The sequence below is a fragment of the Nicotiana tabacum genome, chromosome 4 (assembly GCF_000715075.1).
Source record: "Nicotiana tabacum cultivar K326 chromosome 4, ASM71507v2, whole genome shotgun sequence".
Taxonomy (NCBI): Eukaryota; Viridiplantae; Streptophyta; class Magnoliopsida; order Solanales; family Solanaceae; genus Nicotiana; species Nicotiana tabacum.
Window position 1 is genome coordinate 94,400,409 of NC_134083.1, and position 72,089 is coordinate 94,472,497.

At 40.1% G+C, this 72,089-nt stretch overlaps 4 protein-coding genes and 2 non-coding genes across 6 annotated transcripts; 4 read left to right on the forward strand and 2 right to left on the reverse strand.

Annotated features, from left to right (window-relative positions):
* Positions 1 to 26,065: 26,065 nt before the first annotated feature.
* On the forward strand, positions 26,066 to 29,268 carry LOC107765332 (rop guanine nucleotide exchange factor 5-like). Its single transcript, XM_016583964.2, has 7 exons — positions 26,066 to 26,522; positions 26,792 to 26,908; positions 27,000 to 27,154; positions 27,477 to 27,551; positions 27,635 to 27,925; positions 28,169 to 28,525; positions 28,607 to 29,268. Exons 1-7 carry the CDS (start codon positions 26,264 to 26,266, stop codon positions 29,117 to 29,119), a joined length of 1,767 nt encoding a protein of 588 aa, XP_016439450.1. The 5' UTR covers positions 26,066 to 26,263; the 3' UTR covers positions 29,120 to 29,268.
* Positions 29,269 to 29,700: 432 nt separating this feature from the next.
* TRNAP-AGG (transfer RNA proline (anticodon AGG)) lies at positions 29,701 to 29,772 on the reverse strand. The gene has a single exon. It is a non-coding gene; the product is annotated as a tRNA-Pro (tRNA).
* Positions 29,773 to 33,998: 4,226 nt separating this feature from the next.
* On the forward strand, positions 33,999 to 34,070 carry TRNAD-GUC (transfer RNA aspartic acid (anticodon GUC)). The gene has a single exon. It is a non-coding gene; the product is annotated as a tRNA-Asp (tRNA).
* A 362-nt stretch (positions 34,071 to 34,432) lies between these two features.
* On the forward strand, positions 34,433 to 35,176 carry LOC107765338 (uncharacterized). The gene has a single exon (XM_016583977.2). It carries the CDS (start codon positions 34,549 to 34,551, stop codon positions 35,092 to 35,094), a length of 546 nt encoding a protein of 181 aa, XP_016439463.1. The 5' UTR covers positions 34,433 to 34,548; the 3' UTR covers positions 35,095 to 35,176.
* Positions 35,177 to 61,519: 26,343 nt separating this feature from the next.
* Positions 61,520 to 62,252, forward strand: LOC107765337 (uncharacterized). Its single transcript, XM_016583975.2, has 2 exons — positions 61,520 to 61,894; positions 62,083 to 62,252. The coding sequence occupies exons 1-2, from the start codon at positions 61,552 to 61,554 to the stop codon at positions 62,097 to 62,099; spliced, it is 360 nt and encodes a 119-aa protein (XP_016439461.1). The 5' UTR covers positions 61,520 to 61,551; the 3' UTR covers positions 62,100 to 62,252.
* Positions 62,253 to 63,040: 788 nt separating this feature from the next.
* On the reverse strand, positions 63,041 to 64,697 carry LOC107765331 (uncharacterized). The gene is made up of 6 exons (XM_016583963.2): positions 64,371 to 64,697; positions 63,919 to 64,018; positions 63,669 to 63,826; positions 63,501 to 63,576; positions 63,363 to 63,423; positions 63,041 to 63,273 (listed from the first exon to the last, which is right to left on the reverse strand). Exons 1-5 carry the CDS (start codon positions 64,509 to 64,511, stop codon positions 63,407 to 63,409), a joined length of 492 nt encoding a protein of 163 aa, XP_016439449.1. The 5' UTR covers positions 64,512 to 64,697; the 3' UTR covers positions 63,041 to 63,273; positions 63,363 to 63,406.
* Between the last annotated feature and the right edge of the window lie 7,392 nt (positions 64,698 to 72,089).

Sequence of the window (72,089 nt, forward strand, 5' to 3'; positions counted from 1 at the left end):
CTGACACCAACTCCATCCCATTTGGAGAAACAGGAGATGGATAAGGACGACGACTACAGGGTTCCCAAGTCTTTCATAGCTCCCGACAATTCTGACGCTACCAAATCAACGGTCGAGGAATTGGAGCAAATCATATTGATAGAACACTTGCCTGATTGAAAGGTGTACCTAGGCACGGGGTTGAATCCCGAGCTCAGGAAAAAATTCATTCAATTTCTTATAGCTAACGAATATTGTTTTGCTTGGTTCCACCTTGATATGACAAGGATCCCGTCGAAAATAACCACTCACAGGCTAAGCCTGGACCCGAAGTTTCACCCGGTCAGGCAGAAGAAGAGACCCCAGTCTGAGGTCAAACATGCTTTCATCAAGGACGAGGTATCTAAACTCCTTAAAATAGGTTCCATCTAGGAGGTTAAATACCCGGACTAGTTAGTAAATGTAATAGTAGTCCACAAAAAGGGGAACAGATTAAGAATGTGAGTGGACTATAAAGATTTGAATAAAGCATGTCCCAAGGAATCTTTCCCTTTGCCTAACATCGATCGCTTGATCGATGCAATGACCGGCCACAAGATCCTCAGTTTTCTCGACTCTTATTCCGGGTATAACCAAATTCAGATGAACCCGGGTAATCAAGAAAAAACTTCCTTCATCACCAAGTACGGAACCTACTGCTATAACGTGATGTCGTTCGGACTAAATAATGCCGACGTCACTTACCAATGCCTAGTAAATCGGATGTTCGAAGAACAAATAGGAAAATCGATGGAAGTTTACATTGACGATATGTTGGTTAAGTCTCTACGAGAAGAGGACCATTTGAAACATTTACAAGAAAGCTTTAGCATATTGAAGAAATACAATATGAAGCTGAACCCGGAGAAATGTGCATTTAGAGTCGGGTCCAGTAAATTCCTCGGATTCACGGTATCCAACCGGGGAATCGAGATCAACCCCGATAAAATCAAGGCCATCAAAGATATCACTGTTGTGGACAACGTGAAGGCTGTACAAAGGTTAACTGGATGCATAGGCGCCTTGAGATGATTTATTTGAGGTCATCCGACAAGAGCCACCGTTTATTTTCACTGTTGAAGAAAAAGAATGACTTTTCATGGAACCCATAGTGCCAACGAGCCATGGAGGAGCTCAAGCGATATCTATCGAGCCCACCACTGCTTCATATGCTGAAGACAGACGAACAGTTATACCTGTACTTGGCAGTATCAGAGATAGCGGTAAGTGGAGCCCTGGTCCGCAAAGAGAAAGGTACACAATTTTCAATTTACTATATTAGCAGGACTCTTGGCGAGGCCGAAACTAGGTAGCCTCACCTAGAAAAACGGGCGCTCTCTTTTCTAAGCGCCTCTAGGAAGCTAAAATCGTACTTTCAATTTCACCCCATCTGTGTCGTAACCACTTACCCATTGAGGAATGTAATGCATAAAATCGAGCTCTCGGGACGGTTGGCCAAATGGGCCATAGAGATCAGTGGGTATGACATCGAATATCAGCCTCGAACCGCCATTAAGTCTCAAATTTTGGCAGACTTTGTGGTCGACTTTACACTGGCCCTAATACCCAAGGTCAAAAGAGAGTTTTAGTTGAACTCGGGGAATTCTTCGGGAATCTGGACCCTCTTTACGGATGGAGCCTCAAATGCGAAGGGGTCTGGACTTGGAATTGTATTGAAACCACCCGCAGGTAATATAGTTAGACAATCTATTAGGACAGTAAAGTTAACTAACAATGAGTTCGAGTATGAGGCCATGATTGTAGGTCTCGAACTAGCCAAAAGCTTGGGGGCAGAGGTGATCGAAGCTAAGTGCGACTCCCTCATTGTGGTGAACCGAGTTAATGGGACGTTCGAAGTCAGAGAGGAACGAATGCAAAGATACCTGGATAAACTGCAGGAAACATTACATCGGTTCAAGTAGTGGACTCTACAACATGTGCCTAGAGATCAAAATAACGAGGTTGATGCCCTTGCTAACTTGGGATCATTGGTCGATGATGATGAGTTCAACTTGGAAGCAGTCATACAACTCATGAGATCGGTAGTGGAATAAGGTCACGCCGAGATAAACTCAACAAGCCTAACTTGGGACTGGAGAAACAAATATATAGAATATCTGAAGATAGAAAAACTACCTTCGGACCTTAAGGAATCGAGGACTCTGCGTATGAAGGAGGCCCGGTTCAGCTTGTCGGAAGATGGTACATTGTTCCAGAGAATGTTCGATAGCCCACTCGCAATATGTCTAGGACCCGGAGACACCAAGTATGTTCTGAGGGAAATCCACGAAGGCACCTGCGGAAATCATTTGGGCGCCGAATCATTAGTTCAGAAAATAATCAGAGCCGACTACTATTGGATCGACATGGAAAAAAAAGGATATGAAGGAGATCGTACGAAAATGCGACGGATGTCAAAGGCATGCTCCGATGATTCATCAGCCTGGGGAGCTTCTACATTCGATCTTATCGCCCTGGCTGTTTGTGAAATAGGGGATGGACATCGTCGGCCCCCTATCCTGAGCACTCGGTAAGGCTCAATTTATATTGTTTATGACTGACTATTTTTCTAAATGGGTGGAAGCCCAGGCGTTTGAGAAAGTCAGGGAGAAGGAAGTCATTGATTTTATCTGGGACCACATAATATATCGGATCGGAATGTCGGCCGAGATCGTGTGTGACAATGGGAAGCAGTTCATCGGTAGCAAACTAAGCAAGTTTCTCGAAGATCATAAGATCAAAAGAATCGTGTCAACACCCTATTACCCTAGTGGGAACGGGCAAGCGAAGTCCACGAACAAAATCACACTCCAAAACCTCAGAAAGAGATTGACAGACGCCAAAGGAAAATGGAAAGATATCTTGCCCAAGGTATGAAAGAAATATTGAAAAAAATGTATGAAAGATCTAATAACCAGGAATAAGAGATGACAATGAATTTTTTCTTATGTTTCATCTTTGTTGAGTATAAAAAATTGGAAGCTAATCTCATCGATTTCAAAAAATAAATTCCAACTAAAATACATAGATTATAAGATAAAGATATCTTAGAATATTTTTTTTTATTTACATTGTGTGTCGTTTTTAAAAAAATTACTATTACTAACAAACTGATATGATATTTGAATTTGAATTTAAATGCAATTTGAGTAGTTTGTATTGAGGTTAAGCCAAGTATGGTGTCGAAAAATAAACTACTTGGCAATTTTAAAATAATATATACAATGTTATATAACAATCAACTAATTTAACATTTAATTATTCAAAAAACAAATTTTGTATATATAGGGTATTAAAAATTCAAAATATGTGGCTAGAGATATCGATAAACTTAAAATAGAGTCATATTGAAATAAAGTTTTTCCGGCTAAAGAATCATTTAAATTTTTAGATAGCCGATTAAAGTGAATTTTAAATTAAGGATAATATTTTCACTTGCATCATTATAAAGATAATCATTATTGAAATATATATATAAAGTTTTAGAAATTCGAATTTCAAAATAGAAATATTTTTTGAAAGATAATATCATACCAAATAAGAGTTCAAGTCGTAGTAAAAGAGTCACGTCGTAATCAAAGAATCGTTTATATTGTGTCAATGTTTGTGCTTTGCCATAAATATGAGTTATTATTTCGCTTTGTGGTTGTTTTTAGGTTTCAATGACACCAATGAGAATAGTGCAAAAATAAAATTATCACTACGAGATTTGAGAAAATGTTAAGTCTTTTTTCATGTAGTATTTCTTAATTAATGTTTAACGATTATCGATAATTATTTAGAAGGTTTAAATTTTAAAGTTATTTACATATAATTCGAATAACTCAGATATTTAATATGGTTAATGTCAAATATCAATATGGGGTCATACTGGAAAAAATAATTCACTGGCTAAAGAATTTTTTAAATTTTTAGATAGCCAACTAAAATGAGTTTTGAATTAAGGATAATATTTTCACTTACATTATTATAAAAATAATTATTATTGAAAAAAAAAATTTAGAAACTGAAATTTTAAAAAAGAAATAATTTTTAAGAGATATCAACACACCAAATAAGAGTTCAAGTAGTAGTAAAAGAGTCAAGTCGTATCCAAAGAGTCATTCATAGTCTCAACATTTGATTGTTTTGCCATAAATATGAGTTATTATTTTGCTTCCTCACTATTTTTAGGATCCAATGACACCGGCGAGAATGATATCAAAAAAGAAAAATATAAGAAATTGTTAATTTGTTTCATATAGTATTTTTTTATTAATATCCAATGATTATCTATATTTATCGAGAAGATTAAATTTTAAGATTATTTACATATAATTCAAATAACTTGAATATTTGACATGATTAGTGTTCGCGCATCCGCGCGGGTGCTTAATACTAGTTGGTAAAAATATCATGCTCGATTGAGTAAAGTTTCATTTCAAAATATTAGAGCCTATTTTCCTCGTGATTATGCCATGTGAAGGCAATTAAGATCATCATGTGGGCACCAAAAATATGTGGAGCTTGACTGCTTGAGACTCCATTTAATGGACACTCCTCCATAATATTTCTCGAAGAATTTAAGTGTACAATACATTTTTATACCATCAATATGATGTAATCTATTATATAAGGTTACTTAATATTTATTCTAACTTAATTATCAATTAATGCTAATTAAATAGATTTAATTTAAATTATTTATAAGTGATCTCGTTACTGTATAAAACTTAAAATTCTTCCTAGAATTAAGTATCTTTTCTTTTCCTTTTATATTTTTCCCATTTTCCTTTTACGTTTTCTGAATATCATTTTGGCAAACGTGGTTTGAAATTTTATCAAGATGGGAATTGTGCAAAATCCTGTTTCAGTCGAAGTCTTAAGAAAATGGCGAAGTAATAAAATGTTTTGTACTCTTTCCATGTCCTTAAAAATATACCCGATTTGCAACACTATATATCTGCAAAAACTTTCCTACAGACGTAATTTAATTTTAGCTATCATCTACGGAGGAATGTAGACTTATGAATGTGAGAATGAACTACTCACTAGTTGATTATGATATCATGTGTAAATTCGAGTGTCCAACGTAAAAAGTGTGTAGTGTCCCTTTAATAAATATTTCACCTAGGCCGGGCTGGTCCTTTAAAACGAGGCCGTCGATTAGTGAGTCTGGTTAAGTCCAAGGAGGGGAGGACTAGCCAGGGACCCTAATTTGCATGCGTTGAGTCTTTACATTCATAAGTCAGTTTGATTTACTGCTAATTTTTCTATTCAGTATATACTCAGTATGTGAGAGCTAGCTGTAGAGGTCGAAATTTGCCCCAGAATATTTAGGGCAAGGTAGCATTGAGGAAAGAGTCAGTCGAGGTCGACCAGAAAGTAGCGAGACTCGTGGTCGAGATATCAACAATGGTCGGGGTCAAACACCGCATATAGAGCTATAACGGCTAGTTTTTAGAATAGGATATTAAAGAAAATATTCTAGTGGATACTATATGTACTTGTACTATTAAGGTTTATTAGGAATATGTCTCATATAAATAGAAAAAAAGACAATGAACGGGGGTATGTGACATCCATTCGATAAGAACAAACTTTTGATAAAAGATTCTCTCTCTCTCATAAAGAAAAAACACTACCTTTTCATCAAGATTTTTGTTTATATTATTCCACACTTTTCCATCAGATCCGAGAATAATTCGAACATTCTAGGATTTGTCTGTCACTCATCATTGTGAGGAGGGACAATCATATAGTTCATCCTTTATTGGGTGAATCATTTCTCTTATTTATTTAAATTTCATTTATTGGTATTTATTGCTAGTTTTTCCTCCATTATTGCTCACACTTTTTAAAACTATTAATGCATGTTGTTGTCAATCCACCACCAGATCTGTCTAACGTTATTCACATTTTCGGAACTCACATCTAGAGATATTATTATTAACTAAGTTTAACCCATTATTATTTAAACTCAATTGTTTTAGCCGAAAGTTATAGTTTTTGCTTAAACAATTTGGCGCCGTCTCTAGGGAACTCCTAGTTAAAATTTTAGTTTCCTCTAGATATAACTAACACAGATCGCTAACGTAAAAAAAGAAAAAGTAAGAACAAGATCTCCTTTCTTTGTATGCACAAATCCAATATGGCAGGTAACAGAGAAGAAATGATGAGAATAATAAGTGACCTCTCAACCAACCTCATGAACGTCATCAATGAGAGTTGTGAAACAGCGGATGAAGACGCAATGCCCAATTACTCCCCTAGGCGAGATGGGCCACCCCCTGTTCACTGCAGCATCACAAAATCTCTTGGTAAGGGACTCTCCACATCTGTCGCGGAGGAGACGCCCCCAACCGTAAAAAAGCTCCTTGAAGCTTGGCTAACTGATACGCTAACCAGCATCCTCCATAGGCTCGCTCAGGACACGGCTACAGAAAACGCAAGGACTTGCGTCATACAACCAGCAAACGAGCAGCATAACCAATTTTCTCCTACCCCAACGGCAGGTATTACTCACAATGTATAGTGCAGGTAACGACACTCTCGCAGCCTTCTAAAAAGGATAGAGGAAATGGAGATGAGAACAAAGCATTCCGGGACCAAATGAGAGAACACCAAGAAAGGGTCGATAAGATATTGGGCGCCCCTAAGCTCTTGCCGAAAAAAGATGTCGGCCAGTTCGTCGAGCAGCCGTACAGTGAGGACGCCTCCCCACATGCCAGACCAAAAATCTTTAAAATGCCGCCCTAACTCAGGATATATGATGGCACAACCGACCCTGAAGATCATGTGACTCACTGCGTCACTGCCGTGAAAGGAAATGACCTCGCCAAAGAACAATTGTCTTCCATTACTCTCACACGAGGAGTGTTAACATGGTATTCACAATTACCTGCGCGTTCCATTAAAACTTTCGAAGAGATGGCCGATAAGTTCGTAACGGCCCATGCTGGGGCCAAGAATGCCGAGGCGAGAGTAAATGACATATCTGCTATTAAACAGTCACCGGGAGAGGGATTGATGGACTTCTTTTCCTGGTTCAACCGAGTAAGGATGACCTTGCCGAACGTATCGGAGGAGATGGCGGCCGTAGCCTTTCAGAACGGGCTGAGCAGGAATGGTTCGAGGGAGACAAGAAAGTTATTAAGTCGGCTCATGAAGTACCCCCCAAATACTTGGGATGAAATACAAAACGCGTATTGCGCTGAGGTCCGGGCAGACGAGGATGACTTCAATGGACTAACTCATCGATTGACTTGGTATAGGCCGAATCCAGAAAAGATCGTAGAAATAATACCAGAAGGGACCTCATAGCTCCGCGGCCCAACATGGAACGACATCTACCATATGTTAGAGCGGCCGGAGGAAATAGAGAATGAGAATAAAGAACTCCGGGACCAAATGAGAGAACACCAAGAAAGGGTCGATAAGATATCGGGCGGCCCTAAGCTCTTGGCAAAAAGAGATGTCGGCCGGTTTGTCGAGCAGCCGTACAGTGAGAATGTCGCCCAACATGCCATACCAAAAACCTTTAAAATACCGCCCTACCTCAGGATATATGATTCCACGATCGACCCTGAAGATCATGTGACTCACTAAGTCACTGACGTGAAAGGCAATGACCTCGCCAAAGAACAAGTGTCTTCCATTACTCTCACAGGAGGAGCGTTAACATGGTATTCACAACTACCTGCACGTTCTATTGAAACTTTCGAAGAAATGGCCGACAAGTTTGTAACGGCCCATGCTAGGGCCAAGAAGGCCGAGGCGAGAGTAAATGACATATTTGCTATTAAACAGTCTCCGGGAGAGGTATTGATGAACTTCCTTGCCTAGTTCAACCGAGTAAGGATGACCTTGCCGAACGTATCGGAAGGGATAGCGGTCGTAGCCTTTCAGAATGGGATGAGCAGGAATGGTTCGAGGGAGACAAGAAGGTTATTAAGTCGGCTCATAAAGTACCCCCCCCCAAATACTAGGGATGAAATACACAACGCGTATTGGGCCGAGGTCCGAGCAGACGAGGACGACCTCAATAGACCAACTCATCAATTGACCTCGGTATAGGTCGAATCCAGAAAAGATCGTATAAATGATACCAGAAGGGACCTCACAGCTTCACAACCCAACAGGGAATGACATCTACCATATGTTAGAGCAGCCAGAGGAAATGGAGAATGAGAACAAAGCACTCTGGGACCAAATGAGAGAACACCGAGAAAGGGTCGATAAGATACCGGGCGCCCCTAAGCTCTTGGCGAAAAGAGATGTCGGTTGGTTCGTCGAGCAGTCGTACAGTGAGGACGCCGCCCCATATGCCATACCAAAAACCTTTAAAATGTCGCTCTACCTCAGGATACATGATGGCATGACCGACACTAAAGATCATGTGACTCACTACGTCACTGCCGTAAAAGGCAATGACCTCGCCAAAGAACAAGTGTCTTCTATTTTGTTGAAAAGATTCGGTGAAACCCTCACAGGAGGAGCGTTAAAATGGTATTCACAACTACCTGCGCGTTCCATTGAAACTTTTGAAAAGATGGCCAACAAGTTCATAACGGCCCATGTTTAGGCCAAGAAGGTCGAGGCGAGATTAAATGACATACTCGCTATTAACTAGTTGCCGGGAGAGGGGTTGAGGGACTTCCTCGCCCGGTTCAACCGAGTAAGGATGACCTTACTGAACATACCGGAAGGGATGGCGGTTGCAGCCTTACAAAACGGGCAGAGCAGGAATGGTTCGAGGGCGACAAGAAAGTTATTAAGTTGGCTCATGAAGTACCCCCCCCTCCCCAACTACTTGGGATAAAATACACAATGCGTATTGCGCCGAGGTCCGAGCAGACGAGGATGACCTCAATGGACCAACTCATCGATTGACCTCGGTATTGGACAAATCCAAAAAAGACCATAGAAATGATATCATAAGGGACCTCGCAACTCTGCGACCCAACAGGGAACGAAATCTACCATATGTCAGAGCGGTCGGAGGAAACGGAAAATGAGAACAAAGCATTCCAAGACCAAATGAGAGAACACTAAGAAAGGGTCGATAAGATACCAGGCAGCCCTAAGCTCTTGGTGAAAAGAGATGATGGCCGGTTCGTCGAGCAACCGTACAGTGAGGACACCGCGCCACATGTCATACCAAAACCCTTTAAAATGCCACCCTATCTCAGGATATATGATGGCACGACCAACTCTGAAGATCATGTGACTCACTACGTCACTTCCGTGAAAGGCAATGACCTCGCCAAAAAACAAGTGTCTTCCATTTTGTTGAAATAATTCGGTGAAACCCTCACAGGAGCAACATTAATATGGTATTCACAACTACGTACGCGTTCTATTAAAACTTTTGAAGAGATGGCCGACAAGTTCATAACGTCCAATGCTGGGGCCAAGAAGGCCGAGGTGAGAATAAACAACATATTCTCTATTAAACAGTCTCCGGGAGAGGGATTGAAGGACTTACTCGCCCGGTTCAACCGAGTAAGGATGACCTTCCCGAACGTATCGGAAGGGATGGCGGTCGTAACCTTTCAGAATGGGATGAGCAGGAATGGTTCGAGGGCGAGAAGAAAGTTATTAAGTCAGCTCATGAAGTACCCCTCAACTACTTGGGATGAAATACACAACGCATATTGCGCCAAGGTCCGAGCAGACGAGGATGACCTCAATGGACCAACTCATCGATTGACCTCGGTACTGGATGAATCCAAAAAGGACCATAGAAATGATACCAGAAGGGACCTCGCAACTCTGTGACCTAATAGGGAACGACATCTACCATATGTTAGAGCAGTCATTGCAACCTCCTCCCTCCACAAAGAAGTCCCACCCAGATCAAGGACAGGGACTCACCGGAACGAAAGAGGTATCCCCCATTTATTATCCATTCACAATTTTTGCGTGTTACCTACAGAAATAGTCTATGCCTTGGAGAATCTCGGACCAAAGGTGAAGTGGCCATAAAAGATGAGGTCAGACCCGAGTACCAGAAAATCGGACGACCTTTGTGAGTTCCACCAAGACCGAGGGCACAAGATCGAGGATTGCATGGCCCTAAGACAGGAGGTCATAAACATGCTATAATAGGGACACCTCAAAGAGTTTCTGAGCAACCGGGGAAGGACCAACTTTGCCAGAGGACGTGAACAACATCAAGGACCATCGAAACCGCTCTCTCCAACCCACACCGTCCACATGATCATCAGCGGCAGTGACGATGCTTCCATCAACAGTGTGAAGTTCACCACAACCCACAAGATCAAACAGTCAATCACCCACGAACGGTATGATGAACTTGAAGAAAGTATCATCTTCGATAAGTCATATACCAATGGTTTGATTTTCCCTCACTATGATGCCCTTATTATCACTTTTTGAATCTTAGATACAGATATGAGACACATTATGGTAGACGATGGGAGCGATGCGTACATTATCCACCCTTGAGTACTTGTACAAATGAAACTCAAGGATAAGATAGTGTCGTGTTGCATCATGCTAACTGGTTTTAACAATACAGTTGAGCGAGCATCTGGAATCACACTTCCCATCCTGGCCTGTGGCGCCACTCTAGAAACCACGTTCTACATCATGGACCAAGACACAACGTACAACGCCATAATAGGGCGACCATGGATACATACCATGAGAGTCATCCCTTCCAGCTTATACTAAGTCATCAAATTCCCAACTTCATGTGGAATATTTAGCATTCAAGGGGAACAACACACATCCTGGGAATGCTACCGCATTGGCCTAGACTGCATGGTCACTCAACAAATGAAGGACAAAGAAAAAGAGGCATAGCAATCAACAGGATTGAGGTTGATATGTGACGATAGTGAGGACGTCGTCCGAGACCTCGATATGGTCAAAACTGCGGGATCGACCATAGAAGACCTCGACCCCATTCAGTTAGACATCAATGACCATAACAAGAAAGCTTACATCGGTTGCAAACTTCAGGAACCAGGTAAATCCCATCAATTCTTAACTACTAACGCGGACTTGTTTGCTTTCAACCATGCACATATGCCGGGTATCCCGAAGAAAATCACCACGAATAAGCTAAACATCAACCTATTCCACCCCCGGTGAGGCAGGTCAGGCGTAAGTTCAACTCTGCGATCAACGATGTAGAACGCGAAGAGGTGGAAAAGCTATTGGAAAATGGCTCCGTCAGGGAGTCAAAATACCCCTAGTGGGTCGCCAACGTGGACATGATAAAAATTAAGAATGGTAAATGGAGGATGTGCGTAGATTTCAAAGATTTAAACAAAGCATGCCCCAAGGAATCATTTCCGTTACCCCATATCGACCAACTCATCGATGCAATGGCCGGACATGAATTACTGAGCTTCTTGGACGCCTATTAGAGCTATAATCAAATTCTCATGGAAGAAGAGGATCAGGAAAAAACAACTTTCATCACCCATCAGGGGACGTACTCCTACAGGGTCATGCCCTTCGGGCTGAAAAACGCAGTGGCAACTTACCAAAGGTTAGTGACGAGGACGTTCAAAGACCAGCTCGGCAAAACGATGGAAGTCTACATAGATGACATGCTAGTCAAGTCCAAAAGGAAGGAATATCACATCGACCATCTAAGAGAAACCTTCGACATACTCAGATAATACATAATGAAATTGAACCCCGAAAAGTGTGCGTTCGGCGTGGCCTCAAGAACATTTTTAGGTTTTCTAGTATCATAGCAAGGAATTGAGGTCAATCCTAATAAAATGAAAGCCATCGAAAGGATACTCGAACACTTGACCACCAAAAAATAGGTTCAGAGGTTGACTGGCCGTATCGCTGCCCTCTCAAGGTTCATTTCGCGATCATCAGATAGGTGCCAGAAGATTCTTCGGTGTACTCAAGAAGGATAACGGCCTCCAATGGACTTTTGAGTGCGTCCAAGCCCTGAAGGAGTTAAAAGTGTATTTGACGTTGCCACCATTGCTTTTGAAACCAGAGATAGGGGAACGTATCCTCGTCTACCTCGCTGTATCCAAAATAGCTGTGAGTGCAGTCCTGGTCTGAGAAAATAAAGGTACTCAGTCTCCCATCTATTACATTAACAAAGCACTAGTCGATGCCGAGACGAGATACCCTCACCTCGCAAAACTAGCCATGGCCTTAGTCGTAGCTTCATGAAAGCTTAGACCGTATTTCGAGTGCCACCCCATCTCGGTCGTCACGACTTTCCCCCTAAGAAGAATTTTGCATAAACCTGAGCTATCGGGCAAGTTGGCCAAATGGGCGATCGAAATAAGCGAGTACGATATCGCATATTAGCCGCGAACATTGATAAATTTATAAGTTTATGCTGACTTCGTCTCCGACTTCAGCGCAAAAATAATGCCCGAAGCTAAAAGAGAAGCCACCCACGCCTCTCCCCAAACACAGGACCTCTGGGTCCTGTACACTGATGTCGTGTCTAACATGTCAGGGTACAGACTGGGACTCGTACTTGAAGTCCCAACTGGCGAAGTGATTCGCCAGTCCATAAGGTGCCCGGACATGACTAACAACGAGGCCGAGTATGAGGCCATAATTGCAGGGTTAAAACTACCACTCAAATACGGGGAAAAACGGTTAAGACTACGCTGCGATTCTCAACTTGTTGTCTACTAAGTCACAGAGACTTTCCAAATGAAGGATCAAAGGTTACCAAAATACAGACCGAAATCTGTAAGCTATTGCCCGAGTTTGACGAATGTCAACTCTACCAGATCCCACGAGCATAGAATGTCAAGGAGGGTGGCCTCGCCAAACAAGCCACATCCACCAAAAACATTACAACTGAAGACAGAAGTGTAGTCCACCTTCTCAACTCATCGATAGACCAAATCGAGGTAAGAACCATACACCTTACGTGGGACTGGCGCAACCGTATTATTACATACTTATAGGAAGGCGTACTCCCAGGTGATATAAAAGAGCCCAAGAAATTGATAATGCAAGCAGCCATGTACAACATCATCCACAATGACCTGTACAAGAGAACGTACGACAGCCCTTTGGCGAAATGCTTGGGCCCAAATCAGACGTGGCGCATCCTTGAATAGGTCCACGAAGGCCATTGTGGATCTTATTCCGAAAATCGGGCTTTGGTAAGATGCCTCATAAGGGCAGGGTATTACTGGCCCACTATGAAAAAAGAGGTCATTGACTTCGTGAAAAAATGCGAGCAACGCCAAAAGTATGCCCCAATGATTCACCAAACAGACGAACACCTCCACTCGGTCACCTCCCCTTGGCCATTCATCAAATGGGGAATTGTGGGCCCCGTCCCGGCAGGGCGAGGTAACGTACGATTCCTTTTGATTTTAAGTGACTATTTCTCTAAGTGGGTAGAAGTAGGAGCATTCGCCCAAATACGTGAACAGGAAGTGATCGCCTTCATATGGAAAAATATCGTATGCCGGTTCGGCCTCATTAAAGAGATCAACTACGAAAACGGACACCAATTTACAGGAAAGAAGGTCGCTAAATTTTTTGAGAAGTGGCATATCAAAAGAATACTCTCAACGCCATACCACCCTGTGAGAAACGAACAAGCAGAGTCCTCCAACAAGTCGATACTGAACATCATGAAGAAAAAACTTGAAGACGCCAAAGGGTTATGGCCGGAAATATTACCAGAAGTACTCTGGGCCTATCGAACAACGCCGGAGACAAGCATAAGAGAGACGTCGTATTCGTTAGTCTGTGGGACTGATGCAGTAATACCGGTCGAAGTCGGGGAGCCCAACCTAAGATACTCCCACGAGAGTAGACTAAGGAACGATGAAAGCAGAATGCAGGAGCTCGACGAAGAGACATGGCCTATGTAAGGATGATCTCCCAAAAATAACAAGCACAACACTATTATACCTAAAAGGCAAAGGTCAGGCCGCTCAAAGTTGTGGGACTACGTGCTTAAATCTAAAACACAAGCAAGCAAAGACCCACGAGAAGGCAAACTGGAACAAATTGGGACGGCCCGTACAAAATCACAGCAACAGCGAACAAAGGGTCATTCCAACTAGAAACAATAGAAGGAAAGATACTACCAAACAACTGGAATATTACCCACCTCAAGCACTTCAACTTTTAAAAGATAAAGCGTCCCCCAAGTCGTACTCTTTTTTTCCTCACTTGAGTTTTATCCCAATTGGGTTTTCTCAAGGAGGTTTTTAACGAGGCGACGAAGGGGACACTTCAAGTCTAAGTACGCAACGACGGAGGCACATGACTGCTAGTTCATTGCTCGACCTCTCAAGCCTTCTCCGGGACGACCAATGAAGTGACTAGATAGGCTGGGACTGGAACGCCAGCCAACGCTCGAAAAATTATAAATTTCTCGAAGTGTATGAACAAAGCAACAATGCATAAAGTTTATTTTTATTTCTCCAAATGTACAACCAAGGCAACAATGCTTAAAGTTTACGATGTCGACAAACTCCGCACCTAGAAGCATATCTTTCTAAACGTAGTTTATGTTCAACCTTGTTCGAACTAACACCTACTGGCCCGCGACCATAATTAAACGTATGTTATGTTCAATCTTGTTCGAACTAACACCTACTGGCCCTCGGCCATAATGAAACGTAGGTTAGGTTCGACCTTGTTTGAACTAGCACCTACTGGCCCTCGGTCATAATGAAACGTAGGTTAGATTCAACCTTGTTTGAACTAACACCTACCGGCCCTCGACCACAATTAAACGTAGGATATGTTTGACCTTGTTTTAACTAACACCTACCGTATCTCAGCCACAATGAAACATAGGACATGTTCGACCTTGTTCGAACTAACACCTACCGGCCCTCGGCCATAGTTAAGAACAGGTTATGTTCGACCTTGTTCGAACTGACTACTATTGGCCCTCGGCCATAGCTAAACATAAGTTGTGTTCAACCTTGTTTGAACTAACACCTACCGGCCGTCGGCCATAGTTAAACACAGGTTATGTTCGACCTTGTTCGAACTGACACCTATTGGACCTAGTCCATAGTTAAACATAAGTTGTGTTCAACCTTGTTCGGACTAATACCTACTGGCCCTCGGCCATAGTTAAACATAGGTTATATTCGACCTTGTTCGAACTTACACCTATTGGCCCTCGGCTATAGTTAAACATACGTTATGTTCGGCCTTGTTCAAACTAACATATACTGGCCCTCATCCATAATCAGATTTAGGTTTCGGTTCGACCTCGTTTGAACTAACACCTATTGATCCTCGACCACAATTACGGCTAGAAAATCAAGGCAACCAAGCGACGAAATCAACAAAAAAAAATACAAGTACGAACCACAAGAAGAAAATCATATACAAATAACAAAGTTGGCATTTCATACATAGAACATTTTTACAAAAAAGCTCGTGAAGAAGCCACCAACTACACACAAAGATATACAAAAAAGACAAAAAATAAAACTACTGGCCACCACCTTCATTGCCTGCAGCATCCTCGCCGACCTGGCCCTCAACTACGTCAACCTCTTGATTTTCAACACCCTCGCCATCGGCGCCTTCGCTCCCAGGATATGCAGCATCATACCAGGCGTTTTGCTCAAGACGGTCTACACTTTCGCCCCCTCATCCTCACTGGCCTCTGGCATAGTAGGATCATACCCGTAAGAGACTCGAGCTTCATGAGACTTAACACGAGCATCTTCAAAGGCAACCCCAAAAACAGATCTCGCCGCATGCAAATCTTGGAACACATCCAACTAGGCCTCGGTATGAATCCACTCCTCGTATAACTCTCGAGGAATATTAGGAAATCCTGAAATATGATTAGAGGACGGTCGCGCCAGTAATTGGGCCTTCTCGGCCTCAAGGGTAGTAAATCGGTCGTAGAAGTCAGAATTCTCTTTTTCCAACTCTCTGATCCTCTCATCAATTCGCCTCTCATTTAACCTTGTCGTTTACAAGTTGTTCTCCTGCTCAGAACGGAGGGTCCAGATCACCACCTCAAGGGCCTCCGTCTCCCTCGAAAACTCCGACCGAGATAACTCTGCCTTATTCATCTCATTCTACTTCTCGGTGATCATGCCATGAAGAACCTCCATATGCAGGCGACACCCCTCCAATTACCTGTGCAATTCGACCACCTGCGTCTGGAGGTCGCCGCACTGAACCTCTACGGCCCTACTGACCTCAAGATTTTATTCTTTATTTCTCAGCATCCCCTCAATGACACTGCATTTCTCGATGACCTTCACCAGCTCATCATCTTTTTGCTTTAGCTCATCTCGAAAGGTCTGCAAATTGCCACCTTTGCCGAAACGCCTGCGGATTTCACAATACTTGCCACGATACTCAAAGTATTTGTGTTGAAGCTTCGTGAAGATAGCCTTATGCCTCTCCTTCCTTCGGGCGCTTTTGATTTCCAAGATTACGGTCTATAATCACAAAAAGAAAGAGAGTCAAAAAGAAGAATGTCTCCGCTGACAAGGGAAAAGCACTAAAATGAACACCAAAAATCTGAATAAAGCAGACAAGAAAAAAAAGCCTCGAAAAATTTACCCTGAGAGCGAGGCCGGCTATGCTCCTCGATAAGGTGGCGTCATCCAGCTCCGTAAGGGTTTCACCCTCCATGTCAGAACAAAGGGGACCAAGGGTGGGGACCACGTTCTCTTTGTTTTTTAACAGATCATGGTCCATGGGGATCGCGATGGTCTACGTAGACCCCTCCAGCCTCACTGCGAGCTGAGTAAATCCTTTTTCCATCATCCTCAACTCTGCAGTGTCAGGGTCTGAGCTCGTCTCATACCCATCCTCGGCCACGCCTTTATCTCTCCTATCAGCCGACAAAAAAACACTGTCATTCGGTCGCAAGGTTGATGGCCCCTCTTTCCGTGAAGTAACAGAAACCCTTGCAAACGGCCCTTCGGCTTCCGTCATCGTAGAAGGAAGGGATACGCCCTCTACGGCCTCAGCCAACATCGGAACCTCAGACATTAGCTCGACGTCATCTTTAAGTATTATGGTCGCCATATCGTGGATGATAAAATCATCCATCACAGAATCTACAGCCCGGGAAACCCCGTCACCAACATCCACTGACCTTCTCTTGCGGGGCACCAAATTCCCATCGCTTGGCGATGATTCCACCTCCTCATCCACAAGAAGGTATAAAGGGGAAGCCAGAAGATCCGTTGTCGAAATATTTGCAGGTAGATAAGAAATGGATGTTGAGGCAGTGGTAAATGAGGCCGAAGACCGAGCAGACCTAGCCGCGGTTGAGGAGGGAACAGAAATAGAAGAGCTAGTAGGCCTAGTCGCGGTCGTAGGGGGATAGACACCGAAGATGAGGCAGTTTTCCTTTTACGGAATGTAGGAGGGGGATCTCTCGGCCTCCTCGAAGATCCTCGGGCTGGAAAAGAAAGAATCGCAAAAGGTAATCACTATCAGCAAAAGCAAACTATAAGAAATAGGCCGACTAAGAGGCCAAAATAAAATAATACAAAAACAGACAAGCTCGCCGGTCAAGGAAGTAGCAGGCCCAAACTTCTTAAAAAAGCCCGGCCACACGCGAATTCCCATGATGTGAGGGAGAACCCGACCAACCCAATCAAAAATGTCCCTGACCAAAGAACGGTGCATAGTCTTGGCTGCATAAGAAGGGAACAAGAGTTCAGAACCCATGACTAAAACAAAGAAAGATTATACGCTTACGAGTATAATTCCAAGTCTCGGGGAAGCCATCCGTGTTGGCCACCACATCTTCGGTTTTGATAAAGAAAATATTGTGCCAGAACTGACGGTTCACCTTGTCGTCCATCTTTACCACCAGGCATTCCCCCCCTCGATGGTGAAGGTTCAATATCGTCCCCCTATAGAAACTAGGGGTGAAGAGATGCATCAGATGCCGGAAAATGATCTTGACCCTGGCCAATTCCGCAAATTTATTAAGCATCCTGATGAGCTTGTAGATATATGGGACAAGTTGAGCCGGGCAAATGCCATAGTAATGGCAAAATTCCTCCGCCAACGGGAGAAGGGGAAGGGCGTAACCAACCTAGAAGGGGTATGCGTAGAACGTGCAATACCCAGGGCGGTGGATTTAAACCATATCCCGCCCTGTAGGGACCAAATCGATGTGAGCGGGAATTTTGAATTTAGCCCGAAGCTCTGCTAGATCGGCCTCTTTCATCGCCGACTCAGAGATCTCGGGCTCACCTTGAGGGTCCTTTGAGAAGTCAAGCCTGACTTTCTCACCACGAGGAATTATTTCCTCCATCATAGGAAAGTTCTCATCCTCAACGACAACAGAGACGCCCTCAGCATGATGAGGAAAAATCACCGCCATGGGGATATCGCCTTCAGCCATAGTTCTGACGAAGGAAAGGATATTCAAGTAAAGAAGGGTTAAAAGTAACTGGAATCACTGGAACCAGGAAAGAAGACACACAACAATGGAATAAGGAGAAGAATGCACGGGGATTCGATATGAAAAATACGTAAAACACGAATGAATGCCCTCACATCCTTATTTATAAGAATTCGGGCATCAAAATCAAGAAATTATGCCATCATTACTCAGCACTAGTATCGAAATGGCAGACCCAACTGACAGATGCACGGGAAACTACGCAAAGTATCGGAAAAACACGCCATAATGACGCATGATGTCATGACATCACTTTGGTATAGAAACGACGTAACCCCAAAAGTTACGGCTTACGAAAGGCCACGTTGTCAGCTCGTCCCAAAAATCACTACCCGACCTACTCGTCCAATCTTCTCGACCACAACAAATAGAATTCGCTCATCAAGGTCATCTGAGGCCGACTTCAATAAGCGGAGGGACTAACTGTATTGGTCAAAATCTGTCCCAGAATATTTAGGGCAAGGTAGTATTGAGGAAAGAGTCAGTCGAGGTCGACCACGAAGCAGCAAGACTGGTGGTCGAGATGTCAACAATGGTCGAGGTCGAGCACCGCAGATAGAGCTATAACAGTTAGTTTTTAGAATAGGATATTAAAGAGAATATTCTAGTGGATATTTTCTGTACTTGTACTATTAGGATTTGTTAGGGATATGTCCCATATAAATAGGAAAAAAGAAAATGAATGGGGGTATGTGACATCCATTCGATAAGAACAGCCTTTTGATAAAAGATTCTCTCTCTTATAAAGAAAAAATACTACATTTTAATCAAGATTCTTGTTCATATTATTCCACACTTTTCCATTATATCCGAGAATAATTCGAATATTCTAGGATTTGTCTGTCACTCATCATTATCCGGAGGGACAATCATCTAGTTCATCCTTTGGATGAACCATTTCTCCTATTTACTTAAATGTCATTTATTGTTATTTATTGCTAGTTCTTCGTGCATTATTGCTCATACTTTTTGGAACAGTTAATGCATATTGTTGTCAATCCACCGCCAGATCTGTCTAACGTTATTCACGTTTTCGGAACTCACATCTAGAGATATTATTATTAACTAAGTTTAACCCATTATTATTTAAACTCAATTGTTTTAGCCGAAAGTTATATTTTTTGGTCAAACACTAGCCAAGGACCCTATTTGTAAGGAGTCTTTTGAATACATGTATTTGATTCCTTTCCTTACAAACATACTTAAATAACTTACAACTTGTTTGGATGGTTGTTACTCATTGTATTGTATTGTATTGTTATCCCAAAATAATGTTTGTTTTGATTGTTTATTTAAAATTGATTGTATCGTATTGTTAAATTCATTATTCCGGAACAACCAAAAGTCCTATTTTATGAAATAACCGATTTGGTGTGGTGGGATCGTTTTCTATTTTCTTTTCTAATTATGCCCTTACTTATTACTCCATAATTCTATTTTATTATTTAATTTTTATTTTATTTTAACTCTAAATCTTTAACCTATTAACGTGCTTTGTCTTCTTCCATCTTTTCTAGAGTTGGTTTGCCCAGTTCTTTTTATTATTCAAGTCTCCGTTCAATTCTTTGTCTCTTTTCATCGTTTTAATTTTTTTTTGTGTTGCTAATATTAGTTAACCTTTTTTTTCCAGGTTTTTGCTCTTGTTTCCAAGCTACGTAATTAATGATAAATTAGTAGAAAGAGGTTTTCTTAAATTATGTTTATGTGTAATTCTTGTTAAATTTTATTTAAAACAATTGCAAGTATTTTAGTGAACTTATCAATTACAGTACTGTACGATACCGTCAAACTAACAAAAAAATGTTATTTAATAATGCAAACGATACAATCTATTCAAACGTTGTATCCATAAAACGATACGATACAATACAGTACAGTACAATACAATATATTATAAAACGATGGGTAACAATGATCCAAACATAGTGTTAGTAACTAATTAATAAGTAGACACAATAACGTGAAGTCAAACTTTAACTTTTATTATATATACTTCAAATACAAATAAATATAGACATAAAAATGAGTTTTCTTATTTTTATAAATTTTGTGCAACTTCTGATATGTGGATCAAATTAAAGCCTGATTCAAATCGCCACACAGAATGAGTAAAGGGTCATGTTTTGGGGTTCATATATTCATCATGATGCCGTTTAGAACATGCGGAGATGGGCTAGTATGATCATCTGCAACTTAGACTGCAAGAAATGGACAAAAAGGCAAGAAAATGACCTTCCATTTTGAACAACATATATAAAGTCACTATAGCGGAATTCAAATCTTCCTTCTTTTTTTTTTTACAATTTTGCATGTCAGCAGCAAAAGAGATACTACACCTTTTTAGCTTACTGTTTGAAGACTAAAAGAAGAAGGATAAAAGAATAATTGGACCGACAATGAGGATGCTGCATTGACACAATTACCTAACTAAACTCTACGAAAAGAGTGCCTTTAATTTGGTGCAACTGATCTTTTTAAATCAAGCATGAGTAGTGAACGTTGTTATAGTATTATTTTTAGGACTAACAGGTTAAATTTTTCTTTAAACAAAGGCCGATTCAGGAGTCAAATCCAGCGAATTTTTGTAGATTACACTGTTCTTTAAACAATTTAAAGAGGAAATGAGTAAGAGGCGAATTCATGAATTAAGTCCGTGGATTTAGAGTGGTTGCGACACACACACACATATACACATATTACATTATCTTTATTTTTATTTTTATGTTTATTCATTTTTGCTTTCAATGTGTTCAACTGATGAACTCACAGCAACTCCACCACTGGGTGCGAAGTTGTAGACTTGTGGCATTGCTCATTCTACTTTTAATGGCAAGCAACGGTCAGTGAATTTACCATTTGTAGATTCTCTTTCTCTAGTCTATTTGGGAAAGTAAAAGGAAGCACTATTTACATACCTAAAATTTAATATAGATGGCGTGACTTTTTGGCTTTTTCCTGATTAACGGTAAAGAAGAAAGGACGTGAAGTTTTTGCCTTTTTCTTTTTGGGGTAATCTTTTCCAACTTTGGTTCAAGTAAACAAAACTTTTAAACCAGTAAATCATCTACCCGTTGGGACTTTTGCAGTTCTCTAGCTACTTCTCCTTTTGTGCTTGCAAGTTTCAACTTTCAATTAAAGCGCATCAACTCTCATGCACGTTTTGTAGTCCGTTGATACACTTTAACTTTTAATTTTCCTCTTCTCGACTTTAATTGAATTTTTTAATTATTTTCACACATATTAAAGAATTCACCATTTAATATTAATTAACAATAAAATTGATTGTATTAACCTTATTTTGTTCATTGAAAATATAACAAATACTCCTAGATTCTTTATTCCAAGGGCAACTTTGAAAAAAAAAAGTTATTCCTTCTTGATATCTAGAGAAAATCAAATATCGTGGACCACAAAAAGAATACCAAAAAATCAATTAATGTAGTTCAGAGGGAGTACTATTATATTCCCATTTTTTTTATTTCCTTTCCTGTGTTTTTTTATATTCTTTTGCAGTGTTTACTTTATTTGAAGGAAGAGAAAGAGCGACAAAGATGAAAGATTAGTTACATTTTCGTTCTTGCGAGTTCAATCTTTAGGACGAAATTACTTCTTTTCTTTTGGTGCATTCTGAAATCAGATTTTTTTTAAAAAAAAAAAACTAATATACGAGAATACCATATCTCCACTGGTTTGCAAGATAAGCTTTAACCCAGCTTCAGTATATTCGGTCTAATGACGAAGAGAAGAAAGCTAGCAACAAATATTTTTACAACAAATAAGCATTTCTAATGCCTATTATTAAATCTTTATTAGTTTGTTGTAGTTTTTATATTAGTTTCAATTTTGGTTTCATAGCTTTTGCAAAATATCGTTTCTTTCCCATCTTTGTATCAAATTGACCATTTCCTGATTATTCGGGTACGAAAACCTTAGGACCTCCAATGATTATTTGGTTATACGAGGTCACAAGTACTACGGGTATTCCTTTCTTTTTCTTGATTAATTTAAGTTAAACTCATTCATCACTTAGTACTCTTTTTAATTATTATTGATTAATTATTTGTTACTGAAATGGTCAACAGCTCATAGGCCTTGTTTTCAGGCGACCAACAAAAGCTTATTGAGAAATCAAGAAGAATACATATATATTTAAATATCTCATGAAAATCAAGTCACGAAGGGGCTAATCCTAATACACTATTAGAAAAAGAGACTAGTAGATAGTCCAAGCAGCCCCCTCCTAATGGCCTCACTTTCTTTTATGATCAGCCGACTAGTTCAAATTAATCAGTAATTTAATTGAGGAATTAGGACAAATAGTCAATCCGTGTCCAACCTCGAGCTTCAACACTACAAACATACCCCAACTTTGTGTAATTCTTTTCATTACATTTATTTTCCCCCTAGAGAAAATGAGCTTTGGCGTAACTAGTAAAGTTATTGTCATATGACCAGGAGGTCACGTGTTCAAACCGTAAAAACAACCTCTTGCAGAAATGTAGGGTAATGTTGCTCCTTGTGGTCCGGCCCTTCGCCCGGACTCCGCATATATATATATATATATATATATATATATATGCCAGAAGCTCGTAACTGTTATTTGTGTATACAGATAAAATTAGGATAAAGTTACCCCCGATATCCCACTGTGAAACGAGGAACGACGTTATTTGTTACTAGCTCGAGTGAGACTGAAGGTACTCATAGATTGGAACCAGGGACGAACGATACAACGAGTCTCGGGCATGGCCGAACCCGGAAAGAATCAGGCTCGAGTAAGATAAAAGATCGAGGGTAGAGGAAAGACGGTTAAAAGAGACAAAACGAGGAGCCGAAATATCCGCCATCAGCCGGATACTGCGGCATGGATCGCGCTCGGTATATGCTATAGATCGTATTTTCGTGGAAAAAAGTGGAAAAAAAGGGAGAACCGATTTTTACCTTATTTAAACATATATTAGGGTTAAAACTCCTCTACTAGATAAAGAGGAGAACCCTTTTATTTTTTGGTCAATGTTGACACCCTTATTAAAGCAATAAAGTTTATTTAGGCTTTTAGCTATTGTTTAAGTGCTCTTCAGCTTTCATCCATTTAGTTGGAACCGGGCTCTATCTAGAGGGCTCGACTAAAACCGACCATTAACATTTAGCCTAACGCAAGGCTTAATTACTTCGCCTTATTGGTTTGATCGTTTTATCTCATTTCAATTCAATTACTTACTGTTTTTGATTAATTATGTTAAATTAAAGCATGTATCCTTTAAACCGCGTACAAATTTAATTATTATCAGTTTTATAAACAATCTACTTGTGTATATGCTCTAGAATTCAAACATATAGGTCACGGTTAGGTGAATAAGTGGAGCAGGTCGAATTTCAAACCTCTCATTTTTATTTTTATTTTGCTTCTCCAATAATAATAATAGTAATAATTTGAGTTTATCTGATTTTCTGGAATTGGTATAAATATCACGGTTTTTGAGTAATTTCAACGGAAAATTCTAAAGTCTGTTTCCCCGGGATTATGCCATGTGAAAGTAATTAAAATCTTGCATAGGCACCAAAATAATGTGGAACTTGAGACTCCATTGAATGGAACGCTCCTCCGACATGGAACAAAATGTATTCACGTACATAACTAAATATATCCTCTTCATTGATTATAAAATATATCCTCTTCATTAATCATGTCCACCTAAAAAGTTTTACTTCTCAAACCTAAGTACCTTGAATATAAAATTTCTCCTCTTCAATTGTTTACTTTCTTGTATTACTAGTTCTCTCTCTGTGATAAAAAATTCACCTAAATAGGTTTTAAAAAAATTGAATTTTGCATCTAATCACTAACGTTTGAGTTCACTATTCTACCATTGAAGAACTTATAAAATTCAAATATTGGCTCTGTGTCTCTTTGTAAACGTTCATTGTGTATGTAGTAATGGATTAACCTCAAATTGTCTTAGACTAGACTGGGAATCCACGAAGCTAACGTGTGACAACTTGAAAATAGTTAAAGTAAATAAAGTGTACCATTTTATGGACAGATCTAAAGTAATTTCGTCAAAGTTACACACATACTACGCGACTAGCAATTTAATGTCCCGTTATTGCATTCTCAACATAAATTCTTTTCACTTTTAAATTTATACGATTAGCGTTTGGGCATAGATTTCCAAATTTGTTATGAAAAATCTGATTTAGGTAAAGTTTGGTTTGAAGATGAAAATGTGTTTGGACATCAGTTTTCAAAACATTTTTCCAAAATTTATTTTGGAAAAACATGAAACATGACTTATACCCACAAGTTCTAAAAACTATCACAAATACCCAACAATACTATTATCAATAACATTCATTATATTATCGCAAACCATAGTCCTGAACATAAATAAATTTGATACAAAATTATCATTTTTATAATGAACTACATAATACACTATCAGGTGACCGAGAAGACGAGGCAACATTATTACAAAATAATAAATGGTGGGCTCTTTTATAAAATACAAAAGTTTGGGGCAATTTAAAAAAAAAATAATAGTGATATTTGCTCCAATTGAGATTTGAGATTTGGAATTTTGCCAAAATATAGGTAAAATCTATGGCCAAACGGGTTCAAAAAAGAGGAGGCACAGCCTCACAGTTGTATGTTATCGTATGTATTCAGTCAATTACGTTAACTATATATATACGTATGTATTCAGTCAATTACGTTAACTATATAACTATATAGTTTTATATATATATATATATATATATATATATATGAAGTTTAACGTTCTTTTTCTTTGACCTTACTTCAACTTTACCATTGGTTGTCATTAACCCTTAATTTTAGCATATCTTGTTTAAGGAAAAATGGACATATGCAAAGGCGGAGCCAAAATTTGAAATTTGTGGGTTCTTGATTCTAGTCTGTTTATGTTATTGAGTTCTAAATTAATAATTTATATATATTTAATAATACTTTTAAAACAAATACAGGATTTGAACCAAAATTACTAATTTCGACCGAACTCTCAGGACTTGTGCTAGCTCCGCTCCTAGACACATGAACGGTCACTACTAGTTAGAAAATCCAGATTAACTAACATTGTAGAACATTTCGGCAAGGTTATATAATTCACTAAAAATGATCTTTTAGTTATATGATCATTTTCATAGGAATTTGGTAAAAAATAATGCACGAGATTAAATAAAACACAACTAATTAATTTCCTCAAACAGCTCCCTGGACTTTCAACCAATTAATTTGATAATCTCCTAATAAGACAGAAATGTAAATCTTTCGTAGTTTCCATGATTTTTGTTTTTTGGGTAATGTAATAATTTCCCCATTCCTATAAGGTATGTTTCCATGTTTTTTGTTTTTTTTGGTAATGTAATAATTTCCTAATTCTTATTAAGGTAGAAATGTAAACTTAGCTAGAAATATTTATTGACATATCCGTCACCCCTACGGCTGTAATTAATACCCCTATTATTTTAATTTAATTTTTAATAATAATAGGAGTATTTTGAAAGTGGGGTCAGTGGTCAGGGGGAGAGAGACGTTGGCGACTGGCCATTTGACAATTACCTTAAAATTTGAAATAAGAAATTGCAGACCCACATATAAAAAACAGAGAATAAAATCAGATGCCTTCAAACTCTTGTTCAGTACCCCATTGATTCTTGTCTATAGAATCCCATCCAAGAACCAAACATTAAATTAAAGGATCTCAGATTCTGTTTTCTTTCAGAAAGCTTTGTAATCTGAGATTGGTTTTCTTGATGGCATTTGATGAATCCGTTCAAGTGTTGTTGCCTTGTAAAGAGTAGTTTCACCATTTTGAATTTCAAAATTATCGAGCTGAGATGGAAAGTATAGCTGAAAAAAAGAACGGGTTAAGTGAGTCAGAGTCATTGAGTGACTCGGTGTCGAAAGGGAGTAGTAGTAGTACGGGGTCGAGCCGATCCAGTTCTGATGAGAGCAAGCTCGGAAAGGACTGTTGTTCTTCACCGGCTCCTTTGGGTTGGCCTATTCTCAAGGTCCAAATGACCAAGTCTTCCTCTAAAGATGCAGCTCAAGATGTGCGTAATTCCACCGTCAGTGAGCTTGATTCAAAAATTTCAGGTTTGTTTTTTAAAATGCCCACATTTAAATTTTATGGTAAAAAACTGCTTTTTGAAAGAAAAAAAGAAGAGATTCTTCTCTTTTATGCTTTTCCATTTTTGGGTTTTTATAGTGATTTAAACTTTTTTCCGCGTAATAAGACCATATATGTTCTGCTAAATGGAGACAATGTGCTTTTTCATATTCAAATTTGAATTTCTTATGGCGGTTCAGTTGGTCAATTTTACTTTCAATTAGCTAATTTACTGAGTTATTCTGTAATTGAACAGAATTGGAGATGATGAAAGAGAGATTTTCAAAATTGTTGCTTGGTGAAGACATGTCTGGTAGTGGGAAAGGAGTTGGCACATCATTGGCCATTTCAAATTCCATAACCAACCTATGTGGTAAGTGTATTTTTACTGTTTTTGTAAGAGTGGTCACAATTTTTTGCTTTTGAATTGTGACCTTCTAATTTCACAAAATTTTCATGTGTAGCTACTATATTTGGACAATTGTGGAGACTAGAACCTCTGCCTCTGGAAAAGAAATCAATGTGGCGAAGAGAGATGGAGTGGCTTGTTGCTGTTAGCGATTACATTGTTGAATTAATACCATCTTGGCAAACTTTTCCTGATGGAACTAAGCTTGAGGTACTTATTGTTCTCATTGAACCTAGTATTCTTTGAGTCTGCATTTTAGGATTAAGAAATTGCTGTAAGAAACCAAATTACGTTCACATGGAATAATTGTATTTCTTTCAAGTGTTTTCAAGAATATTTGCAACTTGCTTGGGCCAGTTAAGTTGAGCCTTCTAGTTGAAGTGTGATACTTTCATGACATTCAAACATGTATTTCTTGTTAATGTGCTATTTATGTAGCTGGCATTAGGAAGCGTCATTAATTAGCTTTATCTTTATTCAATATTTCATCCCAAAATGAAATTTCACATTTAATTTCTTGTGTTATCTCCAGGTCATGACCAGTAGACCAAGAGCGGACCTTTTTATTAATCTTCCAGCTCTTCAGAAACTTGACAACATGCTCATTGTAAGAAGCTGCTCGTCCTATTTGTCGCAGTTACTGCATTTAGGGAAGAGATCCTTACATGATCCCTTTGCTATATTTTGCAGGAAATATTAGATAGTTTCACCAATACGGAGTTTTGGTATGTGGATCAAGGGATAATAGCAGCAGAGGATGATGGTTCAGCCTCTTTTCGGAAAGCTATCCAGCGCCAAGAAGACAAGTGGTGGCTGCCTGTCCCGAGGGTGCCTCATGGTGGTCTACTTGAAGACACAAGGAAGCAGTTAAATCACAAACGTGAATGTGCTAATCAAATACTGAAAGCTGCCATGTCAATAAATAGCATTACATTAGCTGAGATGGAAGTTCCTGAATCATATTTGGATGCTCTTCCAAAGGTACATCGCTAAAGGAATATCAACTTTCTCTTGATCATGCAAGAATTCTTTTAAACTTGTCCATTAATTTACTAGAGTTCTAAGTGTGAACACCAGTTTGATCTCTTTTGAATTGCTAACTCCGTGGTAACCTGTTTTCTGTTGACCTATTTATATAGTGTTGTCTGCCTCCACTTTGTGTTTGTCCATGGTTATGTTATTCTTGGCATTTCAACTAGACTTCGACTATTTTCTTGTCTTCAGAATGGAAGAGCGTGTCTAGGGGATGTCATCTACCGCTACATCACTTCAGAGCATTTCTCTTCAGAGTGCTTGTTAGATTGCCTTGATCTTTCAACTGAACATGTTGCTTTAGAGATAGCAAACCGCGTGGAGGCTTCAATCTATGTGTGGCGCAAAAGACATCATCCTAGACCTCCAACTAATCCAAATCGTTCTACGGCAAAATCATCTTGGGAGATGGTAAGGTATCTTGTGGTTGATGGAGACAAGAGAGAGTCGCTTGCTGAGAGAGCTGAAAATCTCCTGCTTTGCCTGAAGCAGCGAGTCCCTGGCCTAAGCCAGACCACCTTAGATGCCAGCAAGATTCAATACAACAAGGTTTGTTACTTCTGAAAAAGGTGCTTTCGCTATCTATTTTATCATACAATTTAGTGACCATATTTTCTTAAATCTTTTCAGGATGTAGGGAAGTCTATTCTAGAGAGCTACTCAAGAGTCCTTGAGAGTCTGGCATTCAATATTGTGGCGCGGATTGATGATCTACTATATGTAGACGACTTAACTAGGCAATCTGATAAGCTGTCATCTGTTCCTACGGTCAGTGTAATTGCCCACAAAAAGGTGTCCATCCCATATTCAGTGCCTGTCTCAGGCACCCCATATAGAACATCTTCGGCGACACCAAACTTTTCACCTTTGCCTCTGATAAGCCCTGCAAGAGGAGAGAGAACTCCATTTCTCAGTTCAAATAACAATAAGTTGGCTCGACGTGGCTTTGGAGTGAAGAGAGTCTTGTCAAATTATCTTGGCTGTGAAGCAAAGTCTAAGAATTGTGGAAATCCTTTGGAGGCCTTTGCTTCAATTTCTAACAGGAGTTCTGAGGTGAATAGAAACAACAGTGAAGGTCCAGAGCTATGCAAGGAACCATCTTCCCTCCAAGCTGGAAATTGTCTGCGATCAATAGACCGCTGATCTGTGGAGCTAAAGTTAATTATTTTTGGGAATGATAGAGAAAAAAGGAAAAGATGATTGACAGCTGATAGATAGTTTTCTGTTGGACTTTCTTGTATTTCACTAATTACGCTCTGTTTTTTACATAATAGTGGAGATCATTTGTTTACACGCCCCGTCATTGTGTGACATGCGCACTCTGTTTGTTTGTATGTTTGTTCTTTTTCTCCTTTTTAAGTTATAGATCAGGAGAAGCACGCAATCATAATTATAACTTGTATAAACCGTTAGAAATTTGTATTCCTGCTTCTTGCACAGGAAATAGTTACTATAATTGTTTTAGGAAGGCAATTTGTAATATATAACATACAATTATGCTGTCAAGCTATTGTGTCAAACTGAGAACATGGACAAACAAATATATAAGAGAAGAAAATTGCTCGTGAAGATTAGAAGATGAAAACAAAAAAGATCTATCATTAGAGCCTTGATATTGGCATGTTCTTATGGGATGGAGTTGAAAACAAATAACAGCAGAGTAATTAGAAACATCACATTTATAATTACCCGTGTTAAAAATAACACGTACAACAGAGGGTAAGGGGGCATTCCGAGAATTGAACTCGGGACCTCTCGCACCCTAAGCGAGAATCATACCACTAGACCAAATGCCCACAGTTGGCTGGCTGTACATTTTACCTTTTTCATACAAATATTCACAGCAAAAAATTGGCAGATTGGCCACATTGCTTTCATCTAACAATAATACATTGAGAAGTACTGGATACTAATTTACTGGAGGTAATCCATGAGTATGGTTATATTTTGTTAACATGTCCTAATAACGAATTACTATGGCAAGAAACTTTTGCCCAACGTATTAACGGTTCCTACCTACGGCAGCTTTTGGTCTCCCCAGCAGCCTTAAAAAACTGCCAGTAGCATTTTTAAGGGGGACCAAGACCCAACTCCTAAATCTCCTACTTGGCCTCATTTGTTTACAATAAGGATGTATTTGGTTCCGCATAAATATTTTGAAAAATATTTTCCCATCTCATTTTCTTCCAATTGGAGGAAAATATTTTTCGTATCAAGAGAAGGGAATACATTTTTCAAATTTCTATTGCAAGCTTCCCCACCTATTCCCCATCCCCACCACCCCACCCCAACCCCCGCCCACCTCCGCCCCTACCCCCACCTTAAATAAAAATATTATTAATAGTATTTTCTTTTATATTTTCATGATTTTTAATGTTGTCTCGTGGAAAGTGGTACATTGAGAAATATCTATAAATGCATTTTCCGCCCCGCACTTTAATTTTCACTGGAAACAAATTCAACTATAGGCCTCTAGTTCCATTGTTAATTAATGAGTATTACTATCATATATCTTGGCTAAACATAATTTAATCACTAAAATTTTAGCCATTTTTTCTCCATATTTAATACTAGTGTGTATAGAAAAAAAAATTTCTTAAAGAAAGAAAACAAAATGGTTTGACTATATGACACATACAGTTGTGTTTTTGTTACATGAGCCGTTCTGACTGTAGCAAGGGCTACTAAACTAGCAAGTAGGAGCAACAACTTTGATTATATTGAAAACACCATCTGGAAATTACAACTAAAAAAATGACAATAAGAAAAGCTGGAGGTGAGAAGCAGAAGAAGGGGATGGGATTGGAGATACAGAGGAATGGGATGAGAAGGGAATATTTTCATAACAACTTTTTACCTACCTCACTACAATGCCTACGTCTGATATATATAACTAACTCCTGGCCCACACACTTTTATTTAGCACTCACTATATAATCCATTAGCTTTGCGGGTGGTTGTTTCTTGCGTTTGCCTCTATCAGGTTGCCCTTCATCCCCTCATTACCCAATTCATTCTCAATTGCCACATCAGCTTCCAACTCATCCGCTTTGTCAGCTTCGTCAAAGATTCTTTCTTCTCTGCCATCACCTTCTCCGTCTCTATCACCTTGGCCACCAGAGAATACCATGAGCACTCTCCCTAAATACCTTATCTGCACCATTTTTCTTCTTCTCCAAAACACATCGGGCTAGTCATAGTAGCAACCTAATTATGTTACTCATTTCTCTATTTACGATAATTTTCATTCCTTCACTCATCACTTTCAATCTATCTTCATGATTTTACTAATAATAAAAAATAAAAAATTTTATCAATCAAATTGCACAATTTTGTACTGAAAACAAACATTTACAAAGCAAAAAATAATGGCACACAAAGAAATAACTAGATCATGCAAAAACAAAATATCAGATCTATCAAAGATATTTTGAAAAGAAAAAGAAATGGGGAAGGGGTTGGGGAAAGAACGAGAAGGGAACAAAAAAGAAATGGAGCAAGAGCTATGGGAAGAAAGAAAAGGGAAGAAAAAGAAAAAGAAAAAGAAATTGAATGGGGGAAGGGCTGGGGGAAGACGGGAAGGGGGAGGGGGATAAAGAGAGGGGAGGGAGTGGGGTAAATCCGAGAAAGAAACTTATGTTTTTTAATTTTTTTTTTCTTTTATTTTAATCATTTTTATAATCACGCTCCTTGTACGCATGAAATATATGCATTTTGTACAACTCAACAATTAAGTTGCTACATATGCATGGTCAATGGTCAGAGGAGTTCAAAATACTAACTTTGAACAACTATAAGTGTTTCGATGAAACTCCCTTGACTACAGGATGACAAACGCGATTCGACTCTCTAACCAAACACTAAAAAATATTTTTCGAAAAAGGTTTTCCACTCACCAACCAAACAAAGAAAAATAAGTGATAAAATCACTCATTTTCCATGAAAATATTTTCTATGAAAAATATTTTTTTTCATACCAAACACACCCTAAGTCTTAGAATCTCAATCGTTTAGCTCTTAGCCATTTAATAACTTTTTAAGTTTGAATTTTAATTATTAGATTTCAATCTTTTAGTATTTTTTTATAACCACTTAATAAGTTTGAATAATTAAAATCTATAGTTTTAATATTATTAAAATGCTATTCATTCAAGGATTTTTTTAAAAAAAGTCATTTCACCACCACTACTATTTACTATCACACTAGACTCACCGTCAACCAACATCATTAATCACTATTGTCTGCTATCATCACCATTAATTACTATCCACAATTACCACTATCATCCATCGCTAACCAACAGTGCCATGAGCACTCACAACTATTATTGTTAGCCATCGCCATCGCCATCACCATCCACAGTATAATTTATTTTTTATAAATATTTTATTGATATAGATACCAAAAAAAACAGAATGCTTCATTTTCTCATAGATTCTTCTCCTGTAGGATGGATTAGGACTATTGATAGAATGATTAACTACCAAGAGTAGGACCCTGAATTAGGAAAACACTAATATTCTAGAAAAATAAATTAAAATAAGTAACATCACATAAGCGTTACGTTACCACTTGAAACTTCGATAATACTGAATTATACAAAATTAGTGAATAAACATATTCATGTGCTTAAAGCATGAAAAAAATCGTAAAGTTGCTTAAGAGTAAAAGAAAAAGTTTTAAGGCAGTGACACTATATTGGGTATGTTGTTGGGACTCCTAAGGTTTCCGTTGAAGTACGAAAAAATAAACTTTATTTTGATAGTTTTTTGTGAAAAAAATGAAAACCTTTTAACAAAAACAGTGTAAAGTTCAAAATCACAATCATCTTTAAGTAGTTTTAGATTAAAAATATTTTGAAGTTTAACGTCAAAGTTAAACTACATTCAAGTTTCAACCATGTCTTTGGGTTGTATATATTTAAAATAGAGTTTTTTTACACGCATAATCTCTTTATAAAAATTATTTTCTTAACTAATAGTACTTCTTGTTTATTCCAAAAACAACAAATTTTATTGCAAATATGACATTATAAAAAATCTATATAACTGCAATCCCCCAAATGACGCACCAAATATTTAAGGAAATCGTTTTCATTTTTAACCGTTTCCATTTTAAAAGCCAAAATGCCAGCACCCAACATTTAAGAAAATCATTTTCATTCTCACTAACATCTTGTATAAAGATTTTCCCTCTCTTTCCATAAACCAAAGATTACCAAAAATATCAAAATAAAAAAAATCCTCTATTTCGCTTATTTATGCCATATTCTGTTAAAAGGATATTTATTCTTCAACCACACACTAAAGAGGAACTAAAATGATAAAACATAACATTCATATACTTAGAATAGCACTATGATTTATACAAAAAATACCATCATTATATTGGGTATATTAGCACACTAGATTATTTTTGTAATTTATACACTACTAAATATCATCATTATATCGTGTATATACACATTTATACATAATTATTAACTATTATAATACTATATATGTATTCTACATATATATTTATTATCCACTATTATTAATGTTAATACATAATCAATATATACAATGACTGAGAATTTATGATACAATATAACATTAATATATACGTGGTTTTACTTGGTACATTATCTGGTGTAACTTATATGTCATCTACATCGTGTATGAATTATCTATTGTAATTTGTATATAGTTTATTACAAATTATACATAATTTATTCAGAGTATATTATCACAATTATGAGGTTATATTCTGCTATATGTATATTATTATACATGTTATATTTTAGATTTATTAATTTCATTTTTTTTACTGTAAAATAGCTATTGCTGCTAGGTTTCTGAAAATATTTCTTAAATTTTCCCTATTTATGTTTTTTTCATAACTTTAAGGGGTCGATGAACGCTAACGTTATGTCTTTTTTCTTTTTTCATTGATATGTCAAAGTGTGAATTCACAAACCCGTTATCTTAGGCTGATAATGAATTCAAGAAATACAATTTCATCCAAGAACAAAACCAAACAGTCGTTGTAGTATAGTGGTGAGTATTCCCGCCTGTCACGCGGGTGACCCGGGTTCGATCCCCGGCAACGGCGGAAGTTATGTTTTTGGGCATTATTTTTTAGGGGTTTTTCAATATCTTTCACAGCGATTTAAAATCACGGAGGACTTGACGAAAATGCTCAAACAGAAAAAGCCGGTGAAACATTTGTCAGCTAAATATATTCCTGGTTCATTGTCACCATTCTACCTCCTATCTCCTTATCAACATACATCATTTTATTTATATTCCGTTTTAGTGTTTGATTAGTCTTCTTGTCAAAATTTCAGAAAAGCTATGCGAACGCTTTGCTGGTAGCCTGCTACAGAGGTTGTCTGCCCTGGCCCATTTTGTTTGGGCTTACACTTAAGTAAATGAACCCTTTTTTCAAGTAAATAGACCCTTACGTCCTCTCAATTCATTGCCTCAATATCCAAACCAAAGAAAATAAAGACTTATACCTACTACCTAGTCTGTCAAAACTCAAAGGTAAGTAAGACATCAGTGGTCGGGATCTGATTCTGGGACACAAAATGTGCGAGGGAGCTGTCCCAAAACTGGGCACCACAATTCACATTACAGCCCTAGACGGCATCATCAACGTCAACTCGCTTTTCACACTAGCAGTATTCATCGGACTAGCTTGGAATCCCCACGATCAGAACAACAGCCTCGCCACTGACACCAACTGTTTTGCGAAGCCCAAGGTTGCCGAGGATCTCGTCGCCTTCCACGTCTATTCCTTCAGCTGTTTCCTCTTTTCTAGCCTCATTGCTTTGTGCCTTAAGCAAGCTATTCGCCTTGCTAAATCTGCCCACCATTTCCCCACCATCTATTCGCTTGACTTGGCCCAAATTAACAAGAACGCGCTTCGGGTCGGGTACCTTGTTTCTGCTGCCGGTTCTGTTTGCGGGTCGGTGTTTTTGATGCTTGCTTTGATCAATGTGGTTCAGATCAAGCTTGGGATTTTGGGATGTGGGAGCAAACACACCTATGGAGCTGTTATTCCACTTGTGATTTTTGTTCCCTTAGGGCTCCTTATTAATGTTTGTACTGTTTTTTATGCTTTCACTCGTTAATTTCTTTTCTTTTCTTTTTTGTCCTTTATATGCGTGTATCAGTGTATCCTTAATATGTATTTTGTCTCTATTCCTGAGATTACTTCTTCTTCTCCTTACAAATCTTTTGGTATTTTCTCTACATTTGAATGGTTGATGGATTACTTTTCTAGTAACACAGAAGAAGAATTATATTTGAAAGATTACCAGCAAAATAAGCTGCAGTACGCGGCCAAGTAAAACAAAATTTTCATGATCAAATGGTGGAGGAACTAACCCTGAAGACTGGAATCTATTAAGTCCAATGCTTAAAGAGCATATTTAAGTTAAAACTTAAACGGTTTAAGTGAGTTGAAATGTGATAGAAACCTGACTCAAGCGACACTGTGGGAAAAGGAAAAAATTGGCCAAACTTATTTAGGTTTATTCAGGTAGTAACATTGATTAGAAGTTGCTTTCCATCTGGATTTTTGCTCATAACTTAAACTGATTCCATGATAGAAACACCTGTATTAGCTATACTGCAATGCAACTTGATCAGCCCCTTTGATACAATTTTGCTGAGGATTGAAATTTAGGTGATGCTTCACAGATTTCTCGCTATAATGGAAATGATGAAACATTTATTTATGAGTCTGTGTAACGACCCGGATGGTCGTTTTGAGAGTTGTAGCCCCGTTCCCACTTTTACTACTCGTTCCCTGCTTAATTGTTGTTATGTGACTTGCCGGGATAGTTGGTTCGGGTCCGGGAATGTCTCAGAATGAATTGAGACACTTAGTCTCAAGGTTGGAAGCTTAAGTTGAAAAGGTTGACTGGATGTTGACTTATGTGTAGACAACTCTGGAATGGGGTTTTGATGATTACGTTAGCTCTGTTGGGTGATTTTGGACTTAGGAGTGCGTCCGGATGGCGAATTGGAGGTCCGTAGTTGAATTATGTTTGAAATGGCGAAAGTTAAAAATTTAGAAGTTTGACCGAGAATGGACTTTGTGGTTATTGGACTCGTATTGGGATTCCGGGATGTCATTTGTGACTTGTGTATAAAATTTGAGGTCAATCGAACGTGATTTGATAGGTTTCGGCATCGCTTGTAGAAGTTGGAATTCTTTATTTTCATTAGGCTTGAATTGGGATGCGATTCGTGTTTTTGATGTTGTTTGATGGCTCGACTAAATTCTTATCATATTTTAGGACTTGTTGGTATGTTTGGTGGAGGTCCCGAGGGTCACAGGTGGAGTTCGGATGGGTAACATATAAAATTTGGAGTTTGAAAGATTGCCGAAGCTGGGAGTCTTCTAGTGCAATCGCACCTGAGGAGCTTTGGTCGTAGGTGCGAGCTGGAAAGCGTAGGTGCGACCTGGTGAGGATTTGGGCAGTCGTCGCAGGAGCGGAAAGGTGTCCGCAGATGCGAAGGCGCATCTGCGTTTGGTCCTCCGCAGAAGCGGAGAGGGGCATGGTAGTGTTGGAATCGCAGAAGCGGACGAGGTCTCGCAGGAGCGCACCCGCAAATGCGAGGATTTTGGCCGCAGGTGCGCAAGGTCGGGGGTCGAGTGGGCAACACAGAAGCGAAATTTTTTTGCACCTTCGGGACCGTAGGTGCGGGTAAGTTGTCCGCAGAAGCGGAGACCCCTTGGCAGAACCCTTAAATTCGAAGGATTCATGATTTCCCTTATTTTGGACTTTGCAAACTCGGACTTAGGCGATTTTTGAGAGGATTTTCGATGGTTTTCTTGAGGTAAGTCACTTGTGGTTAAATTTACTCAATAGTTATGTTTCCCAATTGATTTTCCTACCTAAATTGTGTGGTTTTGAGGTGCAATTTTGGGAGTTGAGGCTAGGGATTTGGAGAGTTTAAATTGGGGATTTGGGTGTCAATTTGGTGTTGGATTTTGGTAAATGAATGGGCTTCCAGATTTTGTGACTTTTGTTGGGTTCCGAGATATGGGCCCGGGGGCCGGCTTTTGAATGAACTTTTTGACTTCTTAATTAAGAACTTAGCATTTTCATATGGAATTGATTCCTTTAGCTCGTGTTGACTGTATCGAACTGTTTGTGACTAGATTCGAGGTATTTGGAGGCTGTTTCGCGAGGCAAGGGCTTGTTGGAGTAGAGTTTCGCACAGTTTGAGGTAACTAACACTTCTAAGCTTGGTTGTGAGGGTATGAAATCCCGAATTTCGTGCTATGTGATTTATGCTGAGGTGACGAGCATGCTAGGTGATGGGCGTGCGGGCGTCAAATTGTGATTTAATCGAATCCCTGGAACTGCGTAGCTATTTTATCTGAATAGTTTGTTGTACTCTATGTGTTAGAGCACTTGAGTTGTGATTCATGCTAGAAATCATGTTTAGGCTATATGTTGGTACTATTAGGACCCACAATGGTCGTTTTTTGCTGTTGAGTTATCTGTTTAATTGCAGTTATGTACTCAGTCAGATTTAACATTGCGTGTCATATCTCAGTCTCTGTTATCGTATATTGTCACATCTCGTATCATTGATTAGGGCTGCTTAGCATGAGTGTTGTGAGCCTGAGAGGTTGGAGAGATTGGTGACTGAGTTGGGGCCTGAGTGCCGTGCTGTGAGTGATATCTATATATATGTCGATCGGTTTGCATGCCGCAACAAGCCTTATGACTATATATATGTGGATCAGGTTGCATGCCGCAACAAGCCTTATGTCTATATATATATATATATATATATATATATATATATATATATATATATATATATATATATATATATATATATGGATCGGGTTGCGCGCCGCAACAGTAGTCTTATCTATATGTGGATCGGGCTGCACGCCGCAACAAGTATCGTACAGTGCTGAGTGACTGAAGCGTGACGAGCGAGAATTGAGATGGGCAGATTGAGTGCTCTGAGAGCGTGAGTACTTGGGATTTGATTGTGTTGCATCACATACGGTTCTCACATTTGCATATAGCTATAGAGACATCATACTCTTCTTATGAGTCACACTTGGCATATTTCATCTGTGCTAAACTTAACTGTCGAACCTAGAAGCATGCCTACTTTTCTTTATTGTTATACTCTGTATCTTTACTGTATTGTTTGAGCTCGTCGCTGTCTTCAGACCACATGTTAGATTTGTTACTTATTGAGTTAGTTGTACGCATGCTACACCCTATACCTCATGTGCAGATCCAGGTGCTTCCGATCATGGCGGTTGCTGATTTGCAGAGTCCAAACCTTCGGAGATCATTGAGGTAGCTACTTGGCGTTTGCAGACCTTGACTCTCCTCCCTTATCTTTCAGTTTGTTTATTCAGTTATACTTTCTAGACAATGTACCAGACTTTGATATTTCGTAGATGCTCATGTACTCAGTGACACCCGATTTTGGGAAGAATTTATGTATTGAGTTATGATTTGCTATCCATTTTTAAGAGATTTTCCTTTATTTAAATAGTTTTAGTATCTTTTGAAGATTTAAGTGTTGGAAATATCTGAATAGTCAGCTTGCCTAGTACCACGATAGGCGCCATCACGACGGGTTAGTTTTTGGTCGTGACAAGTTGGTATCAGAGCCTAGGTTACATAGGTCTCATGAATCATGAGCAAGTTTAGTAGAGTCTTGCAGATCGATACGGGGACGTCTGTACTTATCTTCGAGAGGCTACCGAACCCTTAGGAAACTTCACATGCTTGTATTCTTGTCCTGCGGATTTGTTGATTCCGAGAACTGAATTTCTCTTATTCTATTCTCTCACATATGGTGAGGACATATGCTACCGGACAGGACGGACAACCACCAGTACCATCAGCTAGGGCCGTGAGAGGCCGGGGTCATGGTAGGGGCCACGATAGGGGCAGAGGTGCAGCTAGTACAACAGCTAGAGCAGCACCTGCAGATCCACCAGTTACCCCAGCTCAGGAACATGTTCCAGATGTGATTGAGCCGGTGGGACCAGCTCAGGCACCAGCTGTGCCTATTGTGATTCCAGGCCTCCAGGAGGCTCTTGCCCATATATTGACTGTTTGCACTGGCCTTGCTCATGCGGTCTCTGTTCCGGCCGCATCAGCTACTTCCCAGGCCGGGGAGGTACTCAGACTCCTGCCGCCCGTACTCCAGAGCAGGTGATGCAGGGACTTCAGATGTCGGGGGTACTACCAGCCCAGCCGGTTACATCTGCTCAGGCCCAGGTGGGTCACGTTATGGCTGATGATAAGAAGAGGAGACTAGAGAAGTTCGGGAGACTCCAACCTCCATCATTTAGTGGGGCTGAGTCAGAGGATCCCCAGGACTTCTTGGACAGGTGCCAGTGGATTCTTCGCACGACGGGTATTCTAGAGACCAGTGGGGTCTCGTTCACTACTTTTCAGTTCACTGGGGATGCTTTCAGATTGTGGGAGGCCTATGAGAGGCCAGGCCAGTCGGTGCAACACCACTTAAATGTCAGGAGTTCTCCGTTCTTTTCTTGGAGAAGTTCGTGCCACAGTCTCGTAGGGAGGAGCTGCGCTGGCAGTTTGAGCAGCTACGTCAGGATGGCATGTCTGTGACCTAGTGCGAGATGAGGTTTTCAGAGTTGGCTCGTCACACAGTTTGGTTGGTTCCCACTGAGAGGTAGAGAAGGTTCATTGATGGCCTCACATATCAGTTGCGTTTGCTTATGACTCGGGAGAGGGTATCCGATGCTACATTCAACGAGGTGGTTGATATTGCCCGACAGATAGAGATGGTCCGTAGTTAGGAGCATGAGGAGAGAGAGACCAAGAGGCCTCGTGGTTCGGGTGGTTTCACCGGTGTCCCTTCCGGGGGCAGTCCCACTACAACAGGGGTCGTCCTTATAGTCCCGCTCAGATGACTCGTCCAGTTCATCGTTGTGCATCATCTAGCCATGGTTGATACAGTACCCCTCCGGGTCAGTCATCTCTCAATGCTCTCCCATCTCAGAGTTCGTCCCGTGCTCCTTCGGTTCAGGGTTCATCTGCACCGGGTTCTTCTAGAAGGTATCCTGGTTCTCGGGGCCCGATCCAGTCCCCACCACTATTGTAGGATCGGGGTTGCTATGAGTGTGGGGAGCTTGGTCATATCAGGAGGCAGTGTCCCCGCCTCTTGGGAGGCCCAATTCAGTAGAGGATCCAGACTATGACTTCAGCACCAGTTACATCACCATCCGCCCAGCCAGCTCGGAATGGGGCTCAGGCAGCTAGGGGTCACCCTAGAGGGGAAGGCCGATCAAGTGGCAGTCAGGCCCGATTCTATGTTATTCCTACCAGACCAGATGATGTTGCTTCAGATGCAATGATCACATGTATTGTCTTAGTATGCCACAGGGATGCTTCTGTATTATTTGACCTTGGTTCCACTTATTCGTATGTATCATCATATTTTGCTCGTTATCTGGATATGCCCCATGAGTTCTTAGTTTCATCTGTTCATGTATCTACGCCAGTGGGCGATACTATTATTGTGGATCGTATATATCGGGCATGTGTAGTGACTATTGGGGGATTGGAGATGGGAGTTAATCTCTTATTGCTTAGTATAGTTGATTTCGACGTGAACTTGGGTATGAATTGGTTGTCTCCATGTCATGCTATTCTGTATTGTCACGCTAAGACCGTGCCGATGGTGATGCCGAGTTTGCCAAGGACCGAGTGGAGAGGTTCTCTAGATTATGTTCCCAGCAGAGTGATTTCTTATTTGAAGGCCCAACGGATGGTTGGGAAGTGATGTCTGTCATATTTGGACATTGTGAGGGATGTTGGTGCTGATGCTCCTACTATTGACTCTGTTCCGGTGGTGCGAGATTTTTCAGATGTATTTCCTGCAGACCTTTCGGGTATGCCGCCCGACAGGGATATTGACTTTGGTATTGACTTGGTGCCGGGCACTCAGCCCATTTCTATTCCTCCGTATCATATGTCATCAACTGAGTTGAAGGAATTAAAAGAGCAACTTTAGGAACTTCTTGATAAGGTGTTTATTAGGCCTAGTGTGTCTCCTTGGGGCGCACCGATTCTGTTTGTGAAGAAGAAGGATGGCACTATGCGGATAAGCATCGACTATAGGCAGTTGAACAAAGTTACAATCAAGAACAAGTATCCTTTGCCGCGTATTGATGATATATTTGACCAACTTCAGGGAGCGAGGGTATTTTCTAAGATTGATTTGAGGTCTAGGTATCACTAGTTGAAGATTCAGGACTCGGATATTCTAAAGACAGCATTCAGGACTCGTTATGGTCATTATGAGTTCCTTGTGATGTCTTTTGGACTGACCAACGCCCCAACAACATTCATGCATCTGATAAACAGTGTATTTCAGCCTTATCTCGACTCGTTTGTCATAGTATTCATTGATGATATCCTGGTGTACTCTCGTATCCAGGAGGAGCATGCCCAGTATTTGAGGGTTATGTTGCAACGGTTGAAGGAGGAGAAGCTTTATGCCAAGCTCTCCAAGTGTGAGTTTTGGCTTAGTTCAATGGCGTTCTTGGGGCACGTGGTGTCTAGTGAGGGGATTAAGGTGGATCCGAAGAAGATGGAGGTGGCTTAGAGTTGGCCCAGACCGTCCTCAACTACGATAATTCAGAGCTTTCTCGGCTTGGCCGGTTATTATCGTTGCTTCGTGGAGGGTTTCTCGTCTATTGCATTGCCTTTGACCAAATTGACCCAGAAGGGTGCTACTTTCAGGTGGTCGGATGAGTGTGAAAAGAATTTTCAGAAGCTCAAGACTTCCTTGACCACAACTCTAGTTCTAGTTCTACCTTCAGCTTCTGGTTCTTATACAGTGTATTGTGATGCTTCTCGGATTGGTATTGGGTGTATCTTGATGCATGGAGGTAGAGTAATTGCTTATGCTTCGCGTCAGTTGAAGCCCCATGAGAAGAACTACCATGTTCATGATTTGGAGTTGGCTGCCATCGTTCATGAATTGAAGATTTGGAGGCACTATCTCTATTGGAGGATATGCTACGCGCATGTATCACAGATTTCAGGGGTTCTTGGGATCAGTTTCTGCCGCTCGTGAAGTTTGCCTACAATAATAGCTACCAGTCGAGCATTCAGATGGCTCCATATGAATCTTTGTATGGGAGACAGTGTCGATCTACGGTGGGTTGGTTTTACCCGGGTGAGGTTAGGTGATAAGTGGGGATTTTGACTACTTATTAGCGCTCTTTAGCTTTCATTTTAGTCCAAAAGCTCTTAATTGTGTTCCCGAAAACTAATAAAATATGCTTAATTGCAGGAATATTGGAAGATGAGTTCCCAAGATGAAATCCAACTCAAGAATGAGTAATCTGAACTCAAGGACAAAAACAGGAACAAAAGCTCAGAAGTGCGGACCGCAGAATATCATCCACGGCTGCAGGTCGTGAAGAAATTCCCATAAGAGAAATGTGCAAAGTGCGTTCCGCACATAAATTGTGAGGCCGCAGAAGCTGGGTTAGAGCAAAAGTTCATAGAAGCTGCATCTCAAAGTGCGGACCGCACAATTATTGTGCGGCCGCAGAAGAAAAACCACGCGGCCACACTCACATTTGTGCGGACCGCAAAGATCAAGGTGCGGCCGCACTCAGAATTGTGCGGACCGCAGAAAGAAAGCATTGTGGCCGCAGATCAGAATTATGTGGTCGCAGATTTCCACTCCTGTCAAGCTGAAGAAAACTGTGGACCGCACATGGAATTGTGCGGCCGCAGAACCTGCAAAAAAGCATTTTTGTCCGTTTCCATGTGCGGTCCGCAGAACCTGCGAAAAAGCATTTTTGTCCGAAAGTTCTAACTTTGTATAAATAGAAGAGTTTCATTTTTTAGGTTAACTTTTGACATCAGCTGCTACAATGGACGATTTCTTTTACTCTTTTTAGTAGTTTTTGCTATTTTGAATTATTTGAACATAGATTTTGTCATTTTAATTATCAAGATGGGTTTAATTATCATTTCTTCTCCTATTTATTCTAGTTTAAGCATGAGTAGCTAAATTTTCACTAGGGTTGTGACTTAACCCTAGTGTGTAAACTTAATGGATGTTTGATTTATTGCTTGTTTATGGTTTGGTGTTTATTATCTAGCCTTGTTCTTGCTTTTATTTGAAGAGTTAATGGTTGCAAGCATTAATTCATGCCTATTTGATTTGGTCTCTACTTGAAAAAGAGAGACTTAGTCTAGAAAAACTTGGCTAGCAAGAAATTGGGTCAATCGAGAGATTGATAAGCCCAATTAAAGGGTTGAACCTAGAGATAGTAAAACCGGACTTGAGCTTCTTATCAATTATTTTGACTTGAGAAAGCCAAATTGGGCAAAATCACTCTCTGACCGAGAGGTATTGAGTGGGTACTTGAGTGTTAATAGCTATAATACACCCCGACCAATAAAACAAGCTTTAAAATTTACAACTCATTAGGCAAACACCTAGGTGTAGGTCATAGCCCTAGGCCTTTTATATCATTTGAAAAATAACAAAAATAATTCCCTAGTTTCATTCTTTCACTTGCAATCGTAGTGTAATTTATATTTTTAATCAATCAAACTTTGCGGAAGTGCAAATTTAGATATACAAACTCACACGCTAAGATATATACTACTAACTCCCATTCATATAGCTCCCTGCGAAATTCGACCCAGAATCTTGTTGGGTATTACAATTGCATCGACCGTTTTCATAACCTCAAAGAGATGAGTGAAATTGGACGAGACCAATTTTTGGCGCCGTTGCCGGGGAGTTAAAAAAAAGTGTTAGCTATATATTTAGGTGTATTTTTGGGATATCTTCTTTTCCTTCCTTGTTACTAACGTGTGAGTATTATAGGTGCAATCATGGCAAACAACGATCTTGGAAACATAGTCTTGGGGGATGTGAATGTTGAGGATGATCAAATGGATGAGGTCCCTCTTGAACCTCATGCCAATAGACGAGGCCGACCATCTCAAGACAATGTACCCGCTCCACCCCCACCTCGACCACGAGCGGCTCCACACCGGGTGTTGCTGAATGAAGGGTATGCAAGTGCTATAGTCCCTCCCCATATTAGGGCGGGCAAATTCCAAATAACCAATGTGATGCTCACTTTGCTCGAGCAACGAGGGTTCTTCACCAGTGCAGCGGGTCAAAATGCATACAAATACTTGAAGGGGTTCGTAGATACGTGTTGGGGGAGCAAACAAACAAATATCTCCGAGGATGCTTTAAGGCTAAGGCTTTTTCCCTTCTCTCTACGGGGGAAAGCTTTAGATTGGTTAAAATGTTTGCCAAATCATTCCATTCATACTTGGGATGAACTAGCGGAGAAATGTATTTCAAAGTACTTCTCTCCCGGGCACAGGGCTATTCTTCGGGATGAAATTCTAGCATTCAAGCAAGAGCCCAATGAACCACTACACGAGATATGGGAAGGGTATAGAACAATGGAGAAAGAGTGCCCCAACAATGATATGATGGAGAATATGATTCAACAAACTTTCTATCGGGGGATCAATACCACCAACCAATGTGTAGTGAATCAACTTGCCGGTGGGAACTTCATGACTACGCCTTATGCGGAGGCGTATGATATTTTGGATGAGATGGCAGATACTTTATCGGCGTGGAAATCTAGAGCCAATGTTCCATAAGGTGATCCAAATATGATTCTTCTTCATACAGAGTTACATGACCATGGGCAAGCCATATCCGAGTTGACAACCACCATGAACCAATTGACAAAGGATCAACTTCAACAAGTGAAAAACCCGAGGCAAGTCAATGCTATGGAGGGAGTCAATATGATGGTAAACAAGAGAAAAACAAGAAGTTCACAAGTGCAACAAAAGAGTGGACAATTTTGTGCAAGATGATAGTGGATTTGATCAAGGTGATTCTTACAATGATCAAGAAGAAGAGGTCCAATTTGTGAACAACTTTCAAGGGCAAAGAAACAACTTCCAAGGACCTAGTCAACAACAATGGAAACCTTCAAATAATCAAGGGAATTGGAATTCTAACAACTAAGGTAATTAGAATAGTGGAAACAATCAAGGCAACTGGAATAACAACAATCAAGGCAATTGGAGTGGAAGCAATAACCAAGGGAATTGGCAAAACAATAATAACCAAGGCAATTGGGGAAGCAACAACCAAGGCGAGTGGAATAACAACCAAGGAAATCGGGGGTCGGGTTTTCAAAGGCCCCCGATGAATCAACAACCGAGCAACCCACCTCCTTATCCTTCACATGGTCCTAGTTCCTCCAATAATGAAATGGGTCGTATTGAGAACATGTTCAAGCAAATGATGGAGAAGAATGCTGATTCCGATGCCCAACTTGCTTCACACAACACATCAATCCGAAACTTAGAAGTGCAAATGGGTCAAATATCTCAAGCTTTAAATTCTCTTCCTAAGGGAGCACTACCAAGTGATACGGTGGTGAACCCGAAGGGTGGAAACAATAGTGGGCACTACCAAGTGATACGGCATTGAAACCAAAGAGGTGGGAATGCACCTACCTCAAGTCAAAGGCAACTTGTGGATGATGAGCAACTGGTAGAGGAAGAGGAGATCCCAAACAATGTTGTGCACACAAATGATGAAGTGCGGATTGATATTGATGATGTGGAAGAGACTCAAGAGAATGTGAACCCATCTAGGGATCATGTGATTGACATACCGGAACCGGTAGTGCAAAAAGCTAAGGAACCATTGCCTAAGCCACCTCTTCCCTATCCTCAAAGGCTTGCCAAGAAACATGGAGAGGATCAATTCAAAATTTTTATTGATATGATGAAGAGTCTCTCGATAAATGTGCCATTAGTTGAAGCTTTGGAGCAAATGCCCATATATGCAAAGTTTATGAAGGACTTGGTGATGAAGAAGTGGTCGATAAATTTTGAAACTATCAAAGTCTCTCACCAAGTGAGTGCAATTGTGCATTCGATGACTCATAAGTTGGAAGATCCCAGTGCTTTCATAATCCCTTGTACCATTGGAAGTGCCGAGTTTGCAAAAGCTCTTTGTGATCATGAGGTGGGTATCAATTTGATGCACTATTCAGTTTTCAAGACATTGGGAATTGGGCAACCAAGACCCACATCTATGAGATTACAAATGGTCGATCGTACAATGAAGAGACCATTGGGGATGATTGAGGATGTATTGGTTCGAGTTGACAAGTTCATTCTCCCGACGGATTTTGTTATTCTTGATTGTGAAGTTGACTATGAGGTACCGATTATTCTTGGTAGACCCTTCCTTGCTATGGGGAAGGCTCTTGTTGATGTGGAACACAGAGAACTCACTTTCTGGGTGGGTGATGAAAATGTGGTGTTTCACGTGTGCAAATCTATGAGGCAACCGAATAGCAATGAAGTGTGTTCATTCGTAGACTTGGTGACCGATGTGATTATTGATGATACAAGTTCCACGATTAATGTGGGTGACATGTTGGAGGCCGTCTTGCTATATTTTGATGATGCCGAGATGGATGGCTTCATAGAATGTGTTAATTCTTTGCAAGGAGTGGGGTCGTACATGTATGCACCCCGGAAGCTTTCCTGGGATCTTGAGAATAGGAAGACTCCTCCTACAAATCCTTCAATTCAAGAGCCTCCTATCTTGGAGTTGAAGCCATTGCCTCCACATCTCAGGTATGAATTCCTTGGCCCTTGTTCTACTTTACCGGTTATTCTTTTCTCTTATTTGACTAATGTGCAGGTTGACTCTACATTGGCGGTGCTCCACTAGAGAAAGAAAGCTATTGGGTGGACTCGGATATTCGGGGAATAAGCCCCGCATTTTGCATGCACAAGATTAACTTGGAGGAAGATGTCAAACCCTCCATTGAACATCAAAGGAGACTCAATGAAGCCATGCAAGATGTAGTTAAAAAGGAGATCATCAAATGGTTAGATGCCGGGGTGATCTACCCCATTTCCGACAGTTCGTGGACTTCTCCGGTGCAATGTGCCCCTAAGAAGGGGACAGAACTGTGGTCACCAATGATAAGAATGAGTTGATTCCCACAATAACGGTGACCGGATGGAGAGTGTGTATGGACTATCGGAAGCTAAACAAAGTCACAAGGAAAGACCATTTTTCGCTCCCCTTTATTGACCAAATGCTTGATAGGTTAGCCGGGCGTGCTTACTATTACTTTCTAGATGGATATTCTGGCTACAACCAAATCCTTATTGCCCCGGAAGATCAAGAGAAAACAACTTTCACTTGTCCCTACGGCACTTTCGCTTTCAAGCGAATTCCATTTAGTTTATGCAATGCACCAGCAACGTTTCTACGGTGTATGATGGCGATCTTTACGGATATGGTAGAGGACTACCTTGAAGTCTTCATGGATGACTTTTCGATAGTCGGGGATTCCTTTGATGATTGCTTGGCAAATTTGGATAAAGTATTGGCCACAAAATTTTAGATAAGGGCATTGAGGTCGACAAGGTGAAGATAGAGGTGATTTCTAAACTTCCACCTCCAACATCAGTGAAAGGCGTGAGAAATTTCTTGGGTCACGCGGGGTTCTACCGGCGCTTCATAAAGGATTTTTCCAAAGTGGTGAATCCCTTGTGCAAACTTTTGGAGAAAGATGCTAAATTTCACTTCAATGATGATTGCATGAGAGCCTTTGAATTGCTCAAGTTCAAGTTGACAAAAACTCCCATCATCACCGCTCCTAATTGGAGTATTCCTTTTGAGTTCATGTGCGATGCTAGTGATGTAGCGGTTTGAGCAGTTTTGGGGCAATGTATCAACAAGATTTTTCATCCGGTCTACTATGATAGTAATACCATGAATGATACCCAAGTAAATTACACCATTACTAAAAAAGAGCTCCTTACCATTGTGTTTGCAATTGAGAAGTTTCACCCATACTTGATAGGTGCAAAGGTTATTGTTCATACGGATCATGCGGCACTTCGGTATCTTATGAGCAAGAAAGATTCAAAATCTAGGTTGATGAGATGGGTTCTATTATTTCAAGAGTTTGATATTGACATTCAAGATCGGAAAGGGAGTGAAAATCAAGTGGAGTACCACTTGTCTCGTTTGGAGGAGGAGGGGAGGCTACATGATGGTCTTGAAATCAATGACTCCTTCCCCGATGAGCAACTCTTGTCCATTTCAATGAAGGGGGTGCCATGGTTCACCGATCTAGCAAACTTTCTTGTGTGTGGAATCATCCCGGATGAGTTCTCTTCAAATCAAATGAAGAAACTCAAACAGGATTGTCAAGATTATTATTGGGATGAGCCTTACCTCTTCCGGATTTGCACGAATGGGGTAATTAGAAGATGTGTACCAGATGAAGAGCAAAATGTTATTCTTGAAGCTTGTCATTTTTTGCCTTATGGTGGTCACCATGGCAGAGTAAGAACAATGGCTAAAGTGCTAAGTTGCGGTTTCTATTGGCCTACTCTCTACAAAGATGCAAGTTATATGGTAAAAAGATGTGATGAATGCCAACGGGCCAGTGGAATCTCGAAGAAGAATAAAATGCCTCTCACTACCATTTTGGAGATTGATATCTTTGATGTGTGAGGTATTGACTTCATGGGTCCTTTTGTGATTTCTTGTGGAAACACCTACATCTTAGTCGCGGTTGATTATGTGTCTAAATGAGTTGTGGATGTTGCTCTACCCAACAATGAAGCAAGAAGTGTGGTGACTTTCTTGAAGAAAAATATTTTCACAAGATTTGGTACTCTGCGGGCTATCATAAGCGATGTGGGGTCGCATTTTTGCAACAAGTCTTTTGACACTTTGCTTAGCAAGTATGGTGTCACTCATAAAGTTATGACTCCCTATCATCCTCAAGCTAGCGGTCAAGTGGAAGTCTCCAACGGGGAGATAAATAATATCTTGTCCAAAACAGTGAATGCTAACCAGACGAATTGGTCAAAGAAGCATGATGATGCACTATGGGCTTATCGGACTGCTTTCAAAACTCCTATCGGGATGTCTCTATACCGATTGGTGTTTGTCAAAGCTTGTCATCTTCCGGTGGAACTTGAGCACAAAGCTATGTGGGCTTTAAAGAAGTTGAATCTTGATTGGGATGCAACCACCAACTTGCGGGTTGCACATTTGAATGAATTGGATAAGTTTCGGTACCATGCATATGAAAGTTCGTCCTTGTACAAAGAGAGAATGAAGTACCTTCATGACAAATACATCCGAAACAAGGAGTTCAAGGTGAGCGATCTTGTTTTATTGTTAAACTCACGATTGAAGATGTTTCCTGGAAAGCTGAAATCCAAATGGAGTGGTCCCTTTGAAATTGTGGGTGTGACACCTTTGGTGGATTGGACTTGAAGAACAAAAATGATGAGGTATTCCAAGTCAAATGTCACCGGGTGAAGCATTATTTGGGACAAGCTGATGATGACCACGTGGTAGCAGTTATTCATTTGAAGTGATGGTAATCTGCGTCGTGCCGCGACGTTAAATCAGGCGCTTCTTGGGAGGCAACCCATGTTTTCTTTTTCTTTTTTTCTTTTGTAGATAGGTGTTATTTTGTGCTAACTGAATTTGAAGTGTGTTGTAGGAATGAGTGTGCTTTACAGGAACTGTTCTCAGAAAAATTGGCTAAGTGTGGAAAAAGTGCGGACAACACAATTTTGAATGCTACAACAGAAGGCAACTGCGGCCGCACAACTTGGAAGGGGAAAATGCAAACTCTCTGAAGTTTGGTCTATGAGAGAATTGGCCATTCTGCAGCCGCACATCGAATTATATGGTCTGCAGTCCAAATCTGCAATCGCACCACAAATTGTGCGGACCGCAGATCAACATAGGCTACTGAGCCTTCAGGTAACAGAGTGCAGACGATTGAAGGAATTCTGCGGCTGCACTTCTCCTTTGTTTCCCAAAGTTTGCCTACTAGTATAAATAGTAGCCTTGGGCTACTTGTTTGCAATAAATTTTATGCAGAAAAATCAAATCGCAGTCACAAACAACTATAAAGACAAAAGAATTTTATTAATAAATATTGCAGGTTACAACTTTGTTTATCCCTTGATTCTTTCCTTTGATTTGTTATCTGTAATTCGAGGGCCTTAGCGGCGTATTTCTCGAATGTAGGATGATATGCATCTTCTTGATGTATTTGATGATCAAGAAGCATATATCAACACTCCATTTGGATCCTGAATATTGCTAGAACTTTGAGCAAGACATATTTGAAGTGTCTTTGATCTCTAATGAATATTCCATGAATTTTTATGGAATTTCGAGATCGTATATGTGATCTCTTTGTGCACGATGGGATTGCTGAGATCATCTTTGAAGGACATATATAGCCTTATTTATAGGCATGAATTAGGGTTTGGGTGGAGTAGCCACCAAGTAACCCTAATAGACTCCTGATATTTCAAGAGTCGTCTTGAATTTAGGATTTATCTTGATCTGTTAAAATTTCAGTGTCTATAAATTCCCCCTACTTCAAGGTTTGTTGAGGTCTAGGCTTGCTAAAACTTAAAGACGAGACTTGAAGTACCCGACCATCACAACATATAATCTTAAAACTTGAAGTTTTCGATTTGCATGAGGAAGAGATGAAGGGTAGAACTGGTCCCACTGGGCGTGCCAGAATTTGTAGATAATAAATTGCGTCGAGAAAATAAAATCAAGACCGAATAATATTGCAATAATCGTAGTATTTTATTTCAAATATTTGAGTGTTACAATCTCTATGAATCCTCTGATTCTACTTTTCCAATATAAATTCAAGGGCCTTTGAGCTTGATCTTGAATCTATATTTGTTGTTACGAATGATGATCTTGAATTCAACTAGCACGAACTTTGATTTGAATTCGTACTCCTTGAACCTTGTTGTTCTTCGTTCTTGAATTTGATTTGTTCTTCGTTCTTGAGCTTGAAATTGATTTCTTAAACTTGAACTTGATTGCTTGAAGCTTGAAACTTGTGGAGAAATTTACAATGTTTGATTCACGAGCTCTTTTTTGCTTCTTGTTATAACTTCTGGTGTCTTTTCTGGGTTATGAAGACCCCTATTTATAATTGTGGGAGGTAAGAGTTATGATAAGAATAAACTCTTTTCGACCAATCAAATTGAGGTGTGACAAGGTCGCGTTTGATTGGCAAGAACATGTCACTTGCACACGTGGCGCGGTTTCGAAGGCCTTTTAATGTGACTTGTCATGCGTTGTCATTTTGACATGTAGCATGATCCTATTGGCTCTTCCATTTGACTTGGCGTGCCACGTCATTTGATATGTGATACCAAATTGGGCCTCTAGGAAGATGACATATTGGGCCTATTGAATTGGGCTCATTAGTTGTAGACCAATTAAATGGGCTAGCCCAGTCAATATTATTGAACTTAAGTAATTGATCCAATTAAATTAGCCATAATATTTATTTGGACTAAAATATTTAAAATATAGTCCAAATTATTTTATAGAATTTAAATCCAATAAATTTTGCATGCCTACACTACTGTACAAGGTTTTCTCTCTCTGAGCACTCTAAACTCCAACACTTTGAAATCATCTGTTCAATCATCTGCCACACTCCACCCAGATCTGTGATCATTTAGTTGCACTCTTTTATATCTGGTATGTTTAATTTCTCATAGAAATTTTCAATTTTCTTAGTTTAATTTACATTTTTTTCTTCTTTTTGGTAGTCTTAGGCCATTTGTCAATAGATTTCAATTTCAATACAATGTGGGGGTTAATCTATAATGGGTCAACTACTAATTGCTTTATGGGGACTGGGTAAATTCATTTGCATGCTTAATTGTTAATACCATGTTAAATCTGTGCAAAAACTTGAAAATCCTAGAAGTCTGATCGTTTTAATTTTGAAATCTGCGACCGCACAAGAAATTGTGCGATCCGCAGAAGTTGTAATCTAGGGTATTTGGTTAATTAAATTCTGCGGCCGCACTTGAAATTGTGCGGACCGTAGAAATTCCACCGCGGCCGCAGATCAGGTCAATCTCTGTCATCAGAGAGTTGGCACTTTTGGGAATTCTAATGTGCGGCCGCAATGAGAAATGTGCGGACCGCACTTCAATTCTACGGTCGCACTCAAAATTATGCGGACCGCAGTTCCATTTCTGCGGCCGCACTTCCAAATTATGCGCTCCGCACAACCCAGTCTGCCGTCACACTTATAATTGTGCGTACCGCACTTCCCTACCCTGCACTCATGTTCTGCAATGTGATATACTGTCTGTGTTCAACTGAATTACAACTGACTTCTGCTGTTACTTGTTACAGAAAATGGTCAAATCTCGAGGTCGTGGTGACACTTCAAATGGGAGGGGTGAGCCTTCTAGAGGCAGAGACAAAAGCAATTTACCCCTCGCCTCCAAAGGGTAATCAGCAAGAAAGCCACAACAGGCCGAGGAAGACAGTCCGAGCCCTCCGAATCTAGTTCATATGCCCCATATCGAGAAGCATCGGAGGGCGACTCATTGCAAGAGCAACATTCTGTTCAATCACAACCACATCAGCCACAAGGAAGGTACCAACTTAGAGACGAACCTTCCTCCCCACATAGAACTTCCGAGGGTTCAGAGAGTGCAATTCAGGCTTCAAAGCCCTATGCTACACATGTACCTGAGACACCAGGAGCTGTTATTGATGATATTCTAGATGATGGCTGAGGGGGTGATACTACAGTTGTCGGCCTTGAGAGGTAGAAGAAGAAAGAAGTCTGGGAGGACCAGTTTGTGAGTCTAGCTGCCTTCACCAGTTTCCGTGGGTGGTGGCCGGTGAGATCGCTCACTCTTGAGAGAAAGTTCCTACTTCAAGACCTTGACAAATATAATACAGAAGTGTTGGGATAGTTCAGAGAGAGAAAGGGGTGGATGTGGTTCACCCAGTCAGTGCTGGATGCCAAGGAGTATTTGGTCCGGGAGTTCTATGCCAATATGGCACATATCAAGAAAGGGACCAAAGTTACAAAAGTAAGAAATCTGAAGGTGCAGTTCGACCAGCACACACTGAACTCCTACTTGGGGTTTGAGGATGTGGAGCTAGTGAAGTACTTGGAGAAGCTGGAGATGGGTGATGCAGCTCGCCCATGGCTAGCTGAGCTTCTTGCAGCCCCAGGGCCACCACCACCATGGATCACTGCAGGGGTTCCTATTCAGCGGAACACCCTAAATTTCGAGGCGAAGGGATGGCAGACCTTCGTATGCAGTAGACTAGACCCGTGCCAGAATGAGACAAACTTACCTATTCAATGGGCAGTTCTAGTCACCTCTATTATGGCTTGGTACCTGATCAATGTGGGTGATGTGATGTCGGCCAACATGTCAGTGGTCGCCAGGCAGTCTGATACTTCCTACCCGTATTCGAACACCATCACTGAGTACCTTACGGATGCACGGGTAGAGCCCAGAGATACGAAGGTTCGGGCAAAAAAGCCCTTCTCTTGGTATTCTCCGATGGATGCACATAACCAAAAGAAAAAGGGTTAGCCGACTACCACCATAGGCCAGTCTGATGAGCTATCAGTGGTGGGTATAGAGACAGCTGATATGCCATCCACTTTAGTAGAGCCTTCTACCAGTGCAACTGTCATGCCTCCACCTTCAGCCTCAGTACCTCCCACCTCGGCTTTGAAGCCGGTACCGATGCCATCTGCTCCACTCTCTGCGCTGCGAGTCTCCCAGACACTGGTGAGCCTCAACAACTGGATGCAGACAGCTACTACAAAGCTGGTTGACATATCCAGTCATGTTGCCGCACAATCATCCTCTCCGACACCCCAGATTCTTCCCACAGTAGAAGAAACATTAAAGAAGATCCTGGAGAACAAGAACACTATCATGGCTACTCTGGTACAACATGGGTCCGTGATTGAAAAATTGGGCAAAAGAAGTAAAGAGGATGCGGAAGTCATAGGCTTCGAAGCAATCGGTGGATAAGCTCCAGCGACAGGTCACCAAGCTTGCAACAGTCGAAGACATTCCATTCGACATGTTGCTAGACCCGCACCACCCTGGCCCAGTTCCCACAGAGCCCACCACAGCAGCTGGCCAGTCTGAGGAGCCAGACCTTGCTGCTGACACTGCTGAGGCAGTCCGTCAGATGTTCACCAACCCAGCTACTCTCAGACTTGAGGATGATGAGATCCAATTGGAGACTGAGGTCGGTGCCACTGCTGGGGACACAGAGATGGCCACAGAGTCATAGGGAGTTTTCTTCACTCTCACCCTTCTTATACTCTTATTTTGTTAAGCATTGGGGACAATGCTTATTTTTATTCAGGGGGTGGAGTTTCTTTGACATTTTGATGATTCTGATTCTGTATTTTGATAACTATGACACATTTGTCCTGTAATTAACTTATTACTATTTTCTTCTTCTTTATCATTATGTATATATATTCTCTCTATTCCCTCATTATGTATATTCGTTTAGCTTTCAATAGTTTTTGTTTTATAGCTTCTTTATCTTTTTGTTTGTCTTCCTTTTGACTTAGTAGCTTCTTTTGGATTTGCCTTTTGAATTAGTAGCTTCTTTTTGCTTTAATAGCTTCTTTTTATGTTTTAGTGGATAATAAACCTTTGGTTTTCTTAATGCAATGGTTCTTTACAAAGGTGTTTTATGTGAACCGGGTGACTCTTTGAGGTTATGGCGTGACAACCTTCTTAACGGATTGAGTCTGTTTTTGGTGTTTAGGTAAGAATAGTAGTAATAATGAATAAAAAGACCTAATTGAGTCATGCTCGAAGAGTCAAACATGCTTCACTTGTTACCAACACACTTAACTACATGCTTATGGTTAAACACAAGGTTTTTGAAAAGAAATAGCTCTAGTTAGTGACCTTTTGACTATTGTGTTGACTTAGGCAATCATCGAGTGGTTTAGTCGAACCATAGTGATTTTCAATCTTGAATATAGTCATTGTGGGCCCTCGACTCTATCCTTTTTAACAATCCAGCTGCATGAGAGGTAAGATGTTGTTGTTGCAAGTCCAAGTACCCGTGCAAATGGTCTAGAAGTTGCCCCGAATATGTTTCTAGGCGAAATTTTAAGTTTTGCTTGGCTTGAGAAGTGATTGTAGGCTCTCCTTGACCCGCTTGAAATTTTTCATTGCCCACCAAAGTTGTTATCCCTAGTCAACCTATTTGAGCCTAAAACCTTTCTCATTTGATAACCATGTTACAAGCCTTTACCCGTTTTTTCATGACCCTCTCTTGGCACCCGAGCTTTCCTTAACACTCTTGTGAAACAATTGGCTAAAAACATAAGTTTGGGGGAGAGACTAGGAGTTTAAAAAAAGGTATCAAGGCACAAAAGAGAAAAGAAATGAAGAGAAGGAAAGACAAGAAAAAGAAAGAGCAAGAAAAACAAAAAATGCAAAAAGAAAGTGAATAAGTTGAAAAATTGAAGGGATTCAAAGAAAAGTAATGATGCAAAGTATGGAGAAATCAAAGAAGGATAAAATAAATATCATGACCAAGGAATAGTGATGTTAAGTCTCTCTAGTTTCCCTAAGGAAAAGAAAATGCCTCAAAGAGTTGTCAAAGCATGAGCCGATAAAAGAAAATGGAGTACTTGAGGAAAGGTGAACCCGTTCTATCATAGCATATCCAACCTAGTCCAAAAGCCTTCATTGAATTCTAAAAAATCCCTACGTGATTCCATGCCGAGTGAGCTTACATTAGTGGTGATTTACATGAAGGGCAAGCTTATGGTACTTAAAGCCGTACCTGCGACATTCTTTTGAGAGAGATGAGTGAACCTTTCGCAAATCTTTGGATTAAGTGCTATATTCTTAAGTGAGATAGGAAAACGGAGAGTAGAGGATGAGAAGTTTGGGATCCACAATAACCTATATGAAAGAGCGGGCTTCTTTGATGAATAAAGTCAACTCTTGATGCTTAAGTGTCATACTAGAACTATTTGTGCTTAAAAGTTTAACTTGTTGCCTTGTTGATAATTCATAAGTGGTGTGGGTAATTGTTGGTCCCAATTGATGTGTGTTTGATTCACCTTTGATTAGCTGGAATTGCTCTTAACTTGTAGAGGTGAGAATTACTTTATTTGCTTGAGGACAAGCAAAAACTTAAGTTTGGGGGAGTTGATAAGTGGGGATTTTGACTACTTATTAGTGCTCTTTAGCTTTTGTTTTACTCCAAAAGCGCTTAATTGTATTCCTGAAAACTGATAAAATATGCTTAATTGCAGGAATATTGGAAGATGCGCTCCCAAGATGAAATCCAACTCAAGAATGAGTAATCTGAACTCAAGGACAAAAACAAGCACAAAAGCTCAGAAGTGCGGACCGAAGAATATCATCTGCGGCCGCAGGTCGTGAAGAAATTCCCATCAGAGAAATGTGCAAAGTGCGGTACGCACATAAATTGTGCATCCGCAGAAGCTGGGTTAGAGTAAAAGTTTAGAGAACCTACATCTCAAAGTGTGGACCGCACAATTATTATGCGACCGCAGAAGAAGAGCCATGCGACCGCACTCACATTTGTGCGGACCACAGAAGAGCAAGGTGCTGCCATACTCAGAATTGTGTGGACAACAGAAAGAAACCAGTGCGATCGCATATCAGAATTATGCGGCCGCAAATTTCCACTCCTGTCAAGCTGAAGAAAAGTGCGGACGGCGTATGGAATTGTGCGGCTGCAGAACCTCTGAAAGGGCATTTTTGGCTGAAAATTCCAGCTTTGTATAAATAGAAGAGTTTTATTTTTTTAGGTTAACTTTTGACATCAGCTGCTACAATAGACGGTTTCTTTGACTCTTTTAGTAGTTTTTGCTATTTTGAATTATTTGAACATAGATTTTGTCTTTTTAATTATCAATATGGGTTTAATTATCATTTCTTCTCCTATTTCTTCTAGTTTAAGCATGAGTAGCTAAATTTTCACTAGGGTTGTGACTCAACCCTAGTGTGTAAACTTAATGGGTGTTTGATTTATTACTTGTTTATGATTGGGTGTTTATTATCTAGCCTTGTTCTTGCTTTTATTTGAAGAATTAATGATTTCAAACATTAATTCATGCTTATTTGACTTGGTCTCTACTTGAGAAAGAGAGACTTAGTATAGGAAAACTTGGCTAGCAAGAAATTGGGTCAATTGAGAGATTGATAAGCTCAATTAAAGGGTTGAACCCAGAGATAGTAAAACCCGACTTGAACTTCTTATCAACTATTTTGTTCAATACCCATTTGGTCCTGAGAAAGTCAAATTGGGCAAAATCACTCTCTGATCGAGATGTATTGAGTGGGTACTTGAGTGTTGATAGCTATAATACACCCCGACTAATAAAACAAGCTTTAAAATGTACAACCCATTAGGAAAACACCTAGGTGAAGGTCATAACCCTAGGCATGCTATATCATTTGAAAAACAACAAAAATAATTCCCTAGTTTCATTCTTTCTCTTGCAATCGTAGTGTAATTTCGATTTTTATTCAACCAAGGAATTCCAACTTCTACAAGTGATGCTGAAACCTATCAAATCATGTCCGATTGACCTCAAATTTTGCAAACAAGTCACAAATGACACTATAGACCTACTCCATCTCCCGGAACCCCAATCCGAGCCTGGTAACCACAAAGTCCGCTCTCAGTCAAACTTCTAAATTTCTAACTTTTGCCATTTCAAACCTAATTCAACTACGAACCTCCAATTCGTCATCCGGACACACTACTAAGTCCAAAATCACCCAACGGAGCTAACGAAACTATCAAAACCCAATTTTGGAGTCGTCTACACATAAGTCAACATCCAGTCAACCTTTTCAACTTAAGCTTACAACCTTGAGACTAAGTATCTCAATTCATTTCGAGACCTTCCCAGACCCGAACCAACTACCCCGTCAAGTCATATAATAATAATTAAGTAGGGAATGAGCAGTAAATAGGGGAACGAGGCTACAACTCTCAAAATAACCGGTTGGGTCGTTACACCCTCCCCCTCTTAAACAAACGTTCGTCCTCGAACGGGTCTAGATACGTACCTGGAGTATCAAAATGGTGTGTCATCGAACGGTTGGCTGACCTCTCCACTGCACCTTCACTGAAGCTATGTCCTTTGACCTCAACTTTCGAACCTGCCGATCCAAGATAGCCACCGGCTCCACATCATAAGTCAAATCACTATCCAATTGAACCGTGCTGAAATCCAAAATATGAGATGGACCACCGACATACTTCCGGAGCATAGAAACATGAAATACTGGATGCACACTCGACAAACTAGGTTGCAAGGCGAGCTTGTAAGTCACCTCTCCAATCCTCTGAAGTACCTCAAACGGCCCAATATACCGAGGGCTCAACTTTTCCTTCTTCCAGAACCTCATAACACCCTTCATGGTTGAAACCTTGAGAAGAACCTTTTCCCCAACCATGTAACCAACATCACGAACCTTCTGATCGGCGTAACTCTTCTGTCTAGCCTACGCTGTGCGAAGCCGATCCTGAATCAATTTAACCTTGTCCAAAGCATCCTGAATCAAGTTAGTACCCAATAGCCTAGTGGTCTCATCTAATTTCACTCATCTCTTTGAGGTTATGAAAACGGTCGATGCAATAGTAATACCCAACAAGTGTCGGGGTCGAATTCCGCAGGGAGCTATATGAATGGGGTTAGTAGTATATATCTTAGCGTGTGAGTTTGTATATCTAAATTTGCACTTCTGCAAAGTTAGTTTTCATTAGGCTTGAATTGGGTGCGATTCATCTTTTTGAGGTTTTTTGATGTGATTTGAGGGATCGACTAAGTTCGTATCGTATTTTAGGACTTGTTGGTATGTTTGGTGGAGGTGCCGGGGGCCTCGGGTGGAGTTCGGATGGGTAACAAATCAAATTTGGAGTTTGAAAGATTGCTGAAGCTGGGAGTCTTCTGGTGCAATCGCACCTGCAGAGCTTTGGTTGCAGGTGCGACCTGGTGAGGATTTGGGCAGTCATCACAGGAGTGGAAAGGTGTCTGCAGAAGCGAAGACGCATCTGCGTTTGGTCCTTCGCAGAAGCAGAGAGCGGTATGGCAGTGTTGGAGTCGCAGAAGCGGACGAGGTCTCGCAGGAGCGCACCCGTAGATGCGAGGATTTTGGCCGCAGGTGCGCAAGCTTGGGGGTCGAGTGGGCAATGCAGAAGCAAAATATTTTCGCACCTGTGGAACCGCAGTTGCGGGTAAGTTGTCCGCAGAAGCGAAGACCCCTGGACAGAACCTTAAATTCAAAGGGTTCGTGATTTCCCTCATTTTGGACTTTGCAAACTTGGACTTAGCTGATTTTTGAGAGGATTTTCGAGGGGTTTCTTAAGGTAAGTCACTTGTGGTTAAATTATGTTTCCCTGTTGATTTTTCCACCTAGATTGTGTTGTTTTGAGGTGTAATTTTGGGAGTTGAGGCTAAGGATTTGGAGAGTTTAAATTGGGGATTTGGGTGTCGATTTGGTATTGGATTTAGGTAAATTTGGTATGGTTGGACTCGTGGTTGAATGGGCTTCCGAATTTTGTGACTTTTATTGGATTCCGAGACGTGGGCCCGAGGGCCGACTTTTGAATGAACTTTTTGACTTTTTAATTAAGAACTTAGTAATTTCATATGAAATTGATTCCTTTAGTTCGTGTTGATTTTATCGAACTGTTTGTGACTAGATTCGAGGAATTTGAAGGCCGTTTCGCGAGGCAAGGGCTTGTTGGAGTAGAGTTTCCCATAGTTTGAGATAAGTAACACTTCTAAGCTTGGTTTCAAGGGTATGAAATCCCGAATTTTGTGCTATGTGATTTATGCTGAGGTGACGTGCATGCTAGGTGACGGGTCTGTGGGCGTGCACCGTAGAAATTATGATTTAATCGATTCCGTGGAACTGCGTAAATATTTTATCTGAATAATTTGTTGTACTCTATGTGTTAGAGCACTTGAGTTGTGATTCGTGCTATAAATCATGTTTAGGCTATATGTTGGTACTATTGGGATCCACAGTGGTCGTTCTTTGCTGCTGAGTTATCTGTTTAATTGCAGTCGTGTACTCAGTCAAATTCATCATTGCGTGTCATATCTCAGTATCTGTTATCGTATATTGTCACATATCGTATCATTGATTAGGGCTGCTTAACATGAGTGTTGTGAGCCCGAGAGATTGGTGACTGAGTTGGGGCTTTAGTGCCGTGCTGTGAGTGATATCTATATATATGTGGATCGGGTTGCACGCTGCAACAAGCCTTATGGCTATATATATGTGGATCGGGTTGCACGCCGCAACAAGCCTTATGGCTATATATATATATGGATCGGGTTGCGCGCCGCAACGGGCCTTATGACTATATGTGGATCGGGCTGTACGCCGCAACAGGTATCGTATAGTGCTGAGTGACTGAGCATGATGAGCGAGAACTGAGACGGGAAGATTCAGTGCTCTGAGAGCGTGAGTACTTGGGATTTCACTGTGTTGCATCACATACGGTATTCACATTGGCATGTAGCTATAGAGACGTCATACTCTTCTTATCAGTCACACTTGGCATATTTTATCTGTGCTAAACTTAACTGTTGAACCTAGAAGCATGCCTACTTTTCTGTATTGTTAAACTCTGTATCTTTACTGTATTGTTTGAGCTCGTCTCTGTCTTCAGACCACATGTTACATTTGTTACTTATTGAGTTGGTTGTACTTACGCTACACCCTGCACCTCGTGTGCCGATCCAAGTGCTTCCGGTCACGGCGATTGCTGATTTGTAGAGTCCAGACCTTCGGAGATCATCGAGGTAGCTGCTTGGCGTTCGCAGACCTTGACTCTCATCCCTTATCTTTCAGTTTGTTTATTCAGTTATACTTTCTAGACAGTGTACCAGACTTTGACATTTCGTAGATACTCATGCACTCAGTGACACCCAATTTTGTGAAGAATTTATGTATTGAGTTATGATTTTCTATCATGTTTTAAGAGATTTTCCTTTATTTAGACTGTTTTAGTATCTTTCAAAGATTTAAGTGTTGGAAATGTCTGAATAGTTGGCTTGCCTAGTATCACGATAGGTGCCATCACGACGGGTTGGTTTTGGGCCATTACAGTCTGCCTACTGAAGACCAACTGCGAATGTGTTTAATATAACTGCAATTCCCTTTGCACTGATGATTCTTCGCCCTTCACCTTATTTTCGTATGCTCTGGGAGTAAGCTTGCATTTGGTTATGTGTATGACCTTCAATAATTGAGTTGCTAACCACTTCTCATTTTAGTTGGTTGGTGAGATGAAAATGGAGTTATAGGTGTCCGATTATTGATCATTTGCCAAGGTGAACATCTCCATGGCTTTTCAAAGTGCTGAAACTCTACTAATAACTTTGCTAGCATTGCATGCGCCACTCTTGATTAGCTTAAAATAGGAATATAAACCTCTAACCTAACTTTTGTTGAAGCAATTGCTTTATTAAAAATTCTGTATTCTTTAGTGCTTTGTCCACTATGGTATTCAGTGGATTTCACGTGTCAACACCAGCCAAGCTAAATGTCCAGTATAAAGTCCCTGGAGCGGCAAGAACTTAATTGTGTATTGAGAGTGAAGAAATGACAGCTCTAATGAAGTACTTGTGTGTTGTTGGATTTGTTGTGGTTTTGGGGATTGCTAGTTTCAATACAGCTAATGGAGCTGGTGGTGAATGCGGGAGAAATTCTCCAGATATGGAAGCTATGAAGCTGATACCTTGTGCAGAAGCAGCATCTGATCCAAATGTTTCTGTTTCCAGAAGCTGCTGCCAGCAGATACAGAAACTGGGACAGAATCCGAAATGTCTCTGTGCTGTTATGTTATCCAATACTGCTAAGGATTCTGGAGCCAAACCTGAAGTTGCCGTAACAATCCCTAAACGCTGCAACCTTGCCAATCGTCCCGTGGGCTACAAATGTGGACGTAAGTTGTCATTCACTATTATTCTTTCTTAATTCTCTCAGCATCATTTTTAAATTAGGTTACGATGAATAATCCTTTTTGAAAATAAACCACTAATCCGCCTTAGGGACGAGGGAGTGAAGTGACCTGTTTCTGATATAGTTAATTACTTATTACTATAATCGGTTGTTTGGTTTTTTTTTTTGCAGCTTACACGTTGCCTTGAAGGCTGAAGATTTGGATGTGTTCACTGGATGTAATGATCTTATTATTGTGTTCCAGTTTTCCTTCCAATTTTCCTGGTTTTACTTAAAATCAGATGCCATGTACAACTTCTTACTAATAAAATAACAAGTATCTAGCATTCTGTCTTTTTCAATGAAGATGATGTGCATATCCCTTTTTGTTAGCAACTAGCAACTGCATTTTTGCTTTTTTTTTTTTCTTCCAGATCTTCACTTAGCATTCCTAAGCTTTTTCAAATATCTATATAGAAGTTGGGCAACTAATGCTTAGGCAAAAAATTAAAATCATTGAGCACATCTATGTATGATCCTTTCTTTCTTGCTCTATCACTTTGATATACAGGGGCCTAAATCCTGGTTATGTTATTGAATATAATATATAAAGAACTCTAAAACATATCAATTGTTATTTCTCAAGGAAAGCTGAACAAAACCTAATGTTAGGTTGTCAAAAATCCTTTTTCTACGCATTCTTCTTCCATTTTCTGCACTCATACTCTCCTTCAAGTTGACTCGGAGAGAATAAACTTTTAGTTACTTAATTGTGTTAGAAATAATATAATCAATTGATTAAAAGTGTGTTCTCTCTAAGATTTTAAGTTTTTGGATGAGATTAAGCCAAAAGTTTTGTCTTGTGCTGGTTGCTATTTCACCAGCAATATGAATTCGACAATAATAGAAGCATATGGGATGCCAGCATTAGCAATAAAATTAGAGTTGATGTGGATTGGTAACAAATCGGTCAATTCAATTGTACAAACTAAAGATTGAATGACACACATTTATATAAGAAACTTCAAGCCTGAGACAAAAGTTTCCATTTGGATGTTGACAGAATATGTGTGCAACTTGTAGTAGACAGATAATATGTGTTCTTCCACTGATGTTAGTTAGGGAGCCCACCTCAAAAGAGAGAGAGACAGAGAGAGAAGCTAGCCATTATTTAGTGTTAAACATAGTTGGATTATACAAGCTGGTTTAGGTAATCCAATACCATAACAAGAACAAAAGAGGAAAAGTGCTACAAGAAAAAAACCAAAAAAAGAAAAATAAAAGGGAGAAAATATAAATTTAAGAAACTAAGGGGACATTATAAGATGTTCCGCTCCTTGCTAACTGAAGATATAGTGTGTTCTGATCTCTCGACTTCCATCCCTGCAGCATTTTCAACTTTTATTATACTTTTGTTAAGTCCTTTAATCCCTCAACATAAAAACATATGGAAATTTATCTCTTTCAAATACCTATATATGGTAAGGAAGAGATCAGATATGCATGAGGTAAGATCTCAGTAATAAAGTGATCCTGCAGAAAAGTTTTGAATTAATCTCACTACAAAGAAAATTTTCAAAGGTATATTCGTTTGCAAACAATAGCCATACCCTGCCACCAATTTCCTCGTGAAGCACAGTTTGAATTGTTTCCATTTTGATCATCATCTTTCCCATCTTTCTTGAACTGACCAAGCAAGTATAAAGGAACCAAGTTAAAAAAAGCAAGAATCATTTATTAAAAAGAAAAAAGAATACGTATATGGTAATTAGGCTTACAATATGCTGGGAACCAGGTTGGCTAGTTGGAGAATAAACATCTTGGCCACCATAATAGATGGATGAACTGAAATAGCATGGTTCTGTTTTTTCATTCTCATACATACAACTTTTGTCCTTGCTACTTATGTCTCCTCTACTTCTTTGAGACCCATTATCTGTTTTTGTTTTATATAAAAAAACCCCTCTAAAATGGTCAATAAAACATTTCCAGTTGAGCACAGAAATCAATATGTATAATTATAAATACCTGAAGTTCCATATTTTGCATTTTCATACTGGTAATTCCCTGAATTTTTCATGGTTGATGAACCTCCTACTCCAGTGTGAACGGAATCCCTTCTAAGTCCCTAGAAAAGAAAGAATGAATCAACAAGTTAGTATATATTCATTCTAAAAGCAAGACTTATATTTTGTCATTTTCAATGCTACAAGTTAGAGAGCTCAATTTGCTATGCCTATATTTTGCATGCAAGTGAAACATGTTTAATCCTACAAGCAAATTCTACTGACGGATGAATTTTAGAACGCTTTATATACATGTGTTTTCTCAAATGTAAATATATAAAGCTAGCCTATACTAGTACAGAATCCATCTTCAAGCCTTAATTTTACAAACAAGAAATAACACAGAACCAGAAACTAAAAGAAAGAAAAGGAAATGCATGATGTGTATATATATATCTATATCTATATATATACCGTGGAAGGTGGGCCAAAGACAGAGTTAAAGAGTGCAGAGGAAGAGGAGGAGGATTTAGGAGTTTCCTTAGGACCAAAAAGGTCGTTAGTAAAGGATGAAGAAGAAGAACCACCTCCCACTTGCTTATTTGCCTTCTCCATTATATATACCAAAGTCCAAACAAACAAATGATCGATCTCTACTTTCTTAATTTGTCAAGTTAGTTGTGTCGACCAACGAACAAAACTACCTTAGTCTTATAATAAAACTACTGCAGATTTGATGATTGTTGGAGTAGCAGTAGTTGGTGGAGTGAGTAAATCAACTGACACAGTTTCCAAAAAAACAGAAATGGATAAGGTATTGTTGAGATTTTAATTTGCAGAAATATGAGGACCGAGTTTTGAGGGAAAGAAGTTAATCAGAAAGAGAGCACGTGAAGTATTCAGTGTGGTACTGGCCCTGTTTGTGAGACATGTGAAATGGTCACTGCTATTTATAGGCACTCACGGAAAGATTTTAAAACAAGGGCACTAACCCATGCCACAGGGGACTTTCTCACCATGCCTACTTAAAGACCATACTTATTCTTTTTTGAGTTTAAATTTGGAAATAAAAAAAATTCTAGTACATAGAAGTATTTTCCTTTTTAATGGATTTAGCACAATGCAAATTAATTTGAATTAGTCGAATCAGTGGATATCATATATGGATATCAAAAACATACTCTTTTTATTTCAAATTAGATGAGGTGCTTTCTTTTTTAGTCTGTTCCAAAATAAATGACACATTTCTAAATTTGAAAATAATTCAACTTTAAACTCTTCATTTTACCTATTTTACCCTTAATGAGAAGCTTTTATAACCATATAAATGTCATGACCTTATAAAACTTTAAAAGTTTCGTATCCGAATAAAACTAGCTTATCTAAATTGAAACGGATGGAACAGTTGTTTTTTAATCATAAAAAACAATAGTTCTATTTCAAAGGGTCAAAGCTTTGGATCATGGATCAGTAATAAAGACGGGGCCATATGTTTTTCAATAAAATATAAATGTGAATGCACATGGTGGGACAGGGGGGGTGACAAGTGGTCATGTTGCCAACTCCAAGCCCCTGCAACCACGTGTCATTTCTAAGCTGTAGGCTTTTTTATAAAGATAAAGATGAGTATGAAGCAAAATATTCAGTTTTAGCTATACATATATGATGTTTGTATGGTTATATCGAATAAACTTAAAATGTATTTTTTCATACAAATAAAATTACGACAGGGGACAAAGATACGCATATGATCGTATCTAAAAACAATATATCAACACATTGATTGCCTTCTGAAACCTAAAATTCCTTTGTTTCCGCTACTCTTTTCTATTTGGGGTCATTTTGCTTCAAGTATAAAATTTTAATCTTCGTCCACATAACAAAATTCATGTTCGTATCACAATTTGCATTACTTATGCAGTATTTGATCCTAAAAATAAAATACAGTATAACTTATATAATTTTCATATAACTAATATTTTATTCACTTCAACTTATATGTCTTACTTTCTTTCTTAGTCGGTTTAATAAAATGATATCTTTTTCTTAAATATCTAGTACTTCTTTAGTTCCAATATATCTGATTTATCCTTAATGACACCCCCTAAGACCACAAAATTATTAAGTGTATCCAGTGGCAGAGTCAAGGGGGATCAATACATAGTATATATACATATATTTTTTTTAAATTACCTAGCTACACAATATAATTTTCCGACGAATGGGTGCCACATGCAGGGGGCCTAATGATAAAGCAAGTCAAGCAATTGCTTGAGGCCCCACATCTCTGGGGGCCCCAAAATTTCTAATATTAAATAGTTGTATGTGATAATTCTTTTTTAAAAATATTTAGTTTATAAAAAAAGCATATTTTTTCATGAAAAAAATAATTTGGGACCGCTAGAGATATTGGGGTGAAAATAGCACGGGCTAGCTAGTTTTCGTACTGATAATTAAAAAATAGCCAACGTTTGTAAAGTCATTGAAAAATAGCCACTATTTTGCTGCAATACGGAAAGTTCCAGCATAAATTTTACGTGTGTATTCTTGCCTCATTTACACACCATCATCGTTATCACATGACCTATATTAATTTTACCACTTTATTACTCTCTTTTCAAACCATATTTTACTTCAATCTTTTATATTCCTTTTGGCCTCTCTACACTCACAAGTTCTTTATCTAGTAAATCATTCTCTCAAATAAGATAGCAGAAAGCAATTGCCAACACTCTTTTTTTCAAGCTTTCCCCACGTTACATCTTTTGTTCTTAATTATATATTGTCTTTTTGTTTATTTATTAGAATTTTAATATATATATCAACAAGAAAATATGAATTCGCATATTTAAAACACCAAAAAAAAATTATTTTTTGTAATACCGAAAATTTAAGGCCCTTTCATTGAAGTATGGCTTTAGGCCCCAAATATCATTGGGCCGCCCCTGGTTACACGTGGCTCCGCCACTGAGTGTATCTGTTGCTTATTATATATACACCTTTAGGTTAGTACTCCAAAATTTAAAAGTGTTCTCTATAATATCAAAGTTTATATCAAGTCCTTAACATGAACCGATGGAAATACTTTATTTTTACTGATACCCAACAATGAAAATGGGCCTTCAAACTCTTAATATCTAAAGAGCTAAAATAACATAACTGTAATGAAGGGAAATTAAAGAAGCCATTGCAATACAATGGGTTACGGGTTTCCCGTCGTCAGCCCCCTCATGACGATGAACTTGTCAGATTGATAGCGTGTTTTATGATTCAAATGCATATATATTTTGTATATGGGTGAACTCGGGGTCAGCACACACCCCGAGATTCTCGGTGAGTCAGACGAAGTACGAATGTATGAGATGTAACTCATTGGTTCGAGGCCGGAACGGGGTGCTCGCCACCGGGCCTGACACATCAACACCCCCCGAGCCCGGAACGAGTTCCAAGACCTCGGAAAGCATTACAAACAGTTGCACATGACTAACAGAGGGCCGCGATATCCACTATGCTCGCGGATGCCTTTGTAAAGGCTCATGCCGGGGCCATCAAGGTCGAGACCAAAAATCAGATCTTTTCAAGGTTAAGAAAAGGGACAACGAGATGCTCAGGAAATTCGTGTCAAGGTTTCAAATGGAACAGATGGATTTACCCCCGGTCGCGGATGATTGGGCCGTTCAGGCATTCACTCAGGGACTTAACCCCCAAAGCTCCCTGGCTTCGCAGTAGCTGAAACAGAACCTGGTAGAGTACCCGGCGATAACTTGGGCTAACATCAACAACAGGTACTAGTCAAAAATCAAAGTCGAGGACGACCAACTCGGAGCCCTTTCAGGGTTCGTTTATCCCATTAGAACCGACGACAGGCCTAAGAGAGTCATTGACCATGAATTAAGGCCGATCCGAGATCGGTACCAACCATACAATGCAGATCAAAGAGGAAACGGGTCCGGGCGCAACTCTACAAGGAATGAAAAGAGAGGCGATCGGGGGCCCAATAGCCGAGGTCTGATGAACAAAAATGGTTTCGACAGGCCGCTCGGGGGAAGGGAAGCGCCAAGATTATCAGAGTATAACTTCAACATTGATGCTGCCTGCATCGTATCACATCAAGGAAATCAAGTGGCCTCGACCATTGCAGTCCGACTCTACCCAGAGGGATCCTAACCTGATGTGTAAATATCATGGCATTCATGGCCACAGCACCGAGGACTACCGACAGTTGAGAGAAGAGGTCACCCGACTGTTCAATAACAGGCATCTTCGAGAATTTCTAAGTGATCGAGCCAAAAATCACTCCAGGAACAAGGACTCCAACAAACAGACCGAATAAGAAGAACCTCAGCACATCATCAATATGATCATTGGAGGGGTCGATGTCCCTCAGGGACTGATGATAAAGCATACTAAAGTATCCATCACAAGGAAAAAACTCACCCAAGATTACATACCGGAGGGAACCATTTCGTTCAATGACGAGGATGCCGAAGACATCGTACATCCTCATAATGATACACTGGTGATATCCGCACTTATCAACAAATCTCGGGTTAAACCTTTATTAATTGATCCGGGCAGCACGGCCAACATTATCAGATCAAGGGTCGTCGAGCAACTGGGGTTACAAGATCAAATAGTACCGGAAGTCCGGGTGTTGAACGGATTTAATATGGCATGCGAAACTACTAAGGGAGAAATAACATTGCTAGTGAATATCGCCGGGATAATTAAAGATAAGAAATTCTACGTGATCGAAAGAGACATGAGGTATAACGCCTTATTCGGAAGGCCATTGATTCACAACATGATGGTAGTACCCTCAACACTGCACCAAACAATAAAGTTCCCTACGCAGGGAGGAATTAAGACGGCCTACGGAGAGCAGCCGACCGTAAAAGAAATGTTTGCGATCGACGAGGTGATCCCAGTGCCCGTGATCTCGACATCAAAGAACACAGAGCTGACCAGGAAGGAAGAAATTAAATAGCAATCACCGATATTGGCCCTGACTGAACCAGAAGACCGAGGAGTAGGCGAGGAGGATGATTATGGAGTTCCTAGGTCGTTCATTATTCCTGATGATTTCGATGCCACCAAATCGCGATCGAGGAGTTGGAGGAAGTCATATTGATCGAACACCTGCCCCACCGGAAAGTATACCCGGGCACGAGATTAACTCCCGAGCTCAGGAAAAAACTCATTAAATTTCTTATAGCTAACATAGATTATTTTGCTTGGTCCCATCTTGACGTGACAGGGATCCCGCCAGAGGTAACCATTCATAAGTTGAGTTTGGACTCAAAGTTTCATCCGGTTAAACAGAAAAGGAGACCGCAATCCGAAGTCAAGCATGCTTTCATCAAGGACGAGGTATCTAAACTCCTGAAAATAGGATCCATTCGGGAAGTTAAGTACCCGGACTAGTTAACCAACATAGTGGTAGTACGTAAGAAAGGAAATAAGCTAAGAATGTGCATAAATTATAAAGAACTAAACAAGGCATGCCCTAAGGATTCTTTTCCTTTACCTAACATCGATCGGATGATCGACGCGATGGTCGGGCACGAGATACTCAATTTTCTCGATGCCTATTCCGGGTACAACCAAATTCGGATGGACCCGGGAGATCAAGAAAAAAAATTCCTTTATCACTAAGTTCGACACTTATTGTTATAACGTAATGCCATTCGGATTAAAGAACGTCGGTGTCACCTATCAACACCTAGTAAACCGGATGTTCGAAGAACAGATAGAAAAATCAATGAAAGTTTATATTGATGACACGTTAGTCAAGTCCCTGCGAGCACATGACCATTTGAAATATTTGTAGGAAACCTTCGACATATTGAAGAAATACAATATGAAGCTAAACCTGGAAAAATGCGCATTTGGGGTTGGATCCAGAAAATTCCTTTGCTTCATGGTATCCAATTGAGGGATCGAGATCAATCCCAACAAAATCAAAGCCACAGAAGACATCACCGTGGTGGACAACGTCAAGGCCATTTAGAGGCTGACCGAGCATGTATCCGCCTTGGGCCGGTTCATATCAAGGTCCTCGGACAAAAGCCATCAATTCTTCTCACTATTAAAGAAGAAGAATAACTTTTCATGGACCCTGAAATACCAACAAGATTTGGAAGAACTCAAGCGGTACCTCTCGAGTCCCCCTGCTCCACACTCCGAAGGCGGATGAACAATTGTACCTTTACTTAACGGTTTCAGAGGTGGCAGTAAGTGGAGTCTTAGTCCGGGAAGATTAAGGTACATAATTCCCTATTTACTATGTCAATAGGACTCTAAGCGAGGCCGAAACAAGGTATCCTCACCTGGAAACATTGGCGTTCGCTTTGCTAAGCGCCTCCAGAAAGTTAAAACTGTACTTTCAATGTCACCCCATATGTGTCGTAACCTCTTACCCACTGAGGAAGATTATGCACAAGCTCGAGCTATCGGGTCGATTGGCCAAATGGGCCATCAAAGTTAGCGGGTACGGAATCAAGTATCGACCTCGAACTGCCATAAAATCTCAAATTTTCGCTGACTTCATAGCTGATCTTACACCAGCCCTAGTGCCCGAAGTCGAAAGAGAATTATTGTTAGCCTCAGGGAATTTCTCGGGAATTTGGACCTTTTTTACGGATGGTGCCTCGAACGCAAAAAGGTCCGGGCTCGGTATCGTACTGAAGCCCCCTACGGAAAATGTAGTTAGGCAGTCTATTAGAACTGTAAAATTGACTAACAATGAGTCCGAGTATGAGGCCATGATTGCAGGTCTCGAATTGGCTAAAAGCCTTGGGGCTGAGGTGGTCGAAACTAAGTGCGATTACCTCCTTGTGGTAAATCAAGTCAATGGGACGTTCGAAGTAAAAGAGGAACGAATGCGAAGGTATTTAGACAAGTTACAGGTAACACTACATCAATTCAAGGAATGGACCCTAAAGCACGTGCCCCGAGATCAAAATAGCGAGGCTGATGCTCTAGCTAACTTGGGGTCATTGGTTGATGATGATGAATTCAGTTCAGGAACAGTCATACAAATCATGAAGTTAGTGGTAGAAGAAGGCCATGCCGAAGTAAACTCTACTAGTTTAACTTGGGATTGGAAGAACAAGTACATAGACTACTTGAAAACTGGGAAATTGCCCTCGGATCCCAAAGAATCGAGAGCCTTGCGTACCAAGGCTACCGGATTTAGCTTGGTCGAAGGGGCATTGTTTAGAAGAACGTTTGATGGCCCGTTGGCCAGATGCCTGGGGCCGGGAGATACCGAGTACGCCTTGAGAGAAGTTCACGAGTGCACTTACAGAAACCATTCGGGGGTAGAATCTTTTGTTCGGAAATTAATCAGGGCCGGCTATTATTGGACCGAAATGGAGAAGGATGTGAAAGACTTCGTACGAAAATGCGACGGCTGTCAGAGACACACACCGATGATCCATCAACCGGGGGAGCTACTACACTCTTTCCTGTCCCCATAGGCATTTATGAAATAGGGGATGGACATCGTCGGTCCCCTACCATGGGCACCCGGTAAAGCTCAATTCATACTATTAATGACTGACTATTTTCCAAATGGGTCGAGGCCCAAGCTTTCGAAAAGGTCCAGAGAAAGAAGTCACTGACTTCATCTGGGACCACATAATATGTCGATTTGGGATACTGACTGAAGTCTTGTGTGATAATGGAAAGCAATTCATCGACAGCAAGGTAAACAATTTTTTCAAAGATCACAAGATTAAAAAGATAATATCAACATCTTACCACCCTAGTGGGAATGTACAGGTAGAGTCAACAAACAAGAACATACTTCAAAACCTAAAAAGGAGGTTGACCGATGCCAAAGGGAAATGGAAAGAAATCTTGCTCGAAGTCCTATGCGCATATCGTACAACCTCGAAGTCCAGTACCAGAGCCACTTCATTTACGTTGGTCTACAGGGCCGAAGCCTTGATATTGGCCAAGGTGGGCGAGCCAAGCATCAGATTCAATATGCAACCGAAGAGTCAAATGGCAAGGCCATGGTCATGAGCCTAGAACTATTAGACGAAAGGCATGAGACAGCTTTAGTCCGTTTGGCTGCCCATAAACAGCGCATAGAAAGATACTACAACCAAAGAGCCAACCTCCGACACTTCAACATCGGATACTTGGTGTTGAGGAAAGTAACATTGCACACCCGGAATCCGAACG

What these genes read in the sequence shown, in the direction of transcription:
- LOC107765338 (XM_016583977.2), top strand. Translation starts at nt 34,549, where the DNA reads ATGTGCGAGGGAGCTGTCCCAAAACTGGGCACCACAATTCACATTACA.
- LOC107765332 (XM_016583964.2), top strand. Translation starts at nt 26,264, where the DNA reads ATGGAAAGTATAGCTGAAAAAAAGAACGGGTTAAGTGAGTCAGAGTCA. An exon ending in AACTTGACAACATGCTCATT is followed by an intron (nt 27,552 to 27,634) that starts GTAAGAAGCTGC and finishes TATATTTTGCAG; the next exon opens with GAAATATTAGATAGTTTCAC. An exon ending in GCAAGATTCAATACAACAAG is followed by an intron (nt 28,526 to 28,606) that starts GTTTGTTACTTC and finishes AAATCTTTTCAG; the next exon opens with GATGTAGGGAAGTCTATTCT.
- LOC107765337 (XM_016583975.2), top strand. Translation starts at nt 61,552, where the DNA reads ATGACAGCTCTAATGAAGTACTTGTGTGTTGTTGGATTTGTTGTGGTT.
- LOC107765331 (XM_016583963.2), bottom strand. Translation starts at nt 64,511, where the DNA reads ATGGAGAAGGCAAATAAGCAAGTGGGAGGTGGTTCTTCTTCTTCATCC. An exon ending in TGCAAAATATGGAACTTCAG is followed by an intron (nt 63,827 to 63,918) that starts GTATTTATAATT and finishes AAACAAAAACAG; the next exon opens with ATAATGGGTCTCAAAGAAGT. An exon ending in AACCTGGTTCCCAGCATATT is followed by an intron (nt 63,577 to 63,668) that starts GTAAGCCTAATT and finishes TTGCTTGGTCAG; the next exon opens with TTCAAGAAAGATGGGAAAGA.